Source organism: Nicotiana sylvestris, chromosome 1 (assembly GCF_000393655.2).
Source record: "Nicotiana sylvestris chromosome 1, ASM39365v2, whole genome shotgun sequence".
In the NCBI taxonomy this organism is placed as follows: domain Eukaryota; kingdom Viridiplantae; phylum Streptophyta; class Magnoliopsida; order Solanales; family Solanaceae; genus Nicotiana; species Nicotiana sylvestris.
In genome coordinates, this window is record NC_091057.1 from 121237217 (window position 1) to 121309305 (window position 72089).

The following is a 72089-nucleotide window of genomic DNA, read 5'->3' on the forward strand; positions in this document are numbered from 1 at the left end:
ATCACCCTTCATGCTTTTACTCTCGTCCTCACCATATAATCAATATAATCGGCACGGAATTGTACATCGCACGGCACGGCATCACCCTTCGTGCTTTACACTCTTCCTCACAAAATCATACACGGCATCACCCTTCGTGCTTTAATACTCTCTCACCAAAACAATACACGGCATCACCCTTCGTGCTTTAACACTCTTCCTCACCCAAACAACAATCACAAACAATAAGGCAAGGAAATAAGTAAGATTGAAACAAAATCTCGGCAAGGGAACAATATTTCAACAATCAAATCCCGGCAAGGGAACAATATCAAAAGCATCAACATCCCGGCAAGGGAGAGCATTAAAAACAACAATATCCCGGCAAGGGAGACAATATAATAATTCTCCTCTCTTTTTTACTTTTAATTCACAACTCACTTCACAACTTTAGCCAATGCTCTAAAAAGTTCAAATGTCAATTATACTTCCACAAATTATTGTACAACTTGAGCCAACGCTCTTCCATACTCAAATACCACTATTTCCTCCACAAATTCAACTCAACAATAGAAATCATCACAAAAGGCATGAATAATACAAACGGAGTCATAATAATCATAATACAAAACTCACGAGCATGCTTAACACTAACGTATAGACACTCATCACCATGCCTATACGTCGTACTCAACAAATATCACATAGCACATAGGACTCGACTCCTAATCCCTCAAGTTAAGGTTAGACCAAACACTTACCTCGATGCCACGAATACAATTCAAATCTCAACTATCGCTTTACCTCTTGATTCCACCCCAATTCGCTCGTATCTAGCCATAAGTTACTTAATTACATCAATATATGCTAATTGAATCAATTCTAATGCATGAAAATAAGTTTTCTAAAGTTTTCCCCAAAAAGTCAAAAAATCGCCCTGGGCCCGCATGGTCAAAATCCGAGGTTCGAACCAAAATCCGATTACCCATTCCCCTACAAACCCTAATATATAATTTGTTTTGAAATCGGACCTCAAATCGAGGTCCAAATCCCCAAATTTTGAAAAACCTAGGTTCTACCCAAAACACCCAATTTCCCCCATGAAACTATTGAATCTAGGATGAAATCTTGTAAAATGAAGTTAAAGAATAAAGAAAATGAGTTAGAAATCACTTACTAATGTTTTGGAAAAGAAAGGTTGTTTGAAAAATCGCCTCTTATGTTTTTAGGGTTTTGAAAAGTGAAAAATAACTAAAAATCTCGTTTAAATATACCTCTCTAAGACCCCCTGTGTGGACCGCACAAAAAGGAGTGCGGTCGCGGAGCTCACAATGTTGACTGCAGTGACATGCTTTAGTATTTTGGCTATAACATTCTCTACAGATGTCCAAATTGTGATTTCTTTACCTTTTCTGGAAATTAGACACGAAGGGCTACATCGTTTTTCAATCATCTCAAAATTCCTTGTAGATCAAAAGATATAGGCTTCCGAAGTCAGACCAGTGAACCTGCGGATTCTTCCTCATCGCGGACCGTACAAAATCGAGTGCGGCCGCAAAGTCCCCTCCGCGGTCAGCACAAAATCTTTGCGGACTGCACTGGTGGGTTCAGAGATATGCAACATCTCTGGACCTCCAACAGCTATGTTTTAAGCCTAAAACATCCCGGAACATACCCGAACCCTCGGGACTTCAAACCAAATGTGCATACTAACTCAAAACATCATATGAACCTGCTCGTGCAATCACATCATCTAAATAACATGTAAACCATGAATTAAACCTCAAAACTCATCATTTTCATCAAGAACACTTAAAGTTCATAACTCTTCAACCGGAAGTTCAAATCACGTCAAATAGACTCCATTCTTCACCAAATTTTACAGTTATCATTCAAATACTATAACAAGTTTGTACCGGGATTAGAAACCAAAATACGGGCCCGATACCAATGGTTTCAAACATTTATTCTTTTCTTCATTTCTTAGATAATTCAGTAAAATAATTTCTTTCAAAAATTGATTTCTAAGGCTTGGGACCTCGGAATTCATTTCCGGGCATAAGCCCAAGCCCCATATTTTACTGCGGACCTCTCGGGATTATCAGAATACGGATCCGGGTCTGTTTGCTCCAAATGTTGACCAAAGTCAACCATAATCAAATTATAACTTTAGAAATTTCTATTTCTCATATTTTCACATAGAAGGCTTTACGGATATAGGTCCAGACCACGCATGCAAGTCGATGTGATACAAAAAGAGGTTTTTAAGGCCTCGAGACACAGATTCATTTCTAAAACAGGTGACGACCTTTTGGGTCATCACACTTCAGGATTTTTGTAAGGGCATGCTTGAGCCCATTGTAAAGATAGATGCTAGTAATATTTTGTTGTAATGAAGAAATCGTTTTGTCTATTTGGTGATGATCTTTGTAATTTTTATGACATCCCAGGTACTCGTCGATTTGTTAAGCTGATTTTGCTTCGGGTGAGGCTGGGGCCTTTTCTCTTTGGCGATGGCCTTAGCCTTTGGGATGCTACTCTCGAGCTGGCGTCGAGGTGGTATCCCGTCGTAGTTCGAGTGAAGTCGAACTCATTTTTCGTCGATGGCCTTAGCCATTGGGATGTTACCTTCGAACTTCGAGTGAAGTCAAACTCATTTTTCGTCGATGTCCTTAGCCATTGGGATGTTACCTTTGAATTGGCGTCGAAGTAGGATCTCGTCGTAGTTTGAGTGAAGTCGAACTCGTTTTTTGTCGATATCCTTAGCCATTGGGATGTTACCTTCGAACTGGCATCGAAGTAGGATCCCGTCATAGTTCGAGTGAAGTCAAACTCGTTTTTCATTGATGGCCTTAGCCATTGGGATGTTGCCTTTGAACTGGCGTCGAAGTAGGATCCCGTCGTAGTTCGAGTGAAGTCGAACTCATTTTTTGTCGATGGCCTTAACCATTGGGATGTTACCTTCGAATTGGCATCAAAGCAGGATCCCGTTATAGTTCGAGTTAAGTCGAACTCATTTTTCATCGATGGCCTTAGCCATTGAGATGTTACCTTCAAACTAGCATCGAAGTAGAATCCCGTCATAGTTTGAGTGAAGTCGAACTCGTTTTTCATCGATGGCCTTAGCCATTGGGATGTTACCTTTGAACTGGCGGCAAAGTAGGATCCCATCGTAGTTCGAGTGAAGTCGAACTCATTTTTCGTCAATGGCCTTAGCCATTGGGATGTTACCTTCGAACTAATATCGAAGTAGGATTCCATCGTAGTTCGAGTGAAGTCAAACTCATTTTTCGTCGATGGCCTTAGCCATTGGGATGTTACTTTCGAACTGGCATCGAAGTAGGATCCTGGCGTAGTTTGAGTGAAGTCAAACTCATTTTTCATCGATGGCCTTAGCCAGTGGGATGTACGTTCATACATTGGAGATTTGATTATATTCTTGTAGGAGATACATGTCGACTTTGTACATACAATAGAGAATTGATTATATTCCTGTAGAAAATACATGTCGACTTTGTACATACAATGGAGATTTGGCTATATATATCCAATCCATTCATTACTCGGCCTGGAGATCACATTGACGGGCGAGGTAATGAATAATACTTCGGACCTCGAGACGTCCCCCTTGTCGACTCATTAAAAACCTCACCGAGAAAACCCGATTGGGACAAAACCCGGATGAGGGAAAAAAAGTACGACTTAGGTTGCGCCTCCTTTTAGAAGTGGAAGTATTTGAGATGGGCGACATTCCAATTACTTTGGAGTAGTTTTCCTTCCATTGTCTCTAATTGGAATGCTCATTTGTTTGCTGCCGCCATGATTTTGTATGGCCCATCCCAATTTGTTCCCAGTTTTCCCTCATTAAGGTCTTTCGCTGCTTGTGTTTTAGCTTTAAGGACGTAGTCCCTGACCTTGAGTGGTCGTACTTTGGCCTTCTTGTTATAGTACCTTTCTACTTGTTACTTTCGGGCTACCATTATTATGTGGATTATATCTTTTCGTTCTTTGACTTCATCCAAATCTTGTGGCCTACTTTTGTCATTGCTTGGTCCGCTTTCATTGGAGTACCTCAAGCTAGGTTCTCCAACTTCGACGAGTATAACCGCGCCAGTCCTGTAGACCAATGAATATAGCATCTCGCCTGTGCTAGTTTTTGGCGTAGTACGGTATGCCCATAGTACTTCTGGCAGTAGTTCAGGCCATAGCCCTTTGGCGTCCTCGAGCTTTTTTTTCAATATATTCAGTATCACATTATTGGAGGATTCGGCTTGGCCGTTACCGGTGGGATGGTATGGTGTGAAGAGTATTCGCTTGATGTGTTATTTTTCGAAAAACTCGACCGTTTTCTTTTCGACAAATTGTCACAACTGATTTCTTTGGGAATGCCGAAGCGGCATATTATATTTTTCCATATAAACGCGATAACCTCTTGCTCGCGTATTTGAGTGTATGCACCTGCTTCCATCCATTTAGAAAAATAGTCAATTAAAACAAAAAGGAAACGTACCTTACCTCGTCCTGCCGGGAGGGGTCCGACAATATCCATCCCCCACTTTATGAATGGCCATGGCGAAGTGACAGAATGCAGGAGTTCTCCTACTTGGTGTATCATAGGGGCGTACTTTTGACACTATTCACACTTCCTAACATAATCTGCGGTTTCTTTTTTCATGGTAGGCCAGTAGTATCTGGCGCAGATGAGGCATTGGACGAGGGCATGGTTTCTTGTATGGACGCTGCAGTGCCCTTCGTGTACTTCTTCTAGTACTCGCCTTGTTTGATTTGGCCCAAGACACTTGGCCAGGGGGCCACCGAACGTTCTCTTGTAAAGATCACAGTTTACAAGGCTGTATCTGGCTACCTGTATTCGAAGCTTTTTGGCTTCTTTCTTACCTTGTGGGAGCGTTCTATCATGCAAATTGTTACGATACGGTTGCGCCAGTCCCAAGTTAGGTTTACAGAATGTACCTTGACCTGGTCTATTGAAGAATGGAGAAAAGTGACCACATTCCCCTTGTTGATATTTCTAGTGGTTGTCGCTAGCTTGGTGAGACCATCCGCCTCGATATTCTGTGCCTTGGGTATAGTCGAGGTGGCATTCTTCGAATTCTGGCAACAGTTTGTGAATTTCTGACTGGTACTTTTGTAGTCTCTGTTCTTTGATTTGGAAAGTTCCAGTGACTTGGTTCACCACGAGTTGAGAATCGCAATGGAGGACGAGTCATCGAGCGCCATATTTGAGGGATAATTTCAATCCTGCAATCATAGCTTCATACTCGACCTCTTTGTTAGTTATCTCGGGGCATCGTATGGACTGGCAAATTATTTCGCCCATAGAAAACTCGAGGATGAGTCCCAGTCCTAATCCTAATGCATTAGATGCACTGTCGGTGTAAAGGACCCAGAGGTCGGAATGTGCAGAAGCGTGGAGCGCCTCCTGCTCTACTTAGGCAATATTTCAACGCTGAAATAGACGATGAAGTCCGCGAGCACCTACGACTTTATAGTAGTTCGCAGTTGGTATGTTATATCGTGCTCGCTTAATTTTATGGCCCATTTGTCCAACCTACCCAATAGCTCGGGTTTGTGTATGATGCCCCTGAGGGGGAAGGTTGTCACCACCTTTATGGGGTGATATTGAGAATATAGTCTAAGATTTCGTGAAGCTACGACTAATGCCAGGGCTAGTTTCTCAAGGTGAGGGTACCTTATTTCGGCATCGATTAAGGTTTTGCTGATATAGTAAATCGAAGATTGTGTACCTTTGTTTTCGCCTACCAAAACTGCACTTACCATGACTTTAGAGATGGCTAGGTACACCAGGAGGCATTCGCCCGGGTTTGCCTTGATGAGTAGTGGCGGCGAGGACAGATACACTTTCAGTTTTCTCAAGGCGTCGACGCATTCTGAGTTCCACTGTAGCCCATAGTCTTTCCTTAATACATTGAAGAATTTATGGCATTTGTCTGATAATCGTGAAATGAACCTCAACAGGGCGGCTATTCTTCCTATCAATTTCTACACCTACTTCTTGCTGGTTAATGTCTCTGGTATTCCTTCGATGGCCCTGATTTGATCCGGGTTGACTTCGATACCCTTTTTTGACACCAGAAAACCAAGGAACTTTCCTGAGGTTACGTCGAAGGCGCATTTTTTGGGATTCGGTTTCATTCTGTATCGCCTCAATATCTCGAAGGCTTCCTTCAGTTGACCAATGTGATCCTCTTTCTTTTTTGACTTCACTAGCATGTCGTCGATGTAAACCTTTATGGTCTTACTGAGTTGTTCTTTGAACATCTTGGTGACTAACCTTTAATACGTCGCCCCTGCATTCTTGCGTCCGAACGGCATGACTTTGTAGCAGTATGTTCCTTGGTGAGTGATGAAAATTATCTTTTCTTGGTCTTCTTCAGCCATTAGAATTTGGTTGTAACTAGAATAAGCGTCTAAGAAGCTTAGTAGTTCGTGTCCCGCCATTGCATCGATGAGCTGGTCGATATGTGGTAACGGAAAGGAATCTTTCAGACATGCTTTGTTCAAGTCGGTGAAGTCGACACACATCCGCCACTTCCCGTTCTTTTTTTTTTACCATGACCACATTGGCGACCCACTGAGGATATTTTGATTCTCGGATGGAACCGTTAGTGAGCAACTTATCAACTTCTTCGTTGACCGCCTCATTGATGGCGGCATTGAATTTTCTCCTCATTTGCTGTACTGGCGGGTAAAGAGGGTCGACATTCAGCCTGTGTATAGCGATGTCCCTTGGGATTCCCGGCATATCTGAATAGGAAAAGGCAAACAAGTCGGCATTGTTAGTTAAGAACTCATGGAACTTACCTAGTTTTAAGAGGTTGTGTCCGATATAAGCCTTTTTCGTGTTGTTGGTGTTGTCTAGTTGAACAGGGTCGAGGTCTTCTACGGTTGCCTTGCAGTCTTCTACGACATCCTGGTCTTTGATGGCCTCTATTTGTATGTCGGGTTTGGTTCTCGATATGGCTGATTGCTATGCTTCTACACTTGCCCCCTTTACTTGTTGGGTGTGTGTGCAGTCTTGGGCGATTCGGTAGCATTCTTGGGCAGTGCGTTGCTCGCCCCGAATGCTGAATATCCCCCATAGGGTAGGGAATTTGATTACTTGGTAGAAACTTGGCGGGATGGCTCGCATTGCATGTATCCACGGATGCCCTATGATGGCATTTTAGGTTGTTTCTTAGTTCATGATGTGGAACGTCATTTCCAGGGTGACTCCTCTTGCCAGAACGGGTAGTACTATCTCTCTGGAGATTCGTTCCACTACATTATTAAAACCCGTTAGTGTTATGCATCGTGGTACTATCTTATCCTTGAGTCTCATTTGTACGAGGACTCATGGATGGATAATACATACACCACTTCTGTCATCCACCATTATTCTTTTTACATCGGTATCTACGATACGTAGAGTTATAACCAAAGTATCATAGTGAGGGAAAGACAAACCGTTGGTATCTGACTTATCGAAGATGATACTATCTTTGATGTCGTCATACCATTCGTGAGCGACTGTCCGCTTGAGTTTGTGTATGGTGGTGAATTTCACATGATTGATTACTGAATCGTTGCCGCTGCCAATGATCATCTATATGGTGCGAGCTGGTGAAGGTGGTTTCGGGGGTCCTTGAGGTTGATCGCGTCCGCTAGTGAAGTTAGCCCATCCTCGATCGCTCAATAGTTCTTTCAGTATCCCTGATTTAGCATTCTTCCTGTCGCAGACCTTTGCAGTCTTTGGTCTTTTGTCCTCTTTCCTGGTGGAATTCACATAAAACTTTCGACCTTCGGGTGCTCGAATCTGACTTCATCTTTTGCGGCCACTGCACCTTTGTGCCGAATGATTCTAGTGCATACACTATTTCTGAAGGAGAAATACAAAAGTTATGAGCAGATAATAGTGGAGGCATACCTCTTTTGCTTTGAGGTGGCGCGGTGTGTCGAGGCGTGGCGTCTGCATGTTGTGGAGGAGGTGGATTGGATGTTCGGATATAGGGCTGATGCCTTTCTCAATTGAAATGGGATGGTTGGTCCCTTCGACTATCGTTGCGGCGATCTCTCCTTGTTTCGGTTTGGACCGATGTTAGCCGTTGGATCGGGCCATTTAGGTCATCCTCGTTTGCCCTTACTTCAGCACAATAGGCATTATGGATTTCTTCCTACGTGGTGGGATGGTACTTCATGAGTCTACTTAGCAGCTTTTTGGTTGCTTTTGACCCGTTTCTGTTTAACCTATTTTGGAAGGCTGCTACAGCCATCCCTTATGATACGTTTGGTAGGCTTATTCTTACCCTGTTGAATCTGGCTAGGAAATCCCGAAGTCCTTCACCTGTCGTCTGCCTGACGGTGAAGATGTCATTTACCCTGGCCACTACCTTTTTCGCTCCCACATGAGCGGTAACGAATTTATCTGTTATTTCTTCGAACATTGATATCGATCGTGCTGGTTGAATACCATGTCAGCGCTCCCCCTATCAGGGTTTCGCCGAACGTTTTTAGCAGCACCGATGGCACCTATTCTTTCGATAGATCATTGCCTTTTACTGCAGTGACGTAATGGATTAAGTGATCTTTCGGGTCCGTGGTGCCATCGTATATTTACAAATATGGCAGAATTTTAAAGGTTTTTAGAATAGAGTGAGGAGTCGCCCCTTCACTGTATGGTTGTTCGACAAACCGGCCTATGTCACGTTTTGGTAGCAGCTTCGGAGCGCCTGGTATTTTATCGACCCTTTCCTCATCCTCCTTCATCTGATCGCGGAGCGTTTTGTTCTCGTTCTCCATATCCTGCATTTTCTTTAAGATGGCCGCAAGTGCATCATTAACTATATCAATGACAGTATAAGTGTTACCTGTGAGTGGAGTTTCTGGCTCATCGGCGATAGTTGCAGTTTCTGCGGGTATTGTGCCTCCTATATCCCTTTGAGTGGGTTTGTCAACTATGTTGCTCAAGGTGTTTGTCAACCACTCTTCTAATAGCCTTTTCACAGCCGGTGGTGCTTCTCCTGCTGCGGATGTTGAGGTTTCCCTCTCGAGCGAGACAGTCACACCTTCGTGCGGGAGGGGTGAGATATCTCCCTCAGGTGTAGCACTTGGCGTTGCGTTTTCATTATCTTCCCTACCGGCTTTATTGAGGGAGTCCAGAAGGTTGTTCGTGACACCTACTATTGCCTTTAATCTTGCTTCTCCCTTTCCTGCCATTGTTGGCCTTTGTGAGGCTAAGAAGAGATTATTTCTTTCAAAGATCTAGACGAAACTAAAATCTCAGTTGTAGAAATTCCCACAAACGGCACCAAATTGTTTGACTTAAAAGATATTGTGATCTTTTCGAACAAATCAATTAAAGAAAATGAAGGGGTAAATGTTAGCTAAGTATAATAATCTCTAGAATAAAAGATATATGAGATGAATACAAAAGATAATATTTCTTGACCTTCTCAAGAATGATCGAACAATACTGATATTAATCGTTTTGTAAGCAAGTGTTTACAACAAGTGTTCTTAGTTGGAAAAGTGCAGAAGAAGACCCCTACAGGGTTGTCTTTATGCAATATATAAGGGACAAACTCCTTCTAAGCCATAAAAGACAAATCATAGAGAATATTCGAAAGAATATTCCTAATGCCCCTAATGGACCTACACTACTACAAAAGTCGTACAGCGAACTACGAGGATCTCGTCGCTTGTCGTACTCATCAACAGTAGTGGTCGTCCAAGATTGGACCCTACATTAACAAATTCCAAGTCTTTCGATATAACAAGTTTCTTGAAATTGAAAACTGGTTGCTTATCATTGATGATGACTTGTATGTTGGCCTAGAGGACAGAGACACAAAACCTTTTAGCTAATCTCTTAATGGCGCGAAAGTCAAAACAAGCAATTGCATGCGTATAGACATAGCAGATCAGGGAATGTGAAGGGCTTTTAAGACATTTTACCACTCGGCCAAAAATATCTATAGCGCTAGTTAATATACATATATTATATGTTAATTATGTATAATCTATACATTTGCTGCCTATTTTTCCGGCGAATGGCTATTTAACTTGAATACATTCATTGGTTATTTTTAGTTTAAACTGTTATGTTAGCGACTATTTAGATAAATTCTGCGGAACTGAATTGCTATATTAGGCCTGTATTTTTCTTCTGGTTCCATGGGCCGAAACTAGCCAAGAGAGGGTCGGGCCAGTGTTATATTAGGTTGTACAGTGTTTGAAATGTATACGAAGGGCCTAATACACAATTTACGGTAAAAATTGCATTGGGCGTCCTATTTGGTCGCTCCCATTTAATTTATATCCATTTTTTTAAAACTTTTAATTTGTACCCACTTTTTAAACAATTTCAGCCCCCTTTCTCCTCCTCCTTCTCCTCCTTCGTATTCTTCTTTCTTCTTCTACAACGATCCTCTGGAAAAATATGCCTCTAAGTGATAAAAGTTTTAACATTTGTAGTTTTTCATATCAGTCAGAATATTGAGTATCAATTCTTACTACTTAAAGTTATATATTTTGTCTCGTCTAATCACCACTTCACTCACACATGTTAGTTTTGCAGGCTTCAACACAATACAATTGTGTTATTTGAATCCAGCAAGCTGCTATACTCGGTGTTGTTGTCTCGATAGAATTCTTTGATTCCTCTAGGATTAATTCCCAAAGATGGTGAGACCAATGCATTGACAAACTTAAACGTGAGTGAAAACTACGGATACCTTGTATACTGCGTATATATTGGACAAAAGAAAGAAGAGTTTGGATCAGATAGCATAAAACATGAGAGCATAAAACATGCTGAAGTTAATCAAATATAGAACAAAAACTTCAGTTCTAGAGCTAAAGTTCCCCAGTTACAAAGACAAAAACTTCAGCTCTAAAGCTGAAGTTCCCCAGTTACAAAACAAAAACTTCAGCTCTAGAGCTAAAGTTCGCAAGTTACAAAAGCAAAAACTTCAGCTCTAGAGCTGAAGTTCGCCAGTTACAACACAAAAACAGAAACTTCAGCTCTAGAGCTGAAGTTCGCGAGTTACAAAACAAAAACTTCATCTCAAGAGTTGAAGTTCGCCAGTTACAAAACAAAAACTTCAGCTCTAGAGCTGAACTTCAGGCCCGACTACTAGAATGCTGAAGTTTTGCGTGATTGTCTTTGCTACTTCAGCCCCGTATGCTGAAGTTATGCGAAAAAGCGGGTACGCTTACAATTTTTTTTGCAAAGCGGACACAAGTTAAAACGTGACACAAAAAGCGGATATAGACCAAATGCCCCCAATTTACGAAGGGATTTTTTCATTCTTATACACTATTGGAAACTTTATTACCCTAAATGTTCATGTTTAGTAAATTACCCTACCTACACAAATTTTATTTACAAAATATATACATTGGCTCCCAATTCATTATTAGTGCCTTCAATTAAGGGATTTAGTTCCAGCTTAAATCACTTCCAGAATTATTCATATTCATGCGGCAATAGAGTTGATTCAATTTTCTATGATTTCGCGCACAAGCATTAACGAAACAAACAGGAAAAAGGCAGTGTGGACTTAAGACATGGGAAAAAGAACTCCACTGATGAACTCGTACAGAGACCTTAAGCAAAGAACAGGAAAAAAAAAAACCTATCGGTTACACGACTACAAGCTGAAATATAAGAAATCAGATCGCTTCTTGTTCTTAGTAGGATCGCCTTTCAAGGCAAAATAGGCTTCAGGATTCGTCACCTTAGGAATTTGATCCAAAATCCATGAAAATGCAAACCATATTTCACATATAATTGACATCAGCCATAGCCATAGCCATATGCCGGCTCACGGCCAAAGCCAGTGAAGGAATGGCTTTAAGCCCCCACATTTTTGAGGCCCAGTTTTTTTAATTAGTAGTAATAGGTTAATTTTATGGTAGTCTTCTTTTAAGAAAATACTGTAATTTTGATTAAAAAATGTATAAGAGCTTTATAAAAAAAGAGAAAAAAAGATTATTTAGCCAATGCGATTGATGGTGACTGAGGGTAAATTTAGATTCTAATAATAATATTTTCTTTTCTTTTCTTTCTTATAACAAAATTGATATAAATTTATATTCTGTTTTCTTTCTCTTGCTAAGTGTCTATTCTCTTTAAAAAATGTATTTTTTTAATTCTTTTTTATGTTCTCAAGGATTGCAGTAAACAAATTAAAATAATAAAATTTTGCTTTGATATAAAGTTATTAATTTCCAGACCCCACTAGTGAGATTACACTGGGTTGTTGTTATTGTATGTTCTATTGTTCTAACATTCTACTATCTTTTTCTTTAAATTTGAAAATTTTAAATATATTTTTACCTCACAGTAGTATATTAATTTTTGTATTATTTATTAAAAATTTAACTGTGTCATATAAATCATGGATCATATTATTCAATATGATTTTTTTTCTTTTCTAATTTTAAAGCCTCTTAACAAAGTTTAGCTTTAGGCCCTCAATGTTCTTGAGCCGCCTCTAGTCATATTGCATCCGGGTTCGGATGTTTTATTCTCCATGTCAAGAAGAATCTCAATACCACTAGTCGAATAACAATTAGCAACGTGTACATTGCCATTAATTCACAAAAAAATTAAAATGCATATAACTATTATATAACTATCCATTGTAGGATTTGTAGCAAAACTGAAGTACATACCTATAAGGGCTAATAAAGCTATGCGGTATTGGCAACTTCCTACTAAGGGGTTTCCAAGGTATTTCAGCAGATGTATCGAGCACGCCTTATATTTCAGCTTGTAGTCATCAGTTACACGACTACAAGCTGAATATAAGAAACCTACGCAGTCAACTTCTTGCACGTAAACATTAGCAAAAGCCAAAATGTTTCTATTGTAATAAAATAAATGTAATGCAGTAAAATGTAAATAAGAAGAGATAGAAAGAAGCGAGAAGTGTTTTCTTCTTTCACTTTGGTGTATTTTTCCATTGTAATTACATGACTTTTTATAGGCATAAAAAGTAAAGATGATGGACATAAAGTAGGAAATTTAATCTTTAAGTTATTCACAACATGAGCATCCAATGTAGTATCCAAAGTAGTATCCAATGTACAAACTATTCATAACACTCCCCCTTGGATGTTCATGTAAGATAATGTGCTTCATTAAAAACTTACAAAAAGAAATTGGGATGTACATAGTTATTTATAATATGCATTGTTTGCTGCCTCATTAAAAACCTTACCAGAAAACCTGGTGGGACAAAACCTTGGTTAAGGAAAAGAGTGCAGCGTGTAGTTACTCCCTCTCATGAAAAATCACTTAATGTCTCGAAGACGACGCATTCCAATCTTATATATCAGCTTTTCAAATATTGAGGTTGGTAACGCCTTAGTGAACAAATCAGCCAAATTATTACTTGAACGAACTTGTTGTACATCTATTTCACCATTCTTCTGAAGATCATGAGTGAAAAAGAATTTCGGTGAAATGTGTTTTGTTCTATCTCCTTTGATATATCCTCCTTTCAATTGAGTTATGCATGCAGCATTGTCTTCATACAATATTGTTGGAATATTCTCTTTCGAAGAAAGACCACATGTTTGCTGAATGTGTTGAGTTATAGATCTTAACCAAATGCATTCTCGACTTGCTTCGTGAATAGCTATTTTCTCTGCATGATTTGAAGAAGTAGCAACCATAGTTTGTTTTGTCGAACGCCGTGATATGGTTGTACCTCCACTTGTAAATATATAGCCTGTCTGAGATCGACCTTTGTGTGGATCAGACAAATATCTTGCATCTGCATAACCAATCAATGATGGCTTGAATTCATTTGAATAAAATAAACTCATATCAATGGTCCCTTGGAGGTATCTAAATATATGTTTAATATCATTCCAGTGTCTTTGTGTTGGCGAAGTACTAAATCTTGCCAATAAGCTTACTGAGAAAGCTATATCTGGTCGGGAATTATTGGCAAGATACATTAATGCCCCAATTGCACTAAGATATGGTACCTTCGGCACCAAGAAGCTCTTCATCATTTTCATGAGGTCGGAATGAATCTTTCTTTATATCAAGTGATCTCACAACCATCGGGGTACTCAATGGATGTGCTTTATCCATATAGAATCGCTTTAAAATCTTTTCGGTGTATGTTGATTGATGGGCAAATATTCCATCTTTCATATACTCAATTTGTAGACCAAGACAAAATTTTGTCTTTCCAATATCTTTCATTTCAAATTCTTTCTTCAAACAGTCTATTGTTTTTGGAAGCTCCCCAGGAGTTCCAATGATATTTAAATCATCAACATACACGACGATTATAACAAATTCAGATCCAGACCTTTTTATAAAGACACAAGGACAAATTGGATCATTCTTGTACCCTTCTTTCAATAGGTATTCACTCAGGCGATTGTACCACATACGACCTGATTGTTTCAATCCGTATAAAGATTTCTGAAGCTTTATTGAACAAGTTTTTCGAAAAATTTTATATGCTTCTAGCACTTTAAATCCCTCAGGTACTTTCATAAAAATTTCGTTGTCTAATGATCCATACAAATAGGTTGTAACAACATCCATTAGATGCATATCAAGTTTTTCTTGCACTGCCATATTTATGAGATACCTGAAGGTGATAGCATCCACTACAGGAGAATATGTCTCCATATAATCAATTCCAGGCCTTTGGGAAAACCCTTGTGCCACAAGTCGCGCTTTATATCTAACGACTTCATTTTTATCATTTCGTTTTCGCACAAAAACCCATTTATACCCTACTGGCTTTATGCCTTCAGGTGTTCGAACTATGGGTCCGAAGACTTCACGTTTTCCAAGTGAAGTTAACTCTGCCTGGATAGCGTCTTTCCATTTTGGCCAATCATTTCTCTGTCTACATTCATTGACAGATTTTGGTTCAAGATCCTCATCTTGTTGCATTATTTCAACAGCAACATTATAAGCAAAAATGTTATCGATAACAATATTATTTCGGTTCCATCTTTTCCCGGTTGAGACATAACTTATTGATATCTCTTCATTTTCATTATTTTCAGGTACCTGGACCTCTCCTAAGGTCTTATCATTTGTTACGTCTTGGGGCTCTTCTTGAGCCACTACCTCTGTGTTATGTTCACTTTGATCACTTGCTCCTTTTCTTCTTCGAGGATTTTTATCTTTAGAACCGATTGGTCTACCACGTTTCAAGCATGGCTTAGACTCATTTGCTTTAATTAATTGTTCTGTCGGGATATCAACTCGAATTGGAGCATTAGCAGCTGGAATATGTGACTTAGTCACCCTTGGTAGGTTAGTGAATGCATCTGGCAATTGATTTGCAATATTTTGTAAATGAATAATCTTTTGAACCTCTTGTTCACATTGATTTGTTCGAGGATCTAAATGAGACAGTGATAATGCATTCCAATCTATCTTCTTTTTCAGCTGCTTATTTTCTCCCCCCAATGTTGGATATACTGATTCATCAAAATGGCAATCAGAAAATCTTGCCGTAAATAAATCTCCAGTCATCGGCTCTAAATATTTTATAATAGAAGGAGATTCATATCCAACATATATCTCCAACCTTCTTTGAGGACCCATCTTTGTGCGTTGTGGTGGAGCAATTGGAACATATATCGCATAACCAAAGATCCTAAGATGGGAAATATTTGGCTCCTGACCAAAAGCCAATTGCAATGGGGAGACTTTATGATAACTTGTGGGCCTTATCCGCACAAGTGTTGTTGCGTGCAAAATAGCATGACCCCATACTGAAATGGGAAGTTTTGTTCTCATAAGCATTGGTCTAGCAATTAATTGGAGGCGTTTGATCAATGATTCTGCTAGACCATTTTGTGTATGAACATGAGCAACCGGATGCTCAATTGTTATCCCAGTTGAAATACAATAATCATTAAAGGCTTGGGATGTAAACTCACCAGCATTATCAAGACGAATTGTCTTAATTGCATAATCTGAAAATTGTGCTCTTAGCTTTATTATTTGAGCCAACAATCTCGCAAATACCATATTGCGAGTTGATAGTAAGCACACACGTGACCATCTTGTAGATGCATCTACCAAAACCATATAATATTTGAATGGTCCACATGGAGAGTGAATGGGCCCACATATATCACCTTGTATACGTTCCAGAAATGCAGGGGATTCCATCCTAACTTTAATAGTTGATGGTCTAATAATTAATTTTCCTTGAGAACACGCAGCACAAGAGAATTCCTTAAATTGAAGAATCTTCTGATTCTTCATTGCATGTCCATGTGAATTCTCAATTATTTTACGCATCATATTAGAACCAGGATGGCCCAACCGGTCATGCCAAATAATAAAATTATCTTGATTAGTAAACTTCTCGTTTACTATGGCATGTGTTTCAATCCTGCTAATACTTGTGTAGTATAAGCCGGAGGAAAGAGCAGGTAACATTTCGAGCACATATTTCTTACCGGATATTATTGTAGTAATATAAAAATATTCAATCTTTTCATCATTTGTAGTCTCAATATGATAGTCATTTTGGCGAATATCTTTGAAACTTAATAAGTTTCTTTGAGATTTACTACAATATAGTGCTTCATCAATAGCCAAATTTGTTCCTCCTGGTAGTAATAAATTGGCTCTTCCAGAACCTTCAATTAATCTTGTACTACCGGATATTGTATTAACATTCGCTTCTTTCATTACCAAATAAGAGAAATATCTCTTATCTTTTAAAATAGTGTGTGTTGTAGCACTATCCAGAAGACATATATCATCTTTATTAATCTTGAGTCCAACTGAAGACTGGGAAATTTTCATATTCTTCATAAAAAAACAAATAATACATCATAAGAAATATGAAAGACAAGCGAAAAAAATATTAAGAAATACATTAGGAATGTAGAAACTAGCAACACATGATGCATTAGGAAAATACACTCAAGAAAAATAAACTAGTTGCAAACATAAAAATAACAACTTTTATAGCTTCATTCCCCAGTAAGATGATTAGTTCTTCAGTCAATATCCTCAAAGAAGTCTCCAACTTCTAAATGAGTAATATTTGTTAGGCCTTCAAAATCATCATCTTTATATGCAAGATGTGCCTTAGAATCATATTTATTTGAGGGGCCTGCTTCATCATCATTATTTTGAAAGGTCAAGTGTGCCTCCACATTATTTTCTTTTTTCCTGAGGGAGGCTTGATAAAGTTTGACAAAATGTTCTGGCGTACGACAAATGCGTGCCCAATGACCTCTCATACCACATCGGTGACACATACTAGTTTTACCTTTTGAATGATTAATTTGAGAACCCTTATTGTTCTCCAATTTATTTCCACCATAATGACGATAATTGTTTCGGCCCCTGCCACGTCCACATTTACGACCATGTCCTCGACCACGGTAATTATTTTGTTTTCTTTCAAACTTATCATATGTTGCTACAACATTCACTTCCAGAAATGGAGCTGACCCGGTGGGACAAGCTTCATGATTTTTCATTAATAGAGTATTATTCTGCTCAGCCACAAGCAGGCATGTGATTAACTCAGAATATTTCTTAAAACTTTTTTCACGGTATTGTTGTTGTAGCACCACATTTGAAGCGTGAAAAGTAGAAAATATTTTTTCCAATAAGTCCTCATCTGTGATAGTGTCTCCACATAATTTTAATAGAGAACTTACTTTAAAGATAGCAGAATTATACTCACTTACGGTTTTAAAGTCTTGCAACCTTAAATGTATCCACTCATACCGAGCTTTCGGTAATACCGTAAGTTTTAGGTGGTCATATCGATCCTTCAAATTAATCCATAATTCAAGTGGATCTTTTACGGTTAAATATTCAGTTTTTAACCCTTCATGTAGATGATGACGAAGGAAAATCATGGCCTTCGCTTTATCCTGATTTGATGCTTCATTTCCTTGTATAATAGTATTTCCAAGACCTTTAGCGTCAAGGTGAATTTCAGCATCAAGAACCCATGATAAATAGTTCCTTCCGGTGATGTCAAGTGCCACAAATTCAAGTTTTGATAAATTTGACATAGTGAAAACTATCATAAAAGATGAATAAGTTAGAGAAATAATTATAATAATAAACAATTAATGAAAACAAAACGATTAAGGTAAAAGAAATGAAAATAGAGCTATATCATGTTAACAATCTACTATTTCATTTTATTCTTGCCATAAAGTAGAAATTACATACTTGTTTCATTTTACTTTATATTATTGATATATATGTGTTAATAGAATTGAACGTGACTAACATTATTTATATGTTCCAATAAATATAAAGTAATTAAAAAATTATTGCTTGTCAATTCATTTCTCACAGTTCTTCAAAATGCCTTAAAGATATGTTTTGATCCAGGGAGTCCATGACATTAGTGCATAGCTAGTTTGATGACTTTGAGGTCCTCTAAGAGTTGAGCACGGAAGGAAATAGTTATTTAATCACTGCAATGTACTTAAACTATTTAAGATGCCCAAGCGCACAAGTAATCTGCAAACAGTAAGCATATGATATGTACTGCCATAAATAAGATGATTATAATGATACATACCTTAATAAAATATGGCTCAACTTAGCGGGAGTTAAGAATAAAATTAGAGCTTCGTGTTGATAACGTATAATAAAATAAAAGTAATGCAGTAAAATGTAAATAAGAAGAGATAGAAAGAAGGGAGAAGTGTTTTCTTCTTTCACTTTGGTGTATTTTTCCATTGCAATTACATGGCCTTTTATAGGCATAAAAAGTAAAGATGATGGACATAAAGTAGGAAATTTAATCTTTAAGTTATTCACAACATGGGCATCCAATGTAGCATCCAATGTAGTATCCAAAGTAGTATCCAATGTACAAACTATTCATAACACTCCCCCTTGGATGTCCATGTAAGATAATGTGCCTCATTAAAAACTTACAAAAAAAATATTGGGACAATTGAAGGCATGATGACCTTGCGGAGTGCCAAACTTTGTGGATGGTGATAAAATATATACATTCCACCTCTGAACATGACGGTATGATTTTAAGGTAGCAGGACTATCTTCACTAACAAAATAATCTCTTACCTATGGCTTTGCATTTGAAAACTTTCCAGTACATGGATTAAGATTTCAAGTTAAATAAGAGAAGATAATTAAATGACAAAAGAACCCTAAACGTGAATAAAAATGCATAGAAACAAATACAAAATTTATACAATAGTATGTCTTTTGTATATTTTGTATATGATTTATACTAAAAATAAATTTCATACAACTAATTATATATTATACAATTTATCTACAACTTTCACACATTATTTCTAACTGGTTAATACAACTACAATAACATACAAATTAAATACAAAATTTATATAAAATTTATACAATATGTCTTTTGTATATTTTGTATCTGATTTATACATAGTAAAAATAAATTTCATACAACTAATTATATATTATACAACTTATCTACAATTTTCATACATTAATTATACTCAGTTATATACAACTACAATATCATACAACTTAAATATAATTTTTGTACAATGTTGTTCAACTTTCATACAATAGTTAAATAAATAAATAAATAAATAAAAAATATATAAACAACAGAATACAATTTTTCTACAATTTTACTACAATTTCGTAAATATAATGTATATCATGTCTTCTTCTTCTTCTTCTTCTTCGAGTTTCAATCTGAAATTCAGCCAAAATCAAGTCTAATCTTCACCAAAACCTCTCAAAATTGAGATATAAACTCCAAACCATATTCCCAATTATTTGCAACAACACTCAATCCAAATAAATAATGATTTTTGAAAACCTAAATTCGAATTCAAAGCTTCAAAGCTTTTTAATGGATGTCAATAGTGGAATTGCTGCTCTTTTTTCCTTTGCTTTACATTACTGAAATTAGGGATTGAGAGATAAAGAGAGACGTAGAGAGAATTCTCAATTCTTTGCAACAACATCCAATTCAAACAAATAATATTTTTTTGAAAACCCAAATTCGAATTCAAAGCTTCAAAGCTTTTTAATGGTTGTCAATGGTGGAATCGTGAGTGGGTGCAAGATACGTAGGGGAGGGGGATGGGATGTGGAGAGAGAAACTGTCACGACCCAATCCCCAAACCCGGTCGTGATGGCGCTTCTCGTGAAGACAAGGCCAACCAGACCAAAACGGAACACCTCTTTTAAACAGTTAATCTTCATAAACAGTAATAACATATAATATAATACTCATAAATTGCGGAATTTTAACATTAACAATAGCAAGAACCATCCCGACACAACCCAAATCGGGGTGTCACAAGTCATGAGCAACTAAGGATCCGGATACAAGTCTACTGAACACTGAATTCGATACAATAGTTCTAAAACATGGAAATGATAAGATGAGGGAGGCACAGAGCTGCGAACGCCAACAGCTACCTCGTAGTCTCCGAATCACTGCCTGGACTGGGAGAATCAGCACTCAGGAGCGGACTCTGCGATGCCTGAATCTGCACACATGGTGCAGAGAGTAATGTGAGTACTCCGACTCAGTGAGTAACAATTATAAATAATGGCTAAAAGTATGAAAACACGTAAAGACACAGAGCAGTTCCATATTAAGCAGTAAAATCACTTAAAGTAGTAAATCAGTGAAGAATCAAATGATATTCCTTTTTAAAACAAGTAAAACAGGTAATTTAACAGGTAAATAACAAGTAGAAATCCGCCCCTCGGGCTCAGTATCAATCGCTAAGCATAGTATCAGCCCCTCGGGCTCACTCTCAGTATAGTATCAGCCTCCCGGGCTCACTCTCGGAATAGTATCAGCCCCTCGAGCTACCTCACAATCACTCATATCAGCCCCTCGGGCATAGCATCAATCACTCAAAATAATGAGTACCCGCCTCACTGTGGGTGTGCAGACTCCGGAGGGGCCCCTTACGGCCCAAGCGCTATATCAAGCCACCTCGTGGCATCATCACTCAGCATATCCTCACATCACTCAAGCCACCACGTGGCATATAAAGTATCTCAGGCCCTCGGCCTCACATCACTCAAGCCACCGCGTGGCATAAATAGTAACTCAGGCCCTCTGCCTCATATCACTCAGCATATCCTCACTTATGGCCCTCGGCCTCACTCAGTCCAGAAATCATCATAAGCCCCTTGGGCATTAGTAAAACAGTAGTCCTCAACCCAAAACATGATGTAGAAATATCATTTTAGTTTCAAAACTGAGTAAAAGTGGCTGAGTTTGTAAAACAGTAGATATCAACAGGACTAAGTTCAAATAATAAGTCAAGTAGTGAGGAAACAGTGATAAAAATCCCCGAAGGGTTCAAATAGTTGGCACGAAGCCCAAATATGGCAATCAGCCTAAATCATGATGATAACAAATGAATTTCAGTCAAATATTCGGTAAAATCATCAATCGGGATGAACCAAGTCACAATCCCCAGTAGGGAAAGACCCCACGCTCATTATCCAGCGCGTATCTTGCCTCAATATAGCACTACGATGTGCAATCCGGGGTTTCAAACCCCCAGGACATCATTTACAACCATCACTCACCTCTAACTAGCTAATTCTCTAGCTCGCGACGCCTTTGACCCTCGAATTGACCTCCACGCGCGCCGAATCTATCCAAAATCAGAACGAATACGTCACAATATGCTAAGGGAACAAAGCCCAAGCGAAAACATTCGAAAAATATCAAAAATCTCGAAATTAGCAAAACCCGAGCCCCGTGCCCACATCTCGGAATCGGGTGAAATTTACATTTTCAGAATCCTCATACCCTCAGGAGTCTAACCATACCAAAATTATCCAATTCCGATACCATTTGGTCATTCAAATCATCATTTTACATTTTTGAAAGGTTTCACAATTTTCTTCCCAAATTCCATCTCAAATCACGAATTAAATGATGAATTCAGTGATAGATTCATGTATTCTAGCCAAATCTGAGTTAAAATCACTTACCCCGATGAATTTCTTGAAAAATCTTCGAAAAATCGCCAAAATCTGAGCTCTCTAGGTTAAAATATTAAATAAAACCCAAGACCACGTATTTATAGGTACCCCTCAGGTTTCAGCTACCGCAGGCCGCACCAAAACGACCGCAGTCTGCGCAAGCCAGTGCGGTCCGCGCAAACGCCTACCGCGCCCACTTTTGTGTGGTCTGCGCGACACCTACCGCGGCCGCGGCCGCTTTTGTGCGGTCCGCACAGCACTCAACGCGGGCACACTTATTTTTGTGCGGACCGCGTGAGTGAGTTCCGGGGCCTGCAACCCCTGTAGACCTGCTACAACTATGATTTTTGCACTAAAATATCCCGGAACTCCCAGAACTTCAAACCAATTGCACTAACATATCCCATGACATCGTTCAAACTTGCTCAAAACTTCGGAACGCTCACAACAACATCAAATTATCAATTTAACATAGGAGTCAAGCCTAAGAACTCTTAAATTATGCTTTCGATCAAAAGGTCTATCAAATTCGTCCGAATGGCCTGAAATTTTTGCACACACATCCCAAATGACACAATGAAGCTACTGCAACTCTCGAAATTCTATTCCGACCCTATATCAAAATCTCGCCTATCAACCGGAATTTGCCGAAATATCAATTTCGCCAATTCAAGTCTAAATCTTCTCTACAACTCCAAAACCCATTCCGATCGCGCTCCTAGGTCACAAATCACCTCCCGAAGCTAAATGAACCATCGGAACTCACTTCCGAGCCTTCTAACACATAAGTCAACACCCGGTTGACTTTTCCAACTTAAGTCTTCTTAAAAGAGACTAAGTGTCTCATTTCTTACCAAATCCTCTCCGAACTCGAACTAATCAACTCGATCACATAAAACATGGATAACGAAGTGTAAAAAAGCTAAAATAGGGGAAACGAAGCGGTAACTCATGAGACGACTGGCCGGGTCGTCACAGAAATATGGAGGAATGAAATATATGTTAGAGTAATTTTAGGATACTAATTATTATCATTAATTCCCTTAAAATGTACATAAATGGTAATTGAGTATATAAAATGTAATTATAGTAAAACTTGAGTAGGGAGGGTAATATAGTTTCATATAATATATAGGAATAAAAAAATTCCATTTACGAATTAAGGGAGCATTTGCATCTATACCCGCTTTTTGGGTCACGTTTTCACTTGTGCCCGCTTTACAAAAAAAATTACAAGCGTACCCACTTTTTCGCATAACTTCAACATACGGGGCTGAAGTAGCAAAGGCAATCACGCAAAACTTCAGCAGACGAGCCTAAAGTAGCAAAGGCAATACGCTGAAGTTTTTTTGCCCTGAATAAGCTTTTTCAAAAACTTCAGCAGAAGATGCTGAAGTTATTTAGTTCATTTGTAAAAAATTTAGCACTAAATAAGCTGAAGTTTTTTTGTCCTGGATTCATTAGTTTTATCATAAAGCTTTTTCAAAAACTTCAGCAGAAGATGCTGAAGTTATTTAGTTCATTTGTAAAAACTTCAGCACTAAATAGGCTAAAGTTTTTTTTGTCCTGGATAAGCTTTTTCAAAAACTTCAGTAGAAGATGTTGAAATTATTTAGTTCATTTGTAAAAACTTCAACACTATATAAGTTGAAGTTTTTTTTGTCCTGGATTCATTAGTTTTGTCATAAAGCTTTTTCAAAAACTTCACCAGAAGATGTTTGAGTTATTTAATTCATTTGTAAAAACTTCAGCACTATATAAGCTGAAGTTTTTGAAAAAACTTTCTAACATACTAGATAAATAATCACCTTATTCTTTCATAGTGTATTACTATTATAAAATAATCTGATTGCCAACAGTATCTAAATCATACATTTTGGAAACAATAAACGTGAAAAAAATAGAATTACGTGGAAATATTCACAAATTATTGTCTACTAACTTACGTAATTATTTATAATTTATTTTTAAATAATCTGATAAACATACTTATGACAATCATCCCATGAACTGAAGTTTCATAGCAGCACCAATAGCAGCAGCAGCAGAAGAAGAAGAAGAAGAAGAAGAAGAAGAAGAAGAAGAAGAAGAAGAAGAAGAAGAAGAAGAAGAAGAAGAAGAAGAAGAAGAAGAAGAAGAAGAAGAAAGAGGGGAAGGAGGAGGAGAAATGGGTTGAAATTGTTTTAAAAATGAGTATAAGCTAAAACGTTTTTAAAAAATGGGTATAGATTAAATGGGGGCGACCAAATAAGGCGCCCTGTACAATTTTTACCGAATTAAGCGTATATGCAGTAACAACCTAAAGATCAAGGTCAATGGCATTTGACTTTGGATATATAATTTGTTAGAGATTTGGAAAAGAAAAATTATTTGAAATAGAAATCGAACAATCATATTAGGAAGTAGGGGTGAGCATTTGGTACTTTGGTCCGGTATTTAACAATTATGGTTTGGTACTTCAATATATCAATTGTGCGTACTAAATACCGTACCAAAGTAGTTCGGTACGATTCAGTTTTTTCTTATTTGGTTCGGTACGGTTTCGGTATCATACCAAAGTCTTTCAATGTAACTAAAATCAATTAACTACATCAATGTATTCACTGCTCCTCAAATGTATAGCTAGAAAATAAATTGTGTATTATCCTATATACAGAATTTTGAACTATAGAAAATAAAAATATAGTTGGGCTGGAAAATAAAAATATAGTTGGACTTAGATTTGATTAAAAACTCAATACCATATACCGTATCGAAATACTGTAATTTTTGTATCGAAAAAATCAAAATCGAAATACCAAATTAATTTGGTTCAATTTGGAATTTGGTTTTCAGATTTTATGCCCACCCCTATTTGGAAGTTGACGTGATTGCCTTAATATAGCAGCTGTAGCACTGGGCCTTAGCCTTATACTATCAAAAAATTGCATGGCATGCCTCTCAATGGGACTAGTCTTGACAAAATGTCTGCATTTTTACTATTTTAACAAAATGCCCATGTTTTTTTTTACTTGAACACCATAATTTTTTAATATTTAAATCTTGAAATTCTTGTTTGGTGGTGGATTTTAGAAAGTATTGAAAAAGACAAAGTGGTTCTTTTTGTTTTAGTGTTATTTGGCTACATTAGTAATTTAGGTATATTTGTGTAGGTATTTGAAAGCCTTAGTTTCAAATTGGAGATCATTTGAAACAGATTTGTGGTGATTTGATCGAAATTGAAGTTGCAAATTCAAATAACACTTTGTTAAAATAATACAAAAAACTTATATGAATCGGGTAAACTTCGATGAACACTTAACAGATAGGTAGAGTAACTATGACATAAATCCACCAATCCGGTAGAGAAATACTTGACAAGTAAAATTATGCCAACCTGATAAACTTTGATGAATAACTTAATAAATAAGTAAAGTAAATGCAACATAAACTCTACTAATCCGATAGAAACAATAACTATGTGCGGGTCAAGGATATTTTTAAACGGAAAAAGTCCATATATGCCAATGAACTATACGAAATTGTACACATTAGCCTGTCGTAAAATATAGGCTCACATGTGCCCTTGCCGTGTATAAGGTGGCCCACATATGCCCTTTTTTAGATGGACCTCACTAATAAAATGTTAGCACCAGATTTTGACACGTGTCACAATCTGGTGCATTCCATCTATACCTGATAGAATATAAGGGTCCATCAAACTCTATAGAGAACCAGGTTCTCTATCAGGTTCAACAGTACACATACACAGTAGTAAATAAATGGCAAAAGGAATTTTACGTGGAAAATTCCCAGCTCAACGGGATTAAGAACCACGACCTACCCTTGTAGGATTTCAACTTCACTACTTAGCAACTTTTAGATTACAACCTATGCAACCTAGGAATTAACCTCTTAATCCGTTCCTAACTTGTAATACTCTATTACAAGCCTTTGTAATAGAGTTATTACAAACTCTAGCCAAGACTCAAACGCACTGGTTTAAGGTTTACAAAGGGGTTCCTATAGAATGCTTCTAAATAAGCTAGATAGGATTTACAATTAAAGAACCGTGACAAAATTACAACTCATCTAAGGACATACAATAACTCAATGTGAGAACTGGTCCGTAGTTGCTTTGTTCTTTATTCTTGAAGCACTTGAAACTTTCTTGCTGAATAGTAACGTGAATGAGCTTCTGAAAAGTTCAAGTGAATGTGTTTTACCTCCCTTGATTGTATATATACATGTGTGACATCACTTATAATGAAGTAAACAAGGTAGGTAAAAAGTCTTCCCTGAAAAGTTGATTGCAGCACTGTTCCTGCACTGTAGCATGTGCATGCAGCAACTTTCCAACTGGAGAGTTGACTTCGCACAGTCTCCTCGGGAACTGGTAGGGACCTGTTCCCTCAGTTGTTCCTTCCACTCTGAAGAGTTAAATCATAATGCAAGATAGATCCCCAACCTTGAACCTTGTGATCTTAAGGTCTTGTAAATGTGTAACAAGTTCCTTATATCATCAAAACATAAAGCAAAGTACGCATGACCAAAGTACTTGTAACCTATCAATACCCTAATTTAAATAATAAATCAACCCGACCCATCACCCTTATTTAATTAAACCGACCCGACCCAGTACCCTACAATAAACCCTAATCCTATTACATTACCCCATAACTTGCTACCCTTCAACTACGGTGACCGAACATCCGAACCCCATTTTCGGCCATCGGCGTCTTCAAGACCGTCATGACCTCCACAGTTCAACAGAATATCATCATCGAGCACACAATTTTAAGCCAACGTCACTTTAACGACAACAACCAACAACATGAAAGTGGAATCCAAGAGAAAACAGAATTTACTGCCTCCTGTCATTGATGCTATATGTGCCAATGGTAAAAATCACTGAAAAACAAAAAAGAATTGCAAAGAAAAGATCAATATTCTGTTATTGACCTCCAATATGAAAGCTGAATTTTTTAAGTCCCGATAAACAAAATCAGGGGTTTAAACTATTCTGCAGCTAAAAACCAGTTGAAATGAGCACACTTTTCTAATAATGAGCTCACTTTTTATTGACCATCAATTATCGTGAGAGGAGCATTTAGAGAAGAAAGCATAGGTGAGAGAGTGGGGTAATATAACATGATCGGGGTTTATTGTAAGGTACTGGGTCGGGTCGGTTTAATAAAATAAGGGTGATGAGTCGGATTGATTTATTATTTAAATTAGAGTATAGATGGAATGCACTACATTGTGATACGTGTTAAAATTTGGTGCTAAACATTTTATTAGTAAGGTCCGTCTAAAAGAGGGTATATGTGAGCCACCTTATACACAACAAGGACATATGTGAGCCCACCTTTTATTGACGGACAAATATATATAATTTCATATAATTCACTGGAATATATGGTCCTTTTCCGTTTTTTAAATACCGTAAATTATTTGCTTTTTAACATTGGAAATGCTTAACTGATCCCCCCCCCCCCCCCCCGCTTCTCATTTTTCTTTCCTTTTCCTTTTTGCTTGTTTGGGTACATGATAATATGTCAAGAAAAGAACACATAGTTTGTTTTCCTAAGTTTGGCAATTGCTAATTCTTTAACTCCAAATAGCTTTCCAACTTCAAAAAATGTCTAATCAAAGAAACTTGTCCGCCTCCAACATTCAGACATTTAATTTGCACACAACTCTATAAATTAGGTCCTAAAAGCGTAATTTAGTCAAAGTAAAAGATGAGGGGAGCTGGGTGAAATTTTTTAAAAATTTGGAGGGTTAATGTTTACATAAGAAAATTCTATATTAATTGCAGTATGTCGACAGGGAAAGGGAAAAGTGAAAACTAAAGAAAAAGGGTTTTTTTGTGGATTTCCTCTGTAATTTCGAAATCGCTTTTGTGTTTTCGGGGTCCTTTCATATTTTTCGACTTCAACCGCAACGTATATCAACGCATAAGCGAGGGAGATTCAAAAAGAAAAGAGTAAGCTCTCCAACTGAAGGCTAAAACTACAAAGGAAATGGTGGGGCTCTTAGCCTCAAGCCCTTCACTACCTAAAATCTTTAGTTCTTTTACAGATTCCTACTCTTAGCTGTGTATTTTTATTGTAGAATTTTAGTTTTCTACTCATATGTTCTCTTGTTTTGTATAATGGGATTTGTCGGGTCGTCCAAAATTGTATCTTTGAAGTTCTTGATCGTTCATTCTGATATTTCGAGCTCTTATTTCCTTTTTTCTTTTGCTAATTCTCATTGTAGTTTTTGGGTTATGTTGGTTTGTCAGAAGTTCTTGTTTTTGCTATTTAATTCATGGTTTAAGTTAGATTGGATTTTCTCCTCTCTTTTCTCTTATATCTTGATTGTTGGTGGATTCTAGGGTTTGATTTTGTTGTGCTCTCATTGTTGGTAATTTTAAATTTCAATCCCTTTTTCTTTGTTCTGAAAAGAGATTTAATGTATACATTAACTGTGTGTGTTCAGCAGGTTGTTTTTGAAGAGTACATGTATGTTTAATTAACTTTTCTTTATGGAAGAGACTAGTACAGCAAAATTCTTGCTAAAACGGTTGAATTGTCGGACATCAGGTGGGACGTGGATATTTGGTCTTCTTATATGGACTGGGGTCCTCACCTCATGAGCTAGCTTTAGAGATCGAGTTAGGCCCAAGATACATTTCTCATCAAAAAGTGGAAGTGTATTGTAATGTCTTCTTAATTTAAAATCAATGAGTATGTTGTTTCGAGGTGCAGCAGATCCATGTCAAGTTTACAAGTAGAAAAATTGGTGTTTTTTGTCCAAGTAGGGCTTTTGAATTACTGATGTTGCACCTGATTGCAATAATATGTTTTGGGATTAGTTTTGTATAGTTTGTAAATTGGATTATTTTTCTAACTGTTCCCTGTTTATCGCGGTTTTTGTAGGCTGACAATACTTTCCTGCTTGAAGCAGCCTAGTGCTAGATATACAACCTAGTTTTGTCCTTTTGAGAGTTTCAACTGACTAAAGACTATTACTCACTTTAAGTATTTGTTCACAAAAGATGAAGCGTCGACGCGGAAGCAAAAAAGGTAACGCAAAGAAGCCTCGGACAACTGGAACGAGTGAGGATGCTCCTAATAATGGTAGTATGAATACAGAAACAAATTCTGGCACAGAAGACTCTGACAATGATGGAGTTGACTCTGGAGTTGAGGCTGAGACACCATCTTCTACCGTAACTGGTCTACCGGAAAAAACTGTAATCGCTACTTCTGGTGCACCAAGGGATAAACCTGCAGGTTTAGCAGTTTATGGGCGTATGAAAGTAAAGATCAAAACTTCAAAACCGTTAGAATCCCAGCGTACCTCTTCCGAAGCAGCTACTCCTAGTGATACTGATAAAAGTAGCCAGCAAGCTGGTCCAGAAAAACAGGTTGTTTCTAATGAGAAAATGGAAGACAGTGCAAACTCATTGCCCGAGGATAATGTAACTACCACTGGAAATGTGCCAAAAAAATCTGGAGGCATAAAGATTAAGTCTTCAAAGGGCTTTTCTTCAAGCATGAGCCCTTGTAGTAATGCTGAAATGATGAAGGAAGAGAAGACAAAACAGCAAGAGCCTGAGTTACCTCGCCGTGATTTGAGATTCAACAAGCAGGAGCTAGACACTGCTTTGGAGGTAAGCGGGACAAAGAAACCTAATCTATTTGTAATGGTGTGTTCAGAAAATGCACAGTTTTAACCTATTCCATATGTGTTGGCTTGTTGGGTTGGAAGGTTATGAGTTATAGCTGTTAGTTGGTAAGGAAGTAAAAGCGGAGAGGAGGTAGAATTGGAGGGTTACCCCTCCATATTAACTTTTCTAGTCCTCCAAAATTGGACGGATATGAGAAATTCTATGTCTTTTACTTCTCTTTCACCCTTACCTCCGCTTATGGATAGTATATCAATGAACTTCTTTTTCCTTTCCCCTCCCCATCCCTTTCATGGAACCAAACATAGTGTTTTACCATGCTTCGAAGATGCAAGTTTTTAAAGGTATCTTAAGGATATAACTTCTATGCTAAATTAATTTTATTTCCTGTCTACTTAGGTTATAAGAAAAATTATGAAAATGGATGCAGCAGAGCCCTTCAATGTTCCAGTTGATCCTATCGCTCTTGGAATTCCTGTAAGTAAATAATTTACTTTTCTAGTATCTTTCTTCCATAGTAGGAGTAATGTATTCTAGAGTTGGCTTTGTAGGTTCTAATTCAACACCAAGAATTTCATGTCCCTGTGAGAGGGTTTTGACAAGTAAATACAGAATCTGTAAAATTTGTTACACTGATTAAAGCTATTGTAAATGGTTCCCGTGTAGGCTGAAAAGTCTTATGTATATTTTGGTATTGGCAGGACCAACTTCCACTGTTCACGTATAACAAGTTCTTGTAGCATTAAGAAAGTTTCCAATTTACATCTCGATTCCAATATCATGACTGGGTTTACCTAGAAATCCTACCCCCTCCCCCCCCCCCCAAACCAAAAGCAAAAGTGATGGCTGAAAGTATGTAGAGGTTGCAGTCTCTGTTTTCTGAATAGTATTTTTAAAGCTTCAGCTATTGGTTATTCTACCTGTCCCTTTTTCCTTCCTCTAATACATTAATGATGAAATTATTCTTCAACTGGTGTGTGGGGCAGGATTATTTTGATGTTATAGATACGCCTATGGATTTCGGGACAATATGTAGTAATCTGGAAAGTGGTGTCAAGTACATGAACTCCGAGGATGTCTATAAGGATGTGCAGTATATATGGAATAACTGCTACAAATACAATAATAAGGGTGATTACGTTATGGAGCTCATGAAGCGGGTGAAAAAGAACTTTGCAAAGTACTGGACAGCAGCTGGCTTATACAGTGATCATCTGCAAAGTAAATCTCTCTAGCGCCTTAATCTATTCTCATACCAGTATCAATCTGCTGAATTTGCTTATATGTTTGTCTTCCTTTTCTGCACGCCTAGCTATTAAGCATTGTTCATCAATTTTGAATGCTCTACTCTATGCCAACTATCTACTGGCACGTGTTTGTCTTGGTTTGTGGTTTTGTCTGTTTGTTTCCATACTTGAAGCAGGTAGATTTGTTTATATGACTACAAAAAGTATCAAAGTTTGGTTTAGGGCTGGAAGAGATATATGCCTCTGGAGTCCCTTTGTTCCTTTCTCTTCTTTCTTCTGCATTTACCAAGTAAAATTTCACTTCTTTTCCAAAATTCTCTTTTCCCTTATGTGTCTGCATACAATTTGATATATCGTCATACAATACTTCATCGTTATGGAAAAGCATTAATTTAAATGTTCACTAAATAATTTCTTCTATCTTGTGTTCTCCTTGTTTGAGCCTTTAAACTGTCGCTAATCAGCATTTAACTCATTTCTTCTTTTAACCAAAATATAAAAAAAAAACTCACGTCTTCTTATCCGACTAGGTGCCGAAAGCAGTCAAACTAAGGACACTACACCTTCAAGTCATGGAAAGGAACCTACAAAAGGTGGTTCCTTTAGTCAGAAGAACAAAAGGCTTCAAGGGTATGTTGTTGTATGCTCGAATTACATACTTTTCTCATTGGCCATCACTTCTATGCAGGGTCTAGACATGTTTGTACAATGTACATGTAGAGAAATTGAACACTTATTATCATAAAACTAGCCAGAAAAAGGTTTATAAAGATGAATTTTTTTTATCTGTTAATGTAGCAATTGCGCATCATTTATTGATAAAGGTTCGAGGAGATGGAAGATAAGACGTCATTGAAAAGCACATCTTTTTTCTCAAACAGAGAATGTATAGCTATACTCCTGTCCAAACTAGATATCTCAATTGCAATATTATTAAGCCTTATCGCCTTTATGGAGCAACTGTGTGCCACAACTAATCCTATCCTTCTGGGTTTGCCTTAGACCCATGTTGCCCGGACTCTCCAAAAATGTGGCCGGATACGTGTCGGATCCTCCAAAAGTAGTGCATTTTTGAAGGATCCGACACGGGTGCGGCTACATTTTGGAGAGTCCGCGCAACATAGCCTTAGACCAAAGAAATTCTTTTCTTATGATAATTGGCTGTACCTTTTGCTTTCTCATAATTATAGGCAAATTTTGTGTAGTTTCTTGGATGGTAAGCATCTTTTCCGTCAGTTTGGAAAATGCATTCTTGCTGGCGACCCTAAGTAAGCCATTTAGTGATAGAGAGTCACTACTTGTGGCATTAGCAGGGTGATTTTTTTTATTTTTTTTTGGGGGGTGGGGGGGGGGGGTGTTTTCCATAGAAGGACGAGATCACTGGGGTTATCAGAGAGAAGTGAAGCTCAACGACTGGTTATGGGCAGCAGAGAAAGGGATGTCAGGGAATGGATTGCTCCATTGGCAGGAGGGGAGATGGTGAACTAGATGCAATGCATGAGACCTTATCTTGAAGGAGGTCGACAGTAGGAGAGAAGTCACTCGACAGGACGAAGTCATTGGAGGGAGGTCACTACTAGGGCATGCAGGATAGGAGACCAAATAATGGTAAGGGAGAAGGATGGGAAACTGCAAGTAAGCTAATTATTTGTAGTTAAAATCATGTCAATCGAGTTCAGACGCCATTTTAAAATACTGATATAGAACAAAAATATGTAGTTTTAGGTTTTCAGTGGCTCGTTTTTTCTTATACCAAAAATATCCAATTTCTTATTCATAATCACTAAAAGTTCAATCATGACGATTGCGTAACAACTAATGTACCATTTTGTCACTATATTTCTTGTCTAGTGATGTGCTCTTAAAGACAGAGCCAATTGGTGAAGATATATATGCGTTCATACCTTGACACCTATATTAAATGCCAACTAAGCAACACGAAGTGCACAACCTGTGCTTCACCGAGTTTCATAGCATAAGCGCGCTTTAAGACCTTTAACAACAATGTCCCCAATTTTTTCACAATCGTGAAACTGGCTTAATCCAGAGAAACCAAAAACACGTACTAAATGCTGGATAAATCTGATCTGGCATATTCGTGATGCTAGTCAGAATTACCAAACAGCCCCTAAAGTAAATAGGAAAACTGCATATATAATCTCCAACCATGTTTCTATTTACTTTTAATAATTTACAGTTAGCCTAGCTTCAATATCGCTATGGACTCTTCAACAAAGGTTCTGTAAAAGAAGATCCTCTTTTACATTGATTAGGAGGACTTGGAGTATTTAATTTGAGGAAATAATATAGAATAGGAAAATTCTTAAGCAAAATACAAAGGCAATTTTAATTTCTTAGAAGTTGGAAAATGCCAAAGATATATTAGTGCGATAATTTTCAATGCCAAACAAAATTAACACTGGCAGAAATAGCGTTTGATTTGGTCAAGTAAATGCCACAATTAAGAGCTACTAATATTTGGTAATTTGAATGTTGCAGAATCTTATTTAGTAGTTTACTGGTTCTTGAATCATAAGGTCACGCAATCGGAAGCCCTATCACACTTCTTTCTTAAATTCTTTCTCTGTTTTCTTTTAGAAAGTATAATCCCCTTCCCCAGACTTTTGCATGAGTTTCCGGTTTCTGCTATATACTGGTGACGTTACAAATTGGCTAAAGGTGGTAGTATGGTATCAATTTACTGTTAATACCATCACTGAAGGTGTAATCTATTTTCCTTGATTTTATTGGCTTTCCTTCAGGCTCAAGAAGCACAAGGAAGGATGCCTTTGTGCTATATGTGTGATGATACGACGCAGGCAAGAGCGGGAGGAGAGCACTCGGCTGTTGGATGACCAAGAGGCTAGTGATGATTATCCAGAGGAGAATAAACCAGAGGTATTAAAGTTTCTGTTTTGTTGCCCCTGTTTTATATATTTCTATCTGTTAAGAATACTTTGTAATTAAGAGTTTACATAAGGGAATCAATAAGAATCTGTTGAGAAAGAAGAGAAGGCCTATTTGGATTCAAGTAGCAATATACAAATATTCTAAAACAAGATGGAATATAAGAATACATAATTATAGACAAAGAATCTTCTTAATCGATCCTATTTGATCTTAGATAAGATGTCTCCTTAATTGGTATTTAAGTTGAGCAATAATTACAATATTCTTAACACTCCCCCTCAATGTTGGAACGTCTGTATCATATGCTTTAGCTTGTTGCAATTGTATCCCGTCTTGGAATTTAGAAGTGAATTTGTAAGGATATCTAATAAGTAATAGCTGGTCATTTGATTGATGAAGCTCGTTGTGATGCATCCCAATTCAGTCTTTTGCCAGGCAATGTATCTTCATGTGCTTCGTTTTTTCGTTAAATATGTAATTTGAAACAGTATGTAGTGCAACTTCTCAAAAATTAGTTTATTTGTTTTTCTCCTTCAAAAATCCGGCCTGGCAGGTGTGTTGCAGACATGAAAATAAATAATTTGTCATCTCTTTAACAAATTTTGCTTCCAGATGTGGTGGACACACATTTTGATACTTGTAATTATGTTTTATTTCTTATCTTAGACATGCTAGTTCAACCTTAATAACTTGAGGGGAATAAATAATCAAGCTGTGAATTTCTAAAGCTAAATTTCTTCATCAATTTTTGTATCCTTTTTACTTATTTCAAAGAAGGTTATTTTGAATTATCACATATGAGCTTGCGTGGTTCCTATACTTCTTTGCAGTTCTTTTAGCATCCTTACTAACTGTTCTTTATCCATTTTCATTCTAAAAGGGAACTTCACCTGTTGAAAGTCGAGAGTACACCTCATCAAATATGGAGAATTCACCTGAGCAAGGTGGTGATGCTAATCTACAAAAAAAAGGAGCAGAGAGAAAGTTAACTGAAAATCAGGGAGCTTTACATGAGAAGCTAGAGGAAGAGATGGAGAGTGAAATGGGAATCCAAAGTAAAAGTGCGGGCGTCACCTCTGAGCATTTGCAGTCAGGTCATGTGTCTGTATATGAGCGCAAAGCACATCATCATAAGCAAAATGTGGAGCCAGGTGGAGATTTGCTGAATGACACTCGAAAAGAAAATGTGCAGCATGGAGATGAAAATGCAGCAACTGGGCAACAGAGGCCAAAGGTAATTCATGGAAAGCAAATACTATGGGATAAGTATTGTTTGTACTTTTGTTTCCAGTATGCAAAAGGCACATTCTGACTATTATGGCCTAAAAAATTTTGTACAGGAGTTGCAAGACAAGTATCAGAAAGCCAAGATGTTGGAGAACCTGCGCTATCTTGAAAATCCAACAGTTATGGAGTTATCGCGAATCCTATTTGCCGATAATCAAAGATCTGTCTGGAATGGACCACATTCACTGGTTAAGCGTGAGGGTTCTGCCCGCAAGAGCTCTATTCATGCAGCTATTTCCATGTTTATGCAGTAGGTTAATTCTTTTTCCAGATGTTAATGCACGTCGAACGTGTGATTCTGAAGTTTTGGAGAAGGTCAATACAATTGATTTTCCTTTGTTCTTTTTTGGTAGTGGTCAAATGATAAGTCAAGTGTACTTTGAGGGTGATAAATTCACTCCCAGTAACTTCTTTCTTTTATAAAAATATTTGGGCGTTTCTTTGTAAACGTGGGACTACAACTGACGAAATGGATGATGTTTACTATTCAGGAATAATGATTTTAACGCATTTCAGTTCATCCTCGAGCGTTCCCAACTTTACTGCAACTATCTTGTACACAAGGGGGGAAACTGAAATTGCAGAGCCATTTGCTGAAACATAAGTCATTGAGATTCAGAACATACTGAAGAGTATAACATAGTATTGGTCTACTGGAAGTAAAGGTGAAATGAATAGAAAGTAAGTGCATAAATAAAAATAAGGTTTATTCTGCAAAAAATACATATAGTTTATGGAAAAGGGTCAAATATATCCATGTACTATTGAAAATAGTTCACATGTATCCTTCGTTATACTTTACGTTTAAATCTACCCCTGCCGTTAGCAAAGTAAACAAAAATATCCCTCTCACTAACAATTGTCCATAGTGGCACGGGACCCATCAATTGTCAAGTCTAGGTGTACTCCATGTCATAATTTTTTACAATATTTTTTAAAACAAATGACTTAACCTACCCCTTCATTAATTAAAGTCTTCTTCTCCTCTAAAGACTACCACTGCAGCATTATTCTTTAGATTTCAGCCTACTCTTAAAGGAGTTTTGAAACTAAACCAAACTCCATTTTGCAAATGCGTCGGTTTCCAAAAACCAGGATTGTGCAATCAACGTCCCACAAATATGTCCATCTCTGATGGGGATCTATCGCCAAGCTTGCCCCAAAGAAAAAAACCCAAAATGAACTTCAAATCTTTTCTTTGGCGGATTTAAATTCTATTCTTCATCAATTTTCACAGAATCTTGGCAGGCTGAAACGGTGAGAACCAACAATTTATTTGGCCATTCACTTTTTGGGTTTTTTCCTTTGGGGGCAAGCTTGGCGATGAGATCCCCATCAGAGATGGACACATTTGTGAGACGTAGATTGCACTACGTCCCACAATTCGAGTTTTTGAAAACAGACGCGTTTGCAAAATGGAGTTTGGTTTAGTTTCAAAACTCCTCTAAAAGTAAGCTGAAATCTAAAGAATAATGCTAGCAGTGGTAGAGTTTAGAGGAAGAAGATTTTAATTAAGGAAGAGGTAGGTTTAGTTATTTGTTTTAAACTAAAAAAAAATAATGATATGCACTCCACCTAGGCTTAAAAGTTGATGAATGTTGTGCCACTATGGACAACTATTAGTAACAGGGGCATTTTTGTTTACTTTACTAACGGCAGGGTAGATTTGAACGGAAAGTGAGGGTAAATATTAACTATTTCTAATAGTACAAGGGTATTTTGCCCCTTTTTCCATATAGTTTATTACACTAGAAGCAAGGTGAAATGAATAGGAAATAAGTGCATAAATGAACACTGGCTAATTCCTGCAACTCCTCAAGAAGTGCCTTCCTGGCTACCACAGAACTACATCCTGGAGTATCACTTTATGTTTTCTGTAGTGAACCTCTACTAGAGCAAAATCATTTCTCTAGTAAAAGAATGATGCCTGCTGGATTGCAAGAGGGATGAATCTCATCCGGGCCCCTAGGATTGAAGTGAGTAGTGAAGTTTCATCAGGTGCCACTATATGCACGAAATGCTAGCTGTTAACAAGAAGTTGTGCAGGCCCCTAGATCTAGAAATACATGCATAATTCATCACAGAACATCAAGCTAGTTCACTGGAAAAATTTGATTGGTTTTGTCAAGTCTCAGGAGTCAGGAGGCAGATCATATTTGACGTGTCCAAGATAAAGACCACAAGCAGGAGCCATCGGACTTGCAGCAGTGATGGATTTTGCTTCAAGGATGCGTTTTACTGAAATGATGCATCAAAGATAAATCAGTGGTCAGACAAAACCCTCTATATCCGCTGACATCAGACGTATAGCATAAGAGCAATACCATCAGGAACTGTTAGATCTCCAGCCCCAACTGCTTTAAGGACTCCAACAAGCAGCCTAACCTGCATAAGATTTATTTTTAATAATTGATGTGTGAAACCTATTTGATAGAAAATGACAAATTTGATGATATCAGCTTGGTACTAAATGCAAGATCCAGAAGCTTGCACACATTGTTCCCATGTGTTATTAGTGTTTGTATCTATGTATTAGTCCGAATCCATCAACTCCATCTTTCTCTTTATTTAAATAAATCCAGAAATACCATTTACCCACTCAATTTCTCGGAAACAAACCTCAAAAAGCAAAAAGATAAGTCAATTTTGTTAAAAGTTGCTCAAAAAACAGCAAACCCAGACCATCTCATGTGATACGATTGATTTGGCATGGAGACTAAAGAGTAGTTCGAGTTAATTGTTAAGTTTCATGTGTAAATGTTTTAAGGAAAAAATCCGGTAACAATGTTAAATCAAACTCTTGGATCACGTAAAGGTTGTATTAGACATTATTATTCTGAAACGACAAAATTTTCAAACTAGAATATGAAAGTGTTTCACCTAAAACTGAGACTAAATAAGTAATGTGATACAAAAATTATCTTTTCCCTAGTCCAATTTTTGCACTTTATTTATCATTTATCAACGTCTCTTTTGGTTGGGGAGGTAAAAAAACCAGTAAAAAGCAAAGACAACAAAAATTTGGAAGAATCCAAATACCAACCTGATGGTAAAGGAAAGATCGTGCTCTTGCTGTCACCACAAAGCAACGGTGTTTTCTTCTTAGGCCAAAGTCTTGGCAAGCCTCGCCATTTGTGCCGTCTGACTTCCCCTCATTGGAGGTCAAAGAAGTATGGGAATGGTCGGTGTCTGAACCCAAGGATACAGTTGGATCTTCCATCACACTATTGCTCCGTAGTCTCTCTGAGATTGATGGAAAATATGGAGTTGAAACAACCTCAGTAACGTTAAGTTCTTCCAAAGTTCTGATGGGTGAGTTTGCCTGTTAATGTTTGAAAGCAGCAAATATAAATATTAAAATATTAAATTTATCCGGAGTTCCTACGGAAATCTTAATGGGACGAGTGGAAAAGAAGATAATTTAGGTGTAACAAGCATTTTCACATAAGAAGATAATGTCTTGTTTATGCCATTATTTACAAATCACCCAAACTTGCTACAATGCCTATTTTCCCATGATATAACGCAACAACAACAACAACAACAACAACAACAACAACTCAGTGTAATCCCACAAGTGGGGTCTGGGGAGGGTAATATGTACGCAGACCTTACCTCTACCCCGAGGGGCAGAGAAGCTGTTTCCAGGAGACCCTCGGCTCAAAGAGGCAACAAGAGACACTATATTAGTACTATCAATAGACTCATAATAAAACAACATAAACTACCGTAAAATCCATAACATTACATAAATTCCATAAAAAACAAAGTAACAACAATATAAGAGATATAGGAAATACGAGAAAGATGTAAGGTATTAATACACAGAAGATAAAGCCCATCATCAATAGTTGATCAATAGCATTCTAAGACTAATTCCTAACTGGCTAGTCTCACTCTAGTGCGCTGTAAAAAAGACATCACAATTTCCCCTAACCTACAACCTTAATGCTCGATCTGCACAATTCCCTGTTTAGGGTCATGTCCTCAGTAACCCTAAGTCGCGCCATATCCTGCCTGATCACCTCTCCCCAATACTTCTTAGGTCTCCCTCTACCTCTCCTCGTACCCACCACCGCCAGTCGTTCACACCTTCTCACCGGTGCATCAGTGTTCCTCCTCTGAATGTGCCCGAACCATCTGAGTCTTGCTTCCCGCATCTTGTCCTCCATGGGGGCCACACCCACCTTCTCTCGAATATCTTCATTTCTAATCTTATCCTTCCTTGTATGCCCGCACATCCACCTCAACATCCTCATCTCTGCAACTTTCATCCTCTGGATGTGTGAGATCTTCACCGGCCAACACTCGGTCCCATACAACATAGCAGGCCTAACCACTGCCCTATAAAATTTACCTTTCAGTAACAGTGGCACTTTCTTGTCACACAGGACTCCCGTCGCTAACCTCCATTTCATCCACCCCACCCCTATACGGTGTGTGACATCCTCGTCGATCTCCCCGGACCCCTGAATAAACGACCCCAGGTACTTGAAACTACCCCTCTTAGGGATGACTTGAGAATCAAGCCTCACTTCCACTCCCGCTTCCGTCGGCTCTGCCCCAAATTTGCACTCAAGGTATTCCGTCTTCGTCCTGCTCAACCTGAAACCTTTGGACTCAAGGGTATGTCTCCAAACCTCTAACCTCTCGCTGACGCCGCGTCGTGTCTCGTCGATTAGGACTATGTCATCAGCAAATAGCATGCACCATGGCACCTCCCCTGAATATGATGCGTTATAGCATCCATCACCAGGGCAAATAGGAAAGGGCTGAATGCAGACCCTTGGTGCAACCCCGTACTAACCGGAAAATAATCTGAATCGCCTCCTGCTGTCCTAACCCGAGTCTTAGCTCCATCATACATGTCCTTAATCGCCCTAATGTAGGCAACCGGGACCCCTTTAGCCTCTAAGCATCTCCATAAGACCTCCCTAGGAACCCTGTCGTACGCTTTCTCTAGATCGATAAACACCATGTGGAGATCCTTCTTCTTATCCCTGTATTGTTCCACCATCCTCCTAATAAGGTGGATAGCTTCTGTGGTAGATCGCCCCGGCATGAACCCGAACTGGTTGTCTGAAATAGACACCGTCCTTCGCACTCTCATTTCTACCACTCTCTCCCAGACTTTCATGGTATGACTTAGTAATTTAATACCCCTATAGTTGTTACAGATCTGGATATCGCCTTTGTTCTTATACAACGGGACCATTGTACTCCACCTCCACTCTTCGGGCATCCTATTAGTCTTGGATATAACATTAAGCAACTTAGTAAGCCATTCCAAGCCTGCTCTACCCACACACCTCCAAAGCTCAACCGGAATTTCATCTGGTCCGGTAGCTCTGCCCCTTCTCATCTTACGCATTGCCTCCATGACCTCATCGACCTCAATGTCCCGACAATCACTTAGTACATGGGGGCTTTCGGCGTTCCTCAATTCATCTAGTACAATATCCTGATCCCCTTCCTCATTTAGAAGTTTATGAAAGTAGGTCTGCCATCACCTCTTTATCTGGTCATCCCCCAACAAAACTTTGTCGTCCTCATCTTTTTGCACCTCACTTGGTCCAAATCCCGAGCCGTCCTCTCTCTCACCTTAGCGAGTCGGAGTAACTTCTTCTCCCCGCCTTTGTTCCCTAGTTCCTCATGCAAACGAGCAAAAGCTGTCGTCTTTGCCTCCGTCACTGCCATCTTTGCCTCCTTCCTAGCTACCTTATATCTCGCAATGTTCGCTCTCTTCTCCTCCTCTCCAGTGCTCCCCACTAACCGCAGGTAAGCCACCTTCTTCGCTTCCACTTTACCTTGTACAACTGCATTCCACCACCAGTCTCCTTTGTGGCCACCGGTGCGGCCTGAAGATACCCCTAACACCTCTCTCGCCGCCTTCCTTATATAGTCCGCCGTTGTCGACCACATAGTGTTTGCGTCCCCACTACTTCTCCAAGCTCCCATTGCCGACAATCTTCATTCCCATGATATAACGCAATGAGGTTAATTAACTTTATTCATCCATGCAATGGAAATGACAACACATCAAGAAGTAAAGAAGTATAACTAGCAGCTGAAGACAGATTACAACTATAAATCTCCATCACAATGGATAGACTCATTTCATAGTTCAGTTAAAAGTTTTAAAGATTTGTCAGTCCAGTCCTTTTTCTGTTTCCTTTCCCTTTAATTCCTTTTGATATTCAACATACGTCCTGTGGCCTCGCATTGGCAACTGGAACTTGGATGCAGAGGAAGCACATTCCTAAACCAATAGCCTAGCCAAGTGTTCTGTTTAATAGATCACAAAGATCATTTAACTAACAGTAAAAAGTTTTTAGCCTTGAGATTCCAGAATATCTATTCAACTACCCATTCAAAAGGAATATAAAGTATAGGTACAATAAAACAACTCAGCAAACTAATATGGCTAAAGAAATTGGTAGCTAGTAGAGGCGTATGATCAAATGGAGCTGAAACATTACTTATGACTCGACAGCTTGATAGCAAGATAAAAGAGAGAAAAATAGAGTTTCTTCCTCTAACCTAGAGCATAAGTCAATTTTCCAACAGATTGACAAAATATATACTACGTAATCATCTTTGTACATTTCTGCAGTCAGTTGTCATGCAATGGCAATAACTGTCGGAAAATATTTCAACCATCTACCTTTCCAGTAGGCCTATTTTGCTCCATATTTTCAAAGGAAAATCATAAAAAGTATTTACTGTATACAAGTCAAGATTTTTGGCGAATATGTTGAAAGAAGAGAAACATAAGGTAGAAATGTAAAACAAGAGATAAAAAACACTGCTACTTATCCAGGAAAGAAAGGCTGACCTGACAAGCAGCTGCTCTGAAAGAACTGAAATCATGACGTCCAACAAGAACGTTGCATGCCTTCTGGAAAATACACAAAACAATTCCATTATAGAGGATCAGAAAACCAACATATAAAAAGATTTGTCCAGTTAGTCAACCTGCATGGCAGGAAGATCCAGACTCTCAGGCACATGCCAAGCTCGGTCTTTCTCGAAGCTTGATGCCCACTCCGGCCCAGATAACAAGCGGTAGAAGTACCTAAAACAAGATTCTCAAGGACCAACTTCAGTCATCTCATAATCACAAGTGTCACATGGAATGATTGGCAAACCAAGATTTAGCATGTCATGTTAAGTGTGTGAACTGTGAAGTGGGTACCCAAATATTGAGTGTCTCAGACTGGCAGCGCCTTATGGGAGCAAAAATTTACTTAGATTAAAATCACCATTATTCTGCTAAACATCAACTCTCAAAATGGATAGAGAACAATAAGGAGTAACATCATCCTAGCCGGACAGAAGACTATTCCCTGGGGCTAACATTCCACGCACACATCAGAAAATCAATTTTAAGAGATGGCATGTCACATAACCATTTGAGCATGTACAGATTCAGTATGCAAACTAATTCTACATGATCAAGATATTGATACCTACGTGCGTTCTTGAGCTTTATATCTGGCATGAAAATCAGCTGGAACACGCCGAATGTCAATAACCATTATATCACCCCCGTTCTTCTGCAAGCAAACCATAATGAAGAAAAATAGTGAGTACTTCCAGATAAAACGTTAGGAGATATAAGGATTTGGTATCATGACAATTGACTTCACTACCACCAAAACATGTGAATCCGAGTTTCACTCTTAATATAATTTAACAGACTTAATACCAATTTGATTAATATCATGTTTTGTTGCAGGAAATGAAAGGTAACAGTAAAAGGAGAGAGAAATGAGTGGTTTACATGGTTGAAGTATCCATAATTTACTTCTAGTCGATTGGAACGAATGAGTAAGGTGGCGCGCAGGATTTCCCATCCCTTCCTCGTTTACTCCGGCTTCTTTCTCACTTGCTTCTCGAAACGTGGGAAATAGCTCTTACCTCTCCACATTTATTTCCATTCCTCCGACCCTCCTATTTCTCCCCCAACCAAACATAAGAGTAAAGTAACAAAAGAAGTTACCTTGCTACTCTTCCTGCCTTTTGCCATTCTCTCTGTATGTCTTATCTTCCTACGGGGACTTAACGAAGTTCGGACTTTGAAGAACAAGGATTTGACTTTCTTTTAAGGTTCGACGAACAAGGATTTGACTTAACTTCATGCCCATCATAAAAGGCACAATCCTACCTGACTGAATGTAATCGAACCGATGTAAATTTCACCTGACTGTCTCAGTGATACAATTCTAGTTTTAACCTTACAGTCTACATTAACCTTGTTCATCACATAAAAGGGTTCTTGCTTATTTTCCTTTTACGCAGGAGTAGGACATCACCATTTATTCAAGGAGATAATCCAAGGACAATTGGGCAAAGATGATCATCCTCTTGCTCCTGTAAGACCTCAAATCATCTTCTGCAATAATCCCCACAAATTTGAAGTTTGGCGTAGACAAATTCGGATTAAACATATTATTAGCAATCAGTACAAAAAAGAGGAATATCACATTTTTATCGAACTCCCTCCATTTTTCACAAGCATATCGTTTTTCTAGTGACCAGTTATTATTCGTTGTCCATCTGAACAAAAATGAGCCAAGTATGAGTTGAAAAATGACCTTTACATGATGGCGTGATTGATGTGATAACTTGTGCATTTATACAGAAAATGCGACTTTTGAAGCTTAAAGTGAATATTATCCCCACTACATTTTTTTTAAAGTACTATTTAATTCGAGAAGTATTATCAGAAATACACTTTAGCGCGCCAAAATTGCTCAACATTTACAGCTGTGCATTAATGACGAGATTACTGAAAACACTTGAAGAACTCTGCTGATTCATTATAAAGAAAGAAGACAATTTAAAGATCAGAACTTTGAAGAGCCTCCATATGCACATAAAAAGAAGAAAAGATTCCCCAAAAAAAGGGAACAAACTTCCCAAAGGAAACATAACAGAAAGATCAGTCAAGTTCAAAATTAGGACTTTTGGAGGATGATACAAAATTACAACGCGAAATGGCTTCCTGGCCACTTAAACTTGCATCAGTTTGTAAAGCCGATATATGAACTTTTGGGTTTCCCATTTGAACACCTTTACTTGAGAAAATAGATACTAATAAACACTTTTGACCGTTGGTTATGCTTATGTAGCAATATTAAAGCTGATGTGGTCAATTGCGTGTTAATCACGTGTATAAAGCGCGTGAATACGATAAATTTTTTTTAAAAAAAAAAGATCCACCTCTATTTATTCCTCCCCGTACCCTTACCCCTGCCCCTTCCTTTTCTTCACTCATTGTCGCCACCCCGTAATCCCTCATCCATCCATTTCTCTTCTTTCTCCTTTATTCCCAATTAAGCCTGTAACAAAATTTTTGATAAATCACACTCCAAAGCTTCATATTAAACCGTTATATTTGTTTATTCTTCAATTTTTCACTATCAATCACACTCCAATATATATGTACGTCGTGCTAAAATTATTTTCTGATTTGTTCTGGTTCGTCAGAATTCCGGTTTGATAAGGCGGATAAGAGAGAATCGGGTCCACCAAAGCGAAGTGCTGATACTGTAGTTTCAAAGAGCTTGCCTCCGACGTTGAGCTTCACACGGTCGTTGACTTGGCTTTGAATTGTTGTACGTCGTGCTCCGTTGATTACACTTATATATATGTACGTCATGCTGAAATTATCTACTGATTTGTTGGGGAAAAATGGGTCTGATTTCGATCATGGTCGCTGCTTTGATTTGTTGAAATTATTTGTTGATTTGTTGGGAAAAGTTGAGTCTGATTTCAATCATGGTAAAAGTTGTTCACTGCTTCATGATTTTTCTCTTTGATCTTTGGAGGTGGTAATTTTAGTCTTTTAGTTTTGGTGATATTTTCCTTGTAATTTTTTGTGGTAAAAGGTTTTGCAAATAGTTCATATTTTCTTGGTGAGAAGATGATAAACAATGAAAGTGAAAGGTATTGGGTGGGATAGAAAACAGAGAATTACCGGAGCCGTTGCCGATGATAAAATCTAAAGTTTTTCAAATTGATTCCTAGTTCGATAAGGTTTTTTTCCGGCGGGTTCTGAGGGAGTGGAAGGGATATGTGTAGAAAAAATTAATTTGATAAAAAAAAAGTGGGACCTTAGTGGCCAGGAAGTCATTTCGCCAAATTACAAATATCAGGAATCAGAACTTGCTAGATGAAGAACTAAACCTGTAAAAAATGGTTCACAGCTCTTTGTACCACCAAAGGTTCATGAGGAGGTAACTGCACGGGAACAATGCAAGCAATAAAATTTAGAAGAGCTAACTTAAATGAATAAAGATGTACAATAACCTTAAAACGCAATTTATTTGGATAGTGCAAGTCTCAATTAGCAAGATTTAGTATGAGACCTCATAGCTGAACAGCTCAGAAGTTAGTTAGAGCTTATATATTTGCAAGGAATAGAACAAAATTGGTCACTCAGTCATGTGTACAGATAACTATGAGGGCTAAATAACACAAAATACAAACAGAAAGTACCACTTCACCAGGTTTCCTTTTGCTTATCCTTTCAACATCTACATGGCAAACATTTGATAAAGCGTGTACTCCAGCATCCTAAAGATAAATCGAGAAAAGCTGTAAGTGTGAATTGATATTTAACATTTTGAAATTTCCTGTGAGCTAAATAGAAATAAATAACCATCTTTCACAGGAAATTGGATCCGCTGAAAAGGAAAGAAGAAAATTAGTAAAAGGATGTCATTATCAAACCGGAAAATTACAGTGCTTTATTCAAGAAAAACTTTTTGAAAATGCATAAAAGTTTTTCCATTTGGGCAAAATTGTGCCTCTTCCATGACAACCCCACAGAGAACATTTCTTTGCCACCTATCGTTGACCAGTGATTTCACTAACAGGTTTCAACATTGACTCAGTAGAGATAAAAAAAATACAACTGATTTCTATAGTCAAGATTGCAAAAAAAGTAAATATGAACACTGAAAAAAAAGGTGGTAACCCGACAGAGAAGGATGAAGAGTAGATGAGAAAGGGTAAGCGCCTAATAACTCTTCACTTTCACAATATTATTATTCCTCAAATAGCAAAAAATAAACTTGATCAAAAAAATATTAGCACAAAATAAAAGCTGGGTACTTTATAAAAAGAGAAAGGAAATGATTAGAAGTATAGAGGAAGTTTTAACATCAAATTGATACTTCCACATCTAGTAGATTTAAATTCAAAGATTGAATTCTGAAGACAAAACATAAACGATTCCTAATACTCAAAACAATCAATATCGCGTCTGAGCTCCGGATAATCCACGTTATATATTTCTGATGCAAGATATGAAACAGGAAATAATAATACATTGACACGTGATTAGGCGTAGCTAATAATAATAATAACCAGAAACAAAACAAACTTACAGTTCGACTGGAGCAAAATATAGACACTGGCTGTCCAACAAACTTCTGAAATGCTTCCTGCAAAACAGAAAAGAATAAACGTTTCTCAACTGCTGCATTTATCGAGAATTAGAAATCCTTACTCAATTTGAAATAGAAATGATAAATTTACCTCAAGTACACCGACTACAGTTCTACAATTAGTTTGTTGCTGTGCGCCGGCGAAGCGAGTTCCTATATACTCGATTGCTATCAAGTACCGCTGTAGCCGAGGATTAGGATTCATTGGTCTAGTAACTGACTCTTTCTGCTCTTCCTCTTCAACGACTTCGACGGCGATGTTGTCGTCGTTTACCTTGGCGATTTTGGAACGCCGTTGGGGAGATTCAGCCCGTGGATCGAGCGAGTGCTTACTAATCTCCGAGATCAACGGTTGTGATTGATCGTCTGTCATTTGCACTGTTTTTGGAGTTGTAGTTCTCAACGTTAGAAATGCTATATGAGGGTTTAAGGGAATTTTGGTGGGAGCCCGAATAATGATGGATCCGCCCCGACTTCTTTTCTTTTTATACTTTTCTACTTAATTTATCGGGAGAAATTCAAAAATAGTCATATTTACAACTGATCGTTTAAAAACAGCTCAGTTTCAAAAGTAATTGAAATTTAGTCACTTTTCATGTAAAGATAAATATGAGCGAAAACACTGTTCAAAACGAAAAAATACGCCAGTATATTATACTGGAGTTCCAGCATAAGTATGTTTGAACTCCAGCATATTATACTAGAGTTCCAGGATAAGTATGCTGGAACTCCAGCATAATATGATGGAGTTCCAGCATAAGTACACTAGAACTCCAGCATAATATATTGGAGTTCCAGCAAGTATAATTGTCCAGGATAATATACTGGAGTTTGGAGCACCAGTGCTTCAGTCTCCAGTATATTATACTGGAGCCAGCAAAGTATACCGGTCCAGCATAATATGCTGGAGTTTATATACAGGTGCACCGAACTCCAGTATATTATGCTGAACTGGTCTCTGTTGCAGCAAAATAGTGGCTATTTTCATTGACTTCGTAAACGCTGGTTATTTTTGAATGACCATTCCGAAAACTGACTATACCGTTCTATTTTTACTAATTTCTCGCACGTGTATACCGTGTCATGTCATATTTTTTTGTAAAATAATATTATTAAAATAAATTTGAGTATATCATTATACATGAAACAGATACAATTGTTTCTGTTGATCATCCTATGGTTACTTGTCTGTCGGTCAAGAAGACTAAATTGTCGTTTAAACCTACAAAAATAAATAATAGAATTTTATTTGGATACACACGATATCATTAATAAAGGAAAGATAAATAACTGTAGAATATAATACAAATTAAAATGGTTATTATAGGCCTAATAACACCTTTCGTGTTTTGAATTTTTGTATGATTTTATTATCCACTTCACATTATAATCATTTTGATTTGCTGAATCTGAGGTGGTTAGGCGTGCAAAATCTATCTATATATCTATATCTATATATATTAAAGCAAGAAAGTTACCATATATAATTGACATTATGGTTAAGCCAAGTGGCAAACTAATAAATGTCAATAATATATGGTAAATTTATTCTATATTTAACTATTTTAGTTAAATATAAATATAATATATATATATATATATATATATATATATATATATATATATATATGAAATTTGAATTAAAAGATAATTTTGAATTTATAGATAAAGTTCTAAAGCTCGAATCTCTCTCTATATATATATATTAAAGCAAAAAAGTTACCGTATATAATTGACATTATGGTTAAGCCAAGTGGCAAGCTAATAAATGTCAATAGTATATGGTAAATTTATTCTATATTTGACTATTTTAGTTAAATACAAATATAATATATATATATATATGAAATTTGAATTAAAAGATAATTTTGAATTTATAGATAAAGTTCTAAAACTCGAATTTAAATTAAAAATAAAATTTATCTTTTTTTATCATGTTATCACTTAATTCGGTTAATGATCATATGCAATCATGTTAGGAACTTTTGCTATTTTTCTAATTATTTAAATACTACTCCGCCTCTAGGAAAAAAACTACTCCATATAACTTTAAAACTGTTCCTCATTTAAAATCCTATAAAATGTAAACAAATTATTTTGAAAAACTCTTTATTTTTTTAATTCAAAGATAATAAAAAGATAATTTATTTTTGAACATTAGTAGAGAGTTTTAAAATTATTATAATAGAAGTTATATAATGGATGAACTCAAAAAATCAAAATCTTATGGAATATTTACATAATATCTGGTCATATTTGTTGTTTACTTTTTATAGCTAATATAAATAGATGATATACTGACAACACACGACTATACACATATTATATATGGATTATATATAAATTACACATCATTCAACTTTTTAATTTAAGTGGTCGGGTGAGCACCTATTTAGGCTAATTAAATAAATCCAAAAGAAAAATATGAAATAATTTCAACCAAAGACTAAAAATATAATTAAAGTTCATATGTAGATAATTTTTTATTAAAACTCATCCTTTTATAGTGAAATAAATTAATTTTTTGTAACAAAAGAAATAATGACATAAAAAATAAGATAAAAGAAAATATATATTGAAAAAAATGTTAGAAAAATCTAAAAACGAGTAATAAAAGATAACAACAAATTTCTTCTTATGTTTCATCTTTGTTGAGTATAAAATTTTTGAAAGTTAATCTCATCGATTTCAAATATATTTTTTTTCAACTCAAATACATAGATTATAAGATAAGGATATCTTAGATTTTTTTTTTAATTTACATTATGTGTCGTTTTTAAAAAATCACTATTACCAACAAACTTATGTGATATTCGAATTTGAATTGGAATGCAATTTGAGTAGTTTGCATTGAGGTTAAGCCAAGTATGGTGTCGAAAAATAAACTACTTGACAATTTTAAGACAATATATGCAATATTTTATAATAATAATCAACTAATTTAACATTTAATGATTCAAAGAACAAAATTTTTGTATATATAGGGTATTGAAAATTCAAATTTTGGGGCTAGAGATATCGATAAACATAAAGAGGAGTCATACTGAAATAAATCCGGCCAAAGAATTATTTAAATTTTTAGATAGCCGATTAAAGTGAATTTTAAATTAAGGATAATATCTTCACTTGCATCATTATAAAAATAATCATTATTATAATATATATAAAGTTTCAGAAATTGAAATTTCAAAATAAAAATATTTTTTGAAAGATAAAATCATACCAAATAAGAGTTCAAGTTGTAGTATAAGAGTCACGTCGTAATTAAAGAATCGTTTATATCGTGTCAACCTTTGTGCTTTGCCATAAATGTGAGTTATTATTTCACTTTGTGGCTATTTTTAGGTTCCAATGACACCTATGAGAATAGTGCAAAAATAAAATTATCACTACGAGAATTGAGAAAATATTAGTCTTTTTCATGTAGTGTTTCTTAATTAATATATGGTGATTATGTATAATTATTTAGAAGGTTTAAATGTTAAGGTTATTTACATATAATTCAAATAACTCAGATATTTAACATGGTTAATACCAAATATCAAAATAGAGTAAAACAAATTCACTAGCTAAAGAATTTTATATATTTTTAGATAGCCAACTAAAATGAGTTTTGAATTAAGAATAATATTTTCAATTACATTATTACAAAAAATAATTATTATTGAAAAATAATATTTTAGAAACTGAAATTTTAAGAAAGAAATATTTTTTAAGAGATATCAACACACCAAATAAGAGTTCAAGTAGTAGTAAAAGAGTTAAGTCTTATCCAAAAAGTCATTCATTACGTCAACATTTGATTGTTTTGCCATAAATATGAGTTATTATTTTGCTTTTTGACTATTTTTAGGATCCAATGACACTAGCAAGAATGATATCAAAAAAGAAAAATAGAAGAAATGGTTAATTTTTTTGGAAAAATGCATAAGTACCCCCTGACCTATACCCGGATTTCCAACTACACACTTTTTCTTTGCGGGAATCCTATTACCCCCTAAACTAATTTTAAATGGAATTATTTGCACCATTAACGCTGATGTGGCAGAGAGTGTGTATTTCACTCTCCTTTGGGAGAGTGAGAAGCAAGAAAGAACGTTTTTCAGATTATTTTTTATTCTTTTTTACCATTTTTTCTTACTTTTTTTCCTTTTCCTTTTTCTTTGTCTTTTTTCGTTTACTTTGTTTTTTCGTTTCTTCTCTAATTCCGGTGGATATTCATTTACCGGCGACTTTGTCCAACCGTTTTTCTTCCATTTTTTGTTTCACACACAAATTAAACTCTCAAAAAGATCTATTCATAAGCAAAGCCAAATACACTCAGATTTGGGGATTTGGTGGAAAAATTCATCATCGGAAAACCTTCCCACGCCGGAAAAAAATGATGTATTGAAATTTTAACTGGAAAAAGTTTTCTCAGATTATATTCATTTTTATTTCTTTTTCTCTTCCTCCCACACATAAATTATACTTTCAAGAAAAATTTATATATATATAAAACAAAACACACTTAGATCGGGATAAAAAAAATGTCGCCGGAAAAAATGGTGTTTGTGAAATTCCGACGACCACCATTTTATGTCGTCGGTGACCAAAACAAAAAGAAAGAGAATGAAATAACCAAAAAAATGAGAATGATAAGAAATAAGAGAAAAGGATAAGAAAAAGAAGAAAGAATAAAAAAAGTACTAAAAATACATGTGGGGGCACGTGTGTCACGACCTAAATCCCGAACCTGGTCGTGATGACGCCTCTCGTGAAGACAAGGCCAGCCAGTCTAACCCAATTCGTCCTTTAAAAATAATAAGTTAACACAGATAAAGTATAATCATGGTTTAAGAATACCAAGTAGCGGAAAGTATAGATAAAATGCGAAAATCCAAACCCGACACAGCCCTAACCGGGGTGTCACAAGTCATGAGTAACTAATGAATCCTGGTACAAGTCTACTAAATACTAAATCCGATACAATAGTTCGATTAACATAGAAATGATAAGATAAGGGAGGCACGAGGCTGCAGACGCCAGCAGCTACCTCGTAGTCTCCGAAACACCGCCTGGACCGGAAGGATCAGCTCTCAGGAGTGGAAATCTGCTATGCCTGAATCTGCACACACGGTGCAGAGAGTAATATGAGTACTCCGACGCAGTGAGTAACAAATATAAATAATGGCTGAAAGCAAGAAAACACGTGAAGGCACAAAACATTCTATACAGAAGTAGTAAATCACTTAAAACAGTAAATCAGTGAAATATCAATCTAAATCTCTTTTAAAACAAGTAAAACAGGTAATTTGGCGGTAAATAACAAGTAGAAATCCGCCCCTCGAGCACAATATCAATCACTCAGTATAGTATCAGCCCCTCAGGCACAGTATCAATCACTCAGTATAGTATCATCCCCTCGGGCTACCTTACAATCACTCATATCAGCCCCTCGGGCTCAGAATAGTATCAATCACTCAGAACAATGGGTACCCGCGCTCACTGTGGATGTGCAGACTCAAGAGGGGACCCTTACGGCCCAAGTGCTATATCAAGCCACCTCGTGGTATCATCACTCAACATATCCTCACATCACTCAAGCCATCGCGTGGCATAAATAGTAACTCAGGCCTTCGGCCTCATATCACTTAGCATATCCTCACACATGGCCCTCGGCCTCATTCAGTCCAGAAATCATCACAAGCCCCTCGGGCATTTGTAAAACAGAAGTTCTCAGCCCAAAAGATCATTTAGAAATGTCATTTGAGTTTTAAATCTGTATAAAATCGGCTGAGTTTATAAAACAATAATTATCAACAGGACTGAGTTTAAATATAAGTCAAAACAGTGAGGAAATAGTGATAAAAATCCCCGAAGGGTTCAAATAATTGGAACGAAGCCCAAATATGGCAATCAACCCAAATCATGATGATAACAAATAAGTTTCAGTCAAATACGAGGTAATTTCATCAATCGGGACGAACCAAGTCACAATCCCCAATGGTGATCTACCCCACACTCGCATATCCGGCCGACGTGCAAGTCACCTCAATATAGCACTACGATGTGCAATCCGGGGTTTTAAACCCTTAGGACATCATTTAACATCATTACTCACCTCAATCCGAGCAAAATACTACTCTACAATGCCTTTGTCTCTCAAATCGACCTCCGAATGTCTCGAATCTAGTCACAATAATTCGATTCAGTTAATAAAAATTATAGGAATTAATTCCATATGAAATTCTACATTTTCCATTAAAAATCCGAAATAGTACTCAAAATTCTCCCGTGGGGCCCACATCTCGGAACCCGACAAAAATTACGAAATATGAAACCTCACCCAACCACGAGTCCAACCATACAAATTTTTCCAAAATCCGACAACAATTCGGCGTCCAAACCATCAAATCATATTTTCAAATCTCTAGGCCCAAATTCCCGATTTACACCTCAAAAACACGTAATCTAGCCGGAATATTCAATGATAATTCAATAATATTGACTAACAATGATCATAAGGGACTTACCTCAAGAATTCCCGTGATTTTTCGCTCAAAATTGCCTAAAATCCGAGCTTGGAACTAAGAAAAAAAATGGACTGCCCCTTTAGCTGCCCAGAAATTTTCGGGGTACTGTTCACGCGTGCGGGTACTGTTCACATATGTGGGTACTGTTCACACGTCACTGTTCAAGCTGCTAAAAATATCCAACAACTGTCCAAGGCAATTGCAGCAACTTTGTTTTTCACTAAAAAATCTCTAACTCCATCATACGAACCCGGAATTCGATGATTCTTGTTCCTATGAGTCACAAATAATAATACGAACATAGTTCTTCAATCGAAACTCAATTCGGAGCTCATTTGTTCAGTTCAATACCCATTTCGCTTGTTAAACAATTAACTCATGCTTCATATCAAAAACCTAATCGCGACTTGATGAAATTAGACCAAACTTTCCAGATCACTCCTATAATTCATTATTTAAATTCTGGAGGTCTCGAAATCAAATTCCGATCTCTAGAACTAAAAATGGACCTTTGGATCATTACATGCTTATGCTCAAAACGGCAAAAATCTTCTTCCAAAACTTATCCGAGCCTCATGGGACCTCGACCAAATATGCTAACATACCCCATAACATAATTCAAATTTGTTCCAACCTTCGGAATGCTCAAAGCAACATCAAAACATCAAATCACCCTCGGATTCAAGCCTAAGAATTCCAAAACTTCCGAATTCCGAATTCGATCAAAAAGTCTATCAAACCTCGTCCGAATGACCTGAAATTTTGCACACATATCAAAATGACATAACAAAGCTACAACAACTCTCAAAATTCTATTCCGACCCTCGGATCAAAATCTCACCTATTAACCGGAATTTGCCAAAATACTAACTTCGCCAATTCAAGCCTAATTCTACACCGGACCTCCAAAACCACTTCTGATCACACTCTTAAGCCACAAATCACCTCCCAAAGCTAACCGAACCATCGGAACTCACATCCGATCCCTCTAACTCATAAGTCAATATCCGGTTGACTTTTCCAACCTAACCCTTCTTAAAAGAGACTAAATGTCCCATTTCTTACCAAATTCCACTCCAACGCAAACCAAATCAACTCGACCACATAAGACACGGATAACGAAGCATAAAGAAGCAGAAATGGGGGAAACGAAGCGTTAACTCATGAGACGACGAGTCAGGTCATCACATCATCCCCAACTTAAACAAACGCTCGTCCTCGAGCGAGTCAAGAAACATACCTGAAGCCTCAAATAGGTGAGGATATATTCTCCACATCTACCGCTCGGTCTCCCAGGTAGACTCCTCCACTGGCCGACCTCTCCACTGCACCTTCACTGAAGCTATATCCTTCGACCTTAACTTTCGAACCTGACGACCCAAAATAGCCACTGGCTCCACATCAAAGGTCAAATCATCATCCATCTGAACCGTGCTGAAGTCCAAAACATGAGACGGGTCCCCAACATACTTCCGGAGCATAGAAACATGAAATACCGGATGCACACTCGACAAGCTGGGTGGCAAAGCAAGCATATAAGCCACCTCCCCAATCCTCCGAAGCACCTTAAAAGGCCCAATGAATCGCGGACTCAACTTCCCTTTCTTTCCGAATCTCATAACACCCTTCGTGGGCGAAACCTTCAACAGGAATTTCTCGCCAACCATATAGGACATATCTCGAACCTTCCGGTCCGCATAACTCTTTTGCCTCGACTGCGCCGTACGAAGTCTCTCCTGAATTACCTTCACTTTATCTAAGGCATCTTGAACCAAATATATCCCCAATAGCCTAGCCTCAACGGGCTTGAACCAACCAACTAGAGATCTACACCGCCTCCCATACAATGCCTCATATGGGGCCATATGAATACTTGACTGGTAGCTGTTGTTATAAGCAAACTCTACAAGCGGTAAAAATTGATCCCATGACCCTCCGAAACCAATAACACAGGTGTGTAACATATCCTCCAATATCTGAATAGTGCGCTCGGACTGCCCGTCCGTTTGAGGGTGAAAAGTTATGCTCAACTGCACCTGAGTACCCAACTCTCGCTGAATAGACTTCCAAAACTGGGAAGTAAACTGAGTGCCCCGATCTGATATGATTGAAACTGGGACACCATGCAACCGAACAATCTCCCGACAATATAACTCTACCAGCCGCTCTGAAGAATAAGTAGTACAGATAGGAATGAAGTGCGCGGACTTGGTCAACCTATCTACAATTACCCAAATAGCATCAAACTTCTTCAAAGTCCGAGGAAGTCCCACAACAAAATCCATAGTGATCCTCTCCCACTTCCACTTAGGAATAACCATCTGCTGAAGCAAGCCACCCGGTCTCTGATGTTCATATTTCACCTGCTGACAATTGAGACACCGAGCTACAAACTCCACAATATCTTTCTTCATTCTCTGCCACCAATAATGTTGTCTAAGATCCTGATACATCTTCGCGGAACCCGGATGAATGGAATATCGCGAGCTATGAGCCTCCTCCAATATCAACTCCCGAAGCCAACCCACATTAGGCACACAAATTCGGCCCTGCATCCTCAATACTCCATCATCACCAATGGTCACCTCTCTGGCATCATCATGCTGAACTCTGTCCTTAAGGACAAGCAAATGCGGATCATCATATTGGCACTCTCTAATGCGATCATATAAAGAAGACTGAGAAACCACGCAGGCCAACACCCGACTGGGCTCCAAAATATCTAATCTCACGAACCGATTGGCCAAGGCCTTAACATCAACTGCAAGAGGTCTCTCCCCAACTGGAATATACACCAAACTCCCCATACTCACTGCCTTTCGGCTCAAAGCATCGGCCACTACATTGGCCTTTCCCGGATGATACAATATGGTGATATCATAATCCTTAAGCAACTCTAACCACCTCCGCTGCCTTAAATTAAGATCTTTTTGCTTGAACAAATGCTGAAGACTACGATGATCCGTGAATACTTCACAAGATACGCCATACAAATAGTGCCTCCAAATTTTTAATGCATGAACTATGGCAGCCAACTCCAAATCATGAACAGGGTAGTTTTTCTCATGGGGCTTCAACTAACGAGATGCATAAGCAATAACTTTACCCTCTTACATCAATACACAACCAATCCCAACTCTCGAGGCATCACAATATACGGTATATGAACCTGAAACTGATGGCAAAACCAATACTTGAGCTATGGTCAAAGCTGTCTTGAGCTTCTGAAAGCTCTCTTCACATTCGTCCGACCATACAAATGAAACACCCTTCTGAGTCAACTTGGTCAAAGGCGATGCGATAGATGAGAATCCCTGAACAAACCGGCGATAATAGCCTACCAATCCAAGAAATCTACGAATCTCTGTGGTCGAGGATGGTCTAGGCCAACTCTGAACCGCCTCTATCTTCTTTGGATCAACCTGAATACCCTCGCTGGACACCACGTGCCCCAAGAAAGCCACTGAACTGAGCCAAAACTCACACTTGGAGAATTTTGCATAAAGCTTCTCCTCTCTCAATCTCTATAACACAACTCTCAAATGCTCTGCGTGCTCCTCCTAACTACGTGAATAAACCAGAATATCATCAATGAAGACTACGACAAATGAATCGAGATAAGGCCGGAACACACTGTTCATTAGATGCATGAATGCTGCTGGGGCATTGGTTAGCCTAAAAGACATAACAAGGAACTCATAGTGACCGTATCTGGTCTTGAAAGCTGTCTTAAGAATGTCTGAATCCCTGATCTTCAACTGGTGATAGCCTGAACGAAGGTCAATCTTGGAAAACACACTCGTTCCCTGAAGTTGATCAAATAAATCATCAATGCGAGGCAAAAGATACTTGTTCTTCACTGTTACTTTATTCAACTGCCTGTAATCAATGCACATTCTCATTGTGCCATCCTTCTTCTTCACAAATAAAACTGGCGAACCCCAAGGTGACACACTAGGCCGAATGAATCCCTTTTCTAGGAGTTCCTGAAGTTGCTTTTTCAATTCCTTCAACTCCACTGGTGCCATACGATACGGTGGAATAGAAATGGATTGAGTGCCCGACACCAAGTCGATACTAAAATCAATATCCCTGTCCGGTGGCATGCCCGACAGGTATGCAGGAAATACATCAGGAAAATCCCGCACAACTGGGACAGAATCAATACTAGGAGTCTCAGTTCCAATATCCCTTACAAATGCTAGATATGAAAGACAAACTTTCCCAACCATACCCTGGGCTTTCAGGAAAGAAATCACTCTACTAGGAACATAATCAGTCATACCACGCCACTCGATATGCGGTGCACCCGGTATAGCCAAAGTAACTATCTTAGCATGACAGTCTAAAATAGCATGACACGGAGATAACCAATCAATGCCCAAAATAACATCAAAGTTCATCATGCTCAATAGCAATAGATCAACTTGGGTCTCCAAACCCCCAATAGTCACAACACATGACCAGTACACACGGTCCACAACAATAGTATCGCCCACCGGGGTAGATACATGAACAAGTAAGGAAAGAAACTCCCGGGGCATACCTAAATAATGAGCAAAATATGAAGACACATAGGAATAGGTAGAACCGGGATCGAATAATACAGAGGCATCTCTATGGCAGACTGGAACAATACCTATAATGACAGCATCTGAAGCAATAACATCTGTCCTGCCTGGAATAACATAGAAACGAGCCTGGTCACCGCCTAATCGACCTCCCCCTCTAGGGCGACCCCTGGATGCCTGGCCTCCACCCCTAGCTGACGGGGCGGGTAGTGAAGTAACTGGAGCAGAAGTCGAGGGATGACCCCTCTGCTGGGACGAACTAGCAACACGACGAGGACACTTCCTCCACATATGCCCAAACTCTCCACACTCAAAACAACTTCCAGGTGTTGGAGAAGGCTGAAGGGAACCCTTCGCACCGGAGTGACTAGCTGATGCGCTCGGCATAGAAGAACCCTGAGCTGACGGAGCACGAGATGAAGTCTAGGCTGGAAGGCCGCTAAGTGAAGGCTGACCCTACTGAGAACCATGATAACCACGACCTGAAGATCCCCCGCGATACTCTGGACGGGCCGACTGAGCAGGCCTGAAAGAACGACCTCTACCACGCTGGAACTGGCCCCTCAAAGGAGCACCACTGTAACTTTCCAAACCTCGAGGCCTCTTGGCCTCCCTCTCCTATCTATCCTGACGGCGAGCCGTCTCAATCTTACGAGCGATATCCACTACCTCCTCAAATGTAACACCCAATACTCTCTCTAGTCATCAAGATACGGAGATGGTAATTAAGGCCATCAACAAATCTCCTGATCCTCTCACGATCTGTCGGAACCATCCACCCGACATGATGAGCTAACTCAGAATACCTCGCCTCATACTGCTATACAGTCATATCTCCCTGCTTCAGCCACTCAAACTGTCTACGCAGCTCCTCCCTACGGGATTGGGGTACATACTTCTCTAAGAAGAGAGTGGAGAACTCCTGCCAAGTAAGGGGCGCTGCACCAACCGGCCTACGCCTCTCATACGCCTCCCACCAAGTGAAGGAAGCCCCAGTAAACTGGAAGGTGGTAAATGATACACCACTAGTCTCAAGTATCCCTGCTGTATGGAGCATCCGCTGACACTTGTCAAGAAAACCCTGGGCATCCTCGCCCTCAACACCACTGAATGATGGAGGCTGGAGTCTACCAAACCTCTCAAGTCGACGCTGCTCATCATCTGGCTTAACTGGTACTATAAACCCCTGAGATGGTGCAAATGGCTGGGCTGGAGGTGCCTCTGGCGTCTAAAGTCCCTACACTACCTGCTCAGGTGCGCGATTAACAGGAGTCTGGGTGCCTTCCCTAGCCTGTGAAGTAGTTGCAGCTGTAGTGGTTGAAACCGCCTAAGCCAGGCCAGTGCAAACTGATAAGATCTGTGCCAAGGCCTCCTGAAGACCCGAAATCACAATGGGCACAACTGGTGCCTGATCCTGGCTGGGGCAGCTGGTGGATCAATAGGTGCTGCTCTCGCTGCCCTGACCCTACCATGACCACGACCACGTCCTCGACCTCTGGTGGTCGCAGCTGGTGGCACTGGTGGTCGTCCACCTCATCCAGTAGCATGAGTCCTCACCATCTGCGAGAGAATAGGATACAGAAGTTTAGTTCTCGGATCAACAAAGTCGCACGACAAGAATTTTAAGAATATGAAGTTTTTCCTAAAGGTTCTACAGCCACTCGAGGATAAATACAGACGTCTCTGTACCGATCCGCGAGACTCTACTAAACATGCTCATGACTCGCGAGACCTATGTAACCTAGACTCTGATACCAACTTGTCACGACCCAAATCCTGAACCTGGTCATGATGGCACCTCTCGTGAAGACAAGGCCAGCCAGTCTAACCCAATTCGTCCTTTAAAAATAGTAAGTTAACACAAACAGCCCTAACCGGGGTGTCACAAGTCATGAGCAACTAATGAATCCTGATACAAGTATACTAAATACTAAATCCGATACAATAGTTTGATTAACATAGAAATGATAAGATAAGGGAGGCACAAGGCTGCGGACGCCAGCAGCTACCTCATAGTTTCCGAAACACCGCCTGGACCGGAAGGATCAACTCTCAGGAGTGGAAATATGCTATGCCTGAATCTGCACACACAATGCAGGAAGTAATGTGAGTACTCCGACCTAGTGAGTAACAAATATAAATAATGGCTAAAAGCAAGAAAATACGTGAAGGCACAAAGCATTCTATACAAAAGCAGTAAATCACTTAAAACAGTAAATCAGTGAAATATCAATCTAAATCTCTTTTAAAACAAGTAAAACAGGTAATTTGGTGGTAAATAACAAGTAAAAATCCGCCCCTCGAGCACAATATCAATCACTCAGTATAGTATCAGCCCCTCAGGCACAGTATCAATCACTCAGTATAGTATCATCCCATCGGGCTACCTTACAATCACTCATATCAACCCCTCGGGCTCAGAATAGTATCAATCACTCAGAACTATGGGTACCTGCGCTCACTGTGGGTGTGCAGACTCAAGAGGGGACTCTTACGGCCCAAGTGCTATATCAAGCCACCTCGTGGTATCATCACTCAACATATCCTCACATCACTCAAGCCACCGCGTGACATAAATAGTAACTCAGGCCCTCGGCCTTATATCACTAAGCATATCCTCACACATGGCCCTCGGCCTCACTCAGTCCGAAAATCATCATAAGCCCCTTGGGCATTTGTAAAACAGTAGTTCTCAGCCCAAAATATCATTTAGAAATGTCATATGAGTTTCAAATCTGTATAAAATCGGTTGAGTTTGTAAAACAATAATTATCAACGGGGCTGAGTTTAAATATAAGTCAAAACAGTGAGAAAATAGTGATAAAAATCCCCGAAGGGTTCAAATAATTGGAACGAAGCCCAAATATGGCAATCAGCCCAAATCATGATGATAACAAATAAGTTTCAGTCAAATACGAGGTAATTTCATCAATTGGGACAGACCAAGTCACAATCCCCAACGGTGATCTACCCCACGCTTGCATATCCGGTGTGCAAGTCACCTCAATATAGCACTACGATGTGCAATCCGGGGTTTCAAACCCTCAGGACATCATTTAACATCATTACTCACCTCAATCCGAGCAAAATACTACTCCACAATGCCTTTGTCTCTCAAATCGACCTCCGAATGTCTAGAATCTAGTCACAATAATTCGATTCAGTTAATAAAAATTATAGGAATTAATTCCATATGAAATTCTACATTTTCCATTAAAAATCCGAAATAGTACTCAAAATTCTCCCATGGGGCCCACATCTCGGAACCCGAAAAAAATTACGAAATATGAAACCTCACCCAACCACGAGTCCAACCATACAAATTTTTCCAAAATCCGACAACAATTCGGCCTCCAAACCATCAAATCTTATTTTCAAATCTCTAGGCCCAAATTCCCGATTTACACCTCAAAAACACGTAATCTAGCCGGAATATTCAATGATCATTCAATAATATTGACTAACAATGATCATAAGGGACTTACCTCAAGAATTCCCGTGATTTTTCGCTCAAAATTGCCCAAAATCCAAGCTTGGAACTAAGAAAAAAAATGGACTGCCCCTTTAACTGCCCAGAAATTTTTGGGGTAATGTTCACGCGTGTGGGTACTGTTCACGCGTCACTGTTCAAGCTGCTAAAAATATCCAGCAGCTGTCCAAGGCAATTACAATAGCTTTTCTTTTCACTAAAAAGTGTCTAACTCCATCATACGAACCCGGAATTCGATGATTCTTGTTCCTATGAGTCACAAATAATAATACGAACATGGTTCTTCAATCGAAGCTCAATTTGGAGCCCATTTGCTCAGTTCAATACCCATTTCGCTCGTTAAACAATCAACTCATGTTTCATGTCAAAAACCTAATCGCGACTTGATGAAATTAGACCAAACTTTCCAGATCACTCCTATAATTCATTATTTAAATTCTGGGGGTCTCAAAATCAAATTTTGATCTCTAGAACTAAAAATGGACCTTTGGATCATTACATGCTTATGCTCAAAACGGCAAAAATCTTCCAAAAACTCTTCCAAAACTTATCCGAACCTCATGGGACCCCGACCAAATATGCCAACACACCCCATAACATAATTCAAACTTGTTCCAACCTTCAGAATGCTCAAAGCAACATCAAAACATCAAATCACCCTCGGATTCAAGCCTAAGAATTCCAAAACTTCCGAATTCCGAATTCGATCAAAACGTCTATCAAACCTCGTCCGAATGACCTAAAATTTTGCACATATATCACAAATGACACAACGAAGCTACAACAACTCTCGTAATCCCATTCAGACCCTCAGATCAAAATCTCACCTATCAAATGGAATTTGCCAAAATACTAACTTCGCCAATTCAAGCCTAATTCTACACCGGACCTCCAAAACCACTTCCGACCACACTCCTAAGCCAAAAACTACCTCCCGAAGCTAACCGAACCATCAGAACTCACATTCAAGCCCTCTAACTCATAAGTCAACATCCGGTTGACTTTTCCAACCTAACCCTTCTTAAAAGAGATTAAGTGTCCCATTTCTTACCAAATTACACTCCAACGCAAACCAAATCAACTCAACCACATAAGACACAAATAACGAAGCATAAAGAAGTAGAAATGGGGGAAACGGAGCGGTAACTCATGAGACGACGGGTCGGGTCGTCACAGCGTGTAACTCACCACTTGCCAAGAGTTTGGTTGTCAGCTTTAAGGGTGCAAATAATTACATTTAAGATAATTTTAGGGGGGTAATAAGATTCCCGCAAAGAAAAAGTGTGTAGTTGGGAATCCGGGTATAGGTCGGGGGGTACTTATGTATTTTTCCAATTTTTTTCATGTACTTAATATCCAATAATTATCTATATTTATGAGAAAGTGTAAATTTTAAGATTATTTATATACAATCCAAATAATTTAAATATTTGACATGATTAGCATTCGCGCATCTGCGCGGGTACTAGTATATATTAAAGGAATAAAGTTACAATATATAATTGGCACTATGGTTAAGCCAAGTGGCATGCTAATAAATACCAATAGTATATGCTAATTTTATTCTATATTTGACTAGGTTAGTCAAATATATATATGAATTAAAGGATAATTTTGAATTTATAAATATAATTTTAAAATTTGAATTAAAATAAAAAAGAAATTTATCTTTTGTTATCATACTTAATTCGGTTAATGATCATATGCAATCATGTTAGAAACTTTTGTTGTCTTTTATAATTATTTAAATTCTACTTTGCCTCTGGCAAAAAAGAAGAAAAAAACTACTCCATATAACTATAAAGTTACATTTAAAACCCTATAATTGTAGTTCTTTTGTGACGACCCAGCAAGTTGTCTCATGAGTTACCACTCCGTTTTTCCCCATTTCTGCTTCTTATTACTTTGTCTATCGGTTCTATATGTGATCGGGTTAGTTGACTCGGGTTCGGAAAGGATTTGGTAAGGTTTGAGACACTTAGTCTCTTTTGAGGAAGCTTAAGTTGGAAAAGTCAACCAGATGTTGACTTATGTGTTAGAGAACTCAAATGTGAATTTCGATGGTTCGAATAGCTTCGGGAGGTGATTTGGGGCTTAGGAGCATGATCGAAATGTGTTTTGGAGGTCCGGAGTAGATTTAGGCTTGAATTGGTGAAATTGGATTTTTGGCGTTTTCCGATTGATAGGTGAGATTTTGATATAGGGGTCAGAATGGAATTCCGAGAGTTGCAGTAGTTCCGTTGTGTCATTTGGGATATGTGTGCAGAATGTTAGGTCACTCGGACGTGGTTTGGTTGGGCTTTTGATCAAAAGCGTAATTTAGAAGATTTTGGAATTCTTAGGTTGAATCCGATACAAATTTGGTGTTTTGATGTTGTTTTGAGCGTTCCGAAGATTGGAACAAGTTTTAATGATGTTATGGTATATGTTGGCATGTTTGTTTGAGGTCTCGAGGGCCTCGGGTGAGTTTCGGGTGGTCAATCGGACCATTTCATGTTGTTGAGAATTGCAGAAAAACTGCTAAGTGTTGCAGAAAAATTAGACCTTCGCGTTCGCGAGTAGGTCCTCGCGTTCGCGAAGGGTTAGTTGGTGAAGGCTAAGATTTTAGCCTTCACATTCGTGAGGAAGGCTCCGCGTTCGCGAAGGACCGGGTGATTAGGCACCGCATTCGCGAGAAGTGGAGCGCGTTCGCGTCGAGGAAGTTGGGCAGCTGAGTTTCAGGGTGTTTTTTCATCGCGATCGCGAGTGGCTGGTCGCGATCGCGAAGAGGAATTTTTGGTCAAAGTTGGTTTGTGCTTCGCGAACGCGAGGCGTTGACCGCGTTCGCGAAGAAGGAATTGAGGCATGGGCAGAATGTTTAAATAGTTGTCTTGTCCGCGATTTTGGGGTTTATTTCCACCATTTTTGAGCGATTTTGGAGCTTTTTGAAGAGGATTGAAGAAGGATTAAAGGGGAAACACTTGGAGGTAAGATTCATGGACTTAATACTCGATTCTAATGTGAATTCTGCCTAATTAATCATGGAATTTAAGCCAAAAACAAAATTGAAGAACTAGGGCTTGAAATTGGAGACCTAGAAATTGGGATTTGAGGGGCCGTTTGTGGTTGAATTTGATGCTTTTGGTATGAATGAACTCGGGGAGTGATAAAGAGTCTATTCATGTGATTTTTATCGGGATCCGAGACGTAGGCCCGGGGGTCGGGTTTGGCCAATTTCGGGATTTGTGTTGTAATTTGAATTCTTTCGAGTGGGCTTTGTTCCCTTAGCATATTTTGATGGTTTTGCACTGATTTTGGTTAGATTTGGAGCATCCGGTGGCCGATTCGAGGGGCAAAGGCATCGCGAGCTAGAGATTTGGATCGGGTAGAGGTGAGCAATGATTGTAAATATTGTCCTGAGGGTATGAAACCCTGGATTGCACATCGTTGTGCTATATTGAGGTGACGCACATGCTGGATGACGAGCGTGGGGTTGTGCACTGTTGGGGATTGTGACTTAGTCCATCCCGAATGATCGTTTTACCGCGTATTTGACTGAAAACTATTTGCTATCATCATGTTTTGGGATGAATGCCATATTTGGGCCTCGTGCCAACTATTTGAACCCTTAGGGGATTTTTATTGATATTTCCTCACTGTTTTGACTTTATACTTGAATTCAGTCATGCTATATTCTACTGTTTTCATAACTCAGCCATGTTTACTCTCTTTAACACTTAAATGATATTTTAAATGATACTTTGGGCTAAACACCATGTTTTACTGTTGCCCGAGTGGCTTGTGAGATTCTGACTGAGTAAGGCCGATGGCCTATGTTGTGAGGAAACACTAATTATGATTATGAGGCCGAGGCCCTGAGAATGTACGCCACGAGGTGGCTTGTTGATATGATACCAAAAGCCTAGTGATGATGCCACGAGCTGGCTTGATATTACGCTTGGGCCGTAAAGGGCCCCTCCAGCAGTCTGCACATCCCTAGTGAGCGCGGGTACCCATTGTGATGTGAGATATAGCCCGAGGGGCTGGTGTTGTTCTATGATATTGCCTGAGAGGTGATCCTTTATGTGTTTATCTTTCCTAGTTGCCTGTCATTTACCTGCTTAATTGTTAAAAAAGCATTTCATGAAGTTTAAACTGAACTAAAATGACTTTACATATCTTTACTGATTCACTGTTTTTACTGGTTTTTTTATTGTTTCCTTATAGCCTGTAATGTGCCTTACGTGATTTCTTGATCTCAGCCTTTATTTATGATTATTACTCACTGAGTTGGAGTACTCACTTTACTATCGGAACCCCGTATGCAGATTCAGGCGCATCTGGTCCCGCTAGCGAGTGTTGATCTTTCCAGCTCAGGTGGATTCAAAAATTCTCTAGGTAGCTGCCGACGTTCGCACCCTAGAGCTTTTTCCCTTATCTTACCTTTATCTGTTTTAGATATGTATTTGACTATGTAGATTTTTTCTTGTATTATTCGGATTGTAGATGCTCATGACTGGTGACACCCCAGTATCAGGCTGTGTTGGTTTTGTATTCCACAAATTGTACTGTCCACTGCTTATTTTGGGATTTTATCCTGTTTAAGACTTAATACTTATTATCTTAATTGCTTAAAATTGAAATGGGAATGTGTCGGCTGGCCTTGTCTTCACGAGAGGCGCCATTACGACCGGGTCCTGGTTTAGGGTCATGACAAGTTGGTATCAGAGCCTAGGTTACATAGGTCTCACGAGTCATGAGCAGGTTTAGTAGAGTCTCACGGATCGGTACAAAGACGTTTGTATTTATTCTCGAGAGGCTGCAGAACCTTTAGGAAAAACTTCATATTCTTGAAATTCTTGTTGTGCGAATCTGTTGATCCGAGTACTAAACTTTTGTTATTCTATTCTCTCACAGATGGTGAGGACACATGCTACCGGTCAGGATGGACGACCACAGTACTACCAGCTGTGGCCACTAGATGCCGAAGACGCGGTCGTGGTCGCGGTAGGGGCAGGGGTGTGGCTCGCATAGTAGCTAGGGCAAAACCTGCAGATCTACCAGCCGCCCCAATTCAGGATCAGGTCCCAGTTGTGGACGCTCCAGCAGCACCAGCTCAGGCACCAGCTCTGCCCATTGTGATTCCAGGTCTTCTAGAGGCCCTGGCTCAAATTCTATGAGTTTGCACTGGCCTAGCTCAGGCGGTTTCAGTCACTACATCCGCAGCTACTTCTCAGGATGGGGGAGGCAATCAGAATCCCACCACTCGCACACCTGAGTAGGTCGTGCAGGGACTTCAGACGTCGGGGGTGCATCCAACCCAACCGATTACAACTGCTCAGAACTATGTAGTTTTTGCCATGCCAGAGGACGAGCAACGTAGGTTGGAGAGGTTTGGTAGACTTTAGCCTCTGGCTTTCAATAGTGTAGAGGGCGAGGATGCCTAGGGTTTCTTGGATGTGTCAGAGGATGCTTTGTACAACGGGTATTCTAGAGACCAGCGAGGTCGCTTTCACTACTTATTAGTTTTCTAGAGCTGCCTTCACTTGGTGGGAGACTTTTGAGAGGCATAGGCATGTTGGTGCAGCACCCCTTACCTGGCAGCAGTTCTCCGTTCTCTTTCTAGAGAAGTATGTGCCGCAGTCTCGCAAAGAGGAGTTGCGTAGGCAGTTTGAGTGGTTGCATCAGGGAGAGATGACTGTGACGCATTATGAGATGAGGTTCTCCGAGTTAGCTCGTGATACGATTTGGTTGGTTCCGGCAGAGAGAGAGAGAGGATTAGGAGGTTTGTTGATGGCCTCACTTATCAGCTTCACATTTTTATGACCAGGGAGAGGGTGACTGGTGCAACTTTTGAGGAGGTTGTAGCCATTGCTCGTGATATTGAGTCTGTTCGTCGCTAGGAGCGAGAGGAGAGGGAGGACAAGAGGTCTCAAGGATTTGGTAGTTATAGTAGTGTCCTTCGAGAGGTCAGTTTTAGCACGGCGAGGACATCCATTCAGGCATGCTCAGCCAGCTCGCCCAGGTTATCGTGGGGCGTCACTGGGTCATGGTTCTCACAGTTCTCATCAGGGCCAGTCATCACTCAGTGCCCTTCCAGCTCAAAGTTTGTCCCGTGCTCCATCAGTTCAGGGCTCTTCTATTCTAGGTGCATCTGCTAGTCATTTCGGTACGAGGGGTTCCCTTCAGTCCCCTTCTCCAGCACCTGGGAGTTGCTATGAGTGTGGAAAGATGGGTCATATGTGAAGGCGGTGTCCTCATCGTCTCGCGGGTCCATCTTAGTAGAGGGGTCAGTCATCGGCTTTAGCGCCAATTACTTCATCACTACCCACCTAGCCAGCTAGGGGTGGAGGTCAGTTAGTTAGGGTTCGCCTTAGAGGGGGAGGTCAGGCCCATTTCTATGCACTTATAGCTAGACCGGATGTTATTGCTTTCGATGCCGTTATCATAGGTACTGTTTTAGTTTGCCATAATGATGCCTCTGTATTATTTGATCCCGGTTCCACCTTTTCTTATGTGTCATCATACTTTGCTCGTTATTTGGGTACGCCCCGTGAGTCTTTTGTTTCACCTGTTCATGTATCTACCTCGGTGGGCGATACTATTGTTGTAGACCGTGTGTATCGATCGTGTGTGGTGACTATTGGGGGTCTGGAGACCCGAGTGGATCTTTTATTATTATGTATGATGGACTTTGATGCTATTTTGGGCATGAATTGGCTATCTCCGTGTCGTGCTATTCTAGACTGTCATACCAAGACAGTCACATTGGCTATACCGGGTGTGCCACAGATTGAGTGGCGAGGTTTGACTGATTATGTTCCTAGTTGGGTAATCTCATTCTTAAAAGCCTAGCGTATGGTTGGGAAGGGTTGCCTTTCGTATCTAGCCTTTGTGAGGGATGTCGGTTCAGAGACTCCCAGTATTGATTCTATTCTAGTTGTGAGAGATTTTCCCGATATGTTTCCCGTAGATCTACCGGGCATGCCACCGAACATGGATATTGACTTTGGTATTGACCTGGTGCTGGGCACTCAGCCCATTTCTATTCTGCCGTATCATATGGCACCAATGGAGTTGAAGGAGTTAAAGGAGCAGCTTCAGGAACTCCTTTATAAGGGGTTCATTCGGCCTAGTGTGTCACCTTGGAGTGCGCCGGTTCTGTTTGTGAAGAAGAAGGATGTCACTATGAGGATGTGCATTGATTATAGGCAACTGAACAAAGTAACAGTTAAGAACAAGTATCCTTTGTCTCACATTGATGATTTATTCGACTAGCTTCAGGGAGCGAGAGTGTTCTCCAAGATTGATCTCCGTTCAGTTTATCACCAGTTGAAGATCAGCGACTCGGATATTCTTAAGATAATTTTCAGGACCCGATATGGTCATTACGAGTTCTTGGTGATGTCTTTTGAGCTGACCAATACCCCAGCAGTGTTCATGCATTTGATGAACAACGTGATCCGGCCTTATCTCGACTCGTTTGTCATAGTCTTCATTGATGATATTCTGGTGTATTCACATAGTCAGGAGGAGCATGCGGAGCATTTGAGAGTTGTGTTGCAGAGATTGAAGGAGGAGAAGCTTTATGCAAAGTTCTCCAAGTGTGAGTTTTGGCTCAATTCAGTGGCTTTCTTGGGGCACATGGTGTCCAGCGAGGGTATTCAGGTTAATCCGAAGAAGATAGAGGCGGTTCAGAGTTGGCCCAGACCGTCCTCAGCCATAGAGATTCGCAGCTTTCTTGGTTTGGCGGGTTATTATTATCGGTTTGTTCAGGGATTCTCATCTATCGCATCGCCCTTGACCAAGTTGACTCAGAAGGGTGCTTCATTTGTATGGTCGGATGAGTGTGAAGAGACCTTTTAGAAGCTCAAGACAGCCTTGACCACAACTCTACTGTTGGTTTTGCCATCAGCTTCAAGTTCATATACCATATATTGTGATGCTTCGAGAGTTGGTATTGGGTGTGTATTGATGTAGGAGGGTAGAGTTATTGCTTATGCCTCTCGTCAGTTGAAGCCCCATGAGAAGAACTACCATGTTCATGATTTGGAGCTGGCTGCCATAATTCACGTGTTGAAGATTTGGAGGCATTACTTGTATGGTATGTCTTGTGAGATGTTTACTAATCATCGTAGCCTCCAACACTTGTTCAAGCAGAAGGATCTCAATTTAAGGCAACAGAGATGGTTGGAGTTGAGTGTGAATATTTCTACAGCACAATAGAGTGAGACTATCCAGTTAGGAGTTAGACTAGGAATGTCATTGGTCGTCTATTGATGCAGGACTTTACCTTCTAGTTGTACTATACCAGCCATCTATTTCGTATTTCGTATTTCATATTCTGTATTTCATATTTCATATCTCTTATATATTGTTGTTATTTTTATTACGCATTTTTATGGTACTAATATATCATCTCCTATTGCTTTTTTGAGCTGAGGGTCTCCTGGAAACAGCCTCTCTACCCTTCGGGGTAGAGGTAAGGTCTACGTACATATTACCCTCCCCAGACCCCACTTGTGGGATTATACTGGGTTGTTGTTGTTGTTGTTGTTGTTGTTGTTGTAGAGATGGTTGGAGTTGCTAAAGGATTATGATATCACTATAATGTACCATCCGGGGAAGGCCAATGTGGTGACCGATGCTTTAAGCCGAAAGGCGGTGAGTATGGGGAGTTTGGCATATATTTCAATTGGAGAGAGACCTCTTGCAGTTGATGTTCAGGCTTTGGCCAATCGGTTCATGAGATTAAATATTTCGGAGCCTAGACGGGTATTGGCTTGTGTGATTTCTCGGTCTTTCTTATATAATCGCATCAAAGAGCGCCAGTATGATGATCCGCATTTTCTTGTCCTTAAGGACAGAGTTCAACATAATGATGCCAGAGATGTGACCATTGGTGATGATGGGGTGTTGAGGATGCAGGGCCGGATTTGTGTGCCCAATGTAGATGGGCTTCGGGAGTTGATTCTGGAGAAGGCCCATAGCTCGTGGTATTCCATTCATCCGGGTGCCACGAAGATGTATCAGGATTTGAGACAGCATTATTGGTGGAGAATAATAAAGAAGGACATTGTGGGATTTGTAGCTCGGTGTCTCAATTGTCAGCAGGTGAAATATGAGCGTCAAAAATCGGGTGGCTTACTTCAGCGGATGGATATTACAGAGTGGAAGTGGGAGCGGATCACTATGGACTTTGTAGTTGGGCTCCCACGGACTTTAAAGAAGTTTGATGCTATTGGGTGATTGTAGATCGGCTGACCAAGTCCGCTCTTCATTCCTGTGTGTACTACATATTCTTCAAAGCGGTTGGCTGAGATCTATATTCAGGAGATTGTTCGTTTGCATGGTGTCCCAATTTCCATCATTTCAGATAGGGGCACTCAGTTTACTTCATAGTTTTGGATGTCGGTGCAGCGAGAGTTGGGTACTCAGGTTGAGTTGAGCATAGCTTTTCACCCTCAGACGGACGGGCAGTCCGAGCGCACTATTCAAATATTGGAGGACATGTTGTGTGCTTGTGTCATCAATTTCGGAGGGTCATAGGATTAGTTTCTACTGTTTGCAAAGTTTGCTTATAACAACAACTTCCAGTCGAGTATTCAGATGGCTCCATATGAGGCTTTGTATGGGAGGTAGTGTAGATAGCTAGTTGGTTGGTTTGAACCGGGTGAGGCTAGGCTATTGGGGACAGACTTGGTGCATGATGTTTTAGAAAAGGTGAAGATAATTCAGGAGTGGCTTTGTACAACGCAATCGAGGTAAAAGAGTTATGCTGACATGAAGGTTCGAGATGTGTTCTACATGGTTGGTGAGAAGGTTCTGTTGAAGGTTTCATCCATGAAGGGTGTTATGATTGGGTTGGTTGGCTAGGGTTCGGAAAGGATTTGGTAAGGTTTGAGACACTTAGTCTCTTTTGAGGAAGCTTAAGTTGGAAAAGTCAACCAGATGTTGACTTATGTGTTAGAGGGCTCGGATGTGAATTCCAATGATTCGGATAGCTTCGGGAGGTGATTTGGGGATTAGAAGCATGATCGGAATGTGTTTGGAGGTCCAGAGTAGATTTAGGCTTGAATTGGCAAAATTGGATTTTTGGCTTTTTCCGGTTGATAGGTGAGATTTTGATATAGGGGTCGGAATGGAATTCCGAGAGTTGTAATAGTTCCGTTGTGTCATTTGGGATGTGTGTGCAAAATTTCAGGTCATTCAGACGTGGTTTGGTTTGGTTTTTGATCAAAAGCGTAATTTAGAAGATTTTGGAATTCTTAGGTTTGAATCCGATGCAAATTTGGTGTTTTGATATTGTTTTGAGCGTTCCGAAGATTGAAACAAGTTTTAATGATGTTATGAGATATGTTGGCATGTTTGGTTGAGGTCCTGGGCACCTCGGGTGAGTTTCGAGTGGTCAATCGGACCATTTTATGTTGTTGAGAATAGCAGAAAAATTGCTGAGTGTTGCAGAGAAATTAGACCTTCGCGTTTGTGAGTAGGTCCTCGCATTCGCGAAGGGTTAGTTGGTGAAGGCTGAGATTTTAGCCTTCGCGTTCGCGAGGAAGGCTCCGCATTCGCGAGAAGGGGAGCGCATTCGTGTCGAGGAAGTTGGGCAGCTGAGTTTCAGGGTGTTTTTTCATCGCGTTCGCGAGAGAGGGAGTGCGATCACAAAGGGTCAAGCTGAGGAGTCATTGCATTCGCGAGTGGCTGGTCGCGATCACGAAGAGGAATTTTTGGTCAAAGTTGGTTTGTGCTTCGCGAACGCGAGGCATTGACCGCGTTCACGAAGAAGGAATTGAGGCCTGGGCAGAATGTTTAAATAGTCATCTTGTCTGCGATTTTTGGGTTTATTTCCACCATTTTTGAGCAATTTTGGAGCTTTTTAAAGAGGATTGAAGAGGGATTCAAGGGGAAACACTTAGAGGTGAGATTCATGGACTTAATACTCAATTCTAATGTGAATTCTGCCTAATTAATTATGGAATTTAAGCCAAAAAAAATTGAAGAACTAAGGCTTGAAAT

At 38.9% G+C, this 72089-nt stretch overlaps 2 protein-coding genes across 4 annotated transcripts; one reads left to right on the top strand and one right to left on the bottom strand.

Annotated features, from left to right (window-relative positions):
* The first annotated feature begins 27585 nt into the window (after positions 1 to 27585).
* On the top strand, positions 27586 to 35510 carry LOC104232093 (uncharacterized). Of its 2 annotated transcripts, none has more exons than XM_009785191.2 (8): positions 27586 to 27969; positions 28867 to 29603; positions 30018 to 30095; positions 30605 to 30839; positions 31396 to 31495; positions 33628 to 33763; positions 34656 to 35009; positions 35116 to 35510. In XM_009785191.2, exons 2-8 carry the CDS (start codon positions 28986 to 28988, stop codon positions 35314 to 35316), a joined length of 1722 nt encoding a protein of 573 aa, XP_009783493.1. In that variant the 5' UTR covers positions 27586 to 27969; positions 28867 to 28985; the 3' UTR covers positions 35317 to 35510. The 2 variants fall into 2 exon arrangements, with proteins under 2 accessions (XP_009783493.1, XP_009783494.1); XM_009785192.2 differs by having other exon boundaries at positions 27586 to 27929.
* A 1213-nt stretch (positions 35511 to 36723) lies between these two features.
* On the bottom strand, positions 36724 to 46969 carry LOC104232094 (uncharacterized). Of its 2 annotated transcripts, XM_009785193.2 has the most exons (10): positions 46610 to 46969; positions 46459 to 46515; positions 45566 to 45643; positions 45254 to 45307; positions 42536 to 42618; positions 42038 to 42137; positions 41898 to 41960; positions 38106 to 38384; positions 37387 to 37447; positions 36724 to 37300 (listed from the first exon to the last, which is right to left on the bottom strand). In XM_009785193.2, the coding sequence occupies exons 1-10, from the start codon at positions 46889 to 46891 to the stop codon at positions 37194 to 37196; spliced, it is 1164 nt and encodes a 387-aa protein (XP_009783495.1). In that variant the 5' UTR covers positions 46892 to 46969; the 3' UTR covers positions 36724 to 37193. The 2 variants fall into 2 exon arrangements, with proteins under 2 accessions (XP_009783495.1, XP_009783497.1); XM_009785195.2 differs by lacking the exon at positions 45254 to 45307 and having other exon boundaries at positions 46610 to 46940.
* Positions 46970 to 72089: the final 25120 nt, after the last annotated feature.

Bases quoted from the DNA above. Each gene is read 5' to 3' on its own strand.
- LOC104232093 (XM_009785191.2), top strand. From the start codon at position 28,986: ATGAAGCGTCGACGCGGAAGCAAAAAAGGTAACGCAAAGAAGCCTCGG. The intron at 30,840-31,395 runs GTAAATCTCTCT...TTATCCGACTAG, and splicing joins ATACAGTGATCATCTGCAAA to GTGCCGAAAGCAGTCAAACT. The intron at 33,764-34,655 runs GTATTAAAGTTT...TCATTCTAAAAG, and splicing joins CAGAGGAGAATAAACCAGAG to GGAACTTCACCTGTTGAAAG.
- LOC104232094 (XM_009785193.2), bottom strand. From the start codon at position 46,891: ATGACAGACGATCAATCACAACCGTTGATCTCGGAGATTAGTAAGCAC. The intron at 45,644-46,458 runs GTAAGTTTGTTT...ATTTATCTTTAG, and splicing joins TATTTTGCTCCAGTCGAACT to GATGCTGGAGTACACGCTTT. The intron at 42,619-45,253 runs GTTTAGTTCTTC...GTTTGCTTGCAG, and splicing joins CTGTGAACCATTTTTTACAG to AAGAACGGGGGTGATATAAT.